Genomic DNA, 72,089 nt, shown 5'->3' on the forward strand with positions numbered 1-72,089 from the left:
TATCATGTATAAGTGTTTATCATGTTTGTTATATGGCATGAGACTCACCATTCCATCTTACTTATATCTCATATAAATACCTTGGGAACAAACATGATTATAATCTTTCTGGATAAGTCATGTCCTACGTGAAGTATCCTCAATTGTGAACCAATTTATGATACTTTGTGCTAGGAATACTGTCACTCTTATTCTTAACAAGTTAAGAATAGAATTTCTAACAAAATATCAATGGACCTTTTCTATTACACATAAATACATTATGTAAACAGAAAAGTGAAATAGCCTTTTATTAATAAAATATGTACAAGATACATACTAAATAATATGCCCTAGGGCATACTACTAACAATCTTCCACTAACACTAGAGTCATTCATTACAATATCTTAGACCCGTCTTCTCAAGATGTCGATCTAACTGAGCTTGTGACATAGGCTTCGTGAATGGATCAACTGGATTTTCAGCTGATGCTATTTTTTACATGGCTACATCGCCTCGCCCAACTATCTCTTTGATAATGTGGTAGCACCTTCTTATGTGTTTGGATTTCTGGTGAGACCGAGGTTCCTTGTCCAAACAACCTCTTTTGCAGCATCTGATGTAGCAATATACTCGGCCTCTGTAGTGGAATCAACAGCCGTACTCTGTTTGAAACTCTTCCAACTAACTGCACCTCCATTACAAATGAACACAAACTCAAAGGTAGACTTTCTATTATTGATATCTGATTGAAAATCAGAATCAGTATAACCATCCAATTGCAAGTCACCACCTCCATAAATCAAGAATAAATCCTTAGTTCTTCTCAAGTACTTAAGGATATTCTTGATAGCTATCCAGTGTTCCAAACCTGGATTGGATTGAAACCTGCTAGTCAAATTAACAGCATATGCGATATCCAGCCTAGTACACATCATTGCATATATCAAACTTTCAATAGCCGAAGCATAAGGAATCCTGGCCATTTTATCTCTTTCTTCAGGTGTCTTTGGAGGCATCTTTTTAGAAATGTGAATACCATGTCTCACTGGTAACAATCCTCTCTTGGAATCAAGCATGTTAAACCTCTTTAATACCTTTTTCGAGTATAGACTTTGAGATAAACTAATTATTCTTTTCGCTCTATCTCTATAGATGCAAATTTCAAGAATATAGGTTGCCTCCCCTAAGTCTTTCATGGAGAATGTATTTGACAACCATATCTTTACAGCTATCAACATACCTATGTCATTACCTATCAAGAGAATATCATCCACATATAAGACAAGGAAAGTGATAGCACTATCACTAACCTTCTTATATACACGTGGTTCATCCATATTTTTTTATAAAACCAAATGACTTAATGGCTTCATCAAAATGGATGTTCCAACTCCTCGAAACTTGTTTCAACCCATAAATGGATCGCTTTAGCTTGCATACTTTGAAACCATCTTGGGATTCAAAACCCCTAGGTTGTTCCATGAAAATGTTTTCGTCAATGTATCCATTGAGAAAAGCTATTTTGACATCCATCTGTCAAATCTCATAATCATAGTATGCAGCTATTGCTAATAGAATCCTAATTAATTTAAGCATGGCAACAGGCGAGAAAGTCTCCTCATAGTCGATTCCTTGCCTTTGGCGAAACCCTTTCACTACTAGCCTTACTTTATAGGTCTCTACCTTTCCATCAGAACTAAATTTCTTCTTGAAAACCCATTTATTTCCTATAGGTACAATACCTTCAGGTGGGCCAACAAGATCCCAAACTTGATTCTTATATATGGAATCAATTTTGGATTTCATAACTTCAATCCATTTTGAAGAGTCTATATCTGATATAACTTCTTCATAGGTAAGTGGATCATCTCCATGATCTACTTTTTCATGAGTAAACAACTCTTGTTCATCTTCATGAAGAAAACCATATCTCACTGGTGGATAAGATATCTTGGTTGATCTGCAAGGAATTACTGTAGATGTTGCATCAACAAGTATAGGTTGACTAGATGGATCTATATCCATTTGATCTGTTGGTTAGTTAGAATTCTCCAATTCTAACTCTATTTGCCTTCCTTTGCCTCCTTTTTTAATAAACTATTGTTCAAGAAATATGGCATCTCTGCTTATCACAACCTTTTGTGATGTAGGCAAATAAAAATAATATCCAAAACTCTCTTTTGGATATCCAACAAATTAACCCTTTTCTGATATAGTTTCCAATTTATCAGTGTTCAGCTTTTTGATATAAGCTGGACAACCCCAAATCTTAACATGCTTAAGACTTGGTTTTCTTTCATGCCATATCTCATAAGGTGTAGAAGAAATTAATTTTGATGGAATCCTATTCAGAATATGCAAAGCTGATTCTAATGCAAATCCCCAAAAGGAGATTGACATATCAGTATAGCTCATCATACTACGTACCATATCTAATAGGGTACAATTTCTCCTTTCAGATACACCATTAAGCTATGACGTTCCTGGAGGAGTCAACTACGAAACAATGCCATGCTCTTTCAAGTATTCATCAAATTCAGTACTTAAGTATTCACCTCCACAATCTGATCGAAGAGTTTTAATACTTTTTCATGTTTGATTTTCTACTTCATATTTAAATTCTTTAAACTTTTCAAAGGATTCATGTTTGTATTTCATCAAATATAAATACCCAAACCTTAATTTATCATCAGTAAAGGTAATAAAGTAATGAAAACCGCCTCTAGCCATTTCCTTAAATAGACCACATACATCACTATGTATCAATTACAAAATATTTTCAGCTTTTAGCCTTGTCCAACAAAAGGTGATCTAGTCATTTTGCCTTGAAGGCAGGATTCACAAGTTGGAGTAGGTTCAGAACCCAATGAGGATAATCTTCATTTTCTCCAGTTTTGCAATCCTATCTTCTGCAACATGACCTAATCTTAAGTGCCAAAGATATTTTGAACTTGAGTTGATTTCCATCATGGCATTGCATTCTTTTTGATTGCTTGTATTCAATTTGTGTTTATCATTATTATCCAAATAATAATGACCATCATGCATATAACTCGAGCCAACATATTTATTTCTAAAATAAATATTGCAAACATTATCTGTGAACTTAAATTTATAACCATTTATAGTCAAACTATATATAGAAATGATGTTCTTAAAAGCATCAGGCACATATAAAATATTATTCAAACACAAAACATGTCCACACATGTAAAAAGATTTAGATCCTATGGCTAAAGCTTCAACAATTGAGCCATCGCCAATCCGGAGTCTAACATTTCGAGCATACAAGCTGCTACTATTTGCTAGTTTCTGCATATCATAAGAAATGTGAGAACTGACACCAGTATCTAAAATCCAAGTTGTAGATGAACTGTGAGCATCATTAGCATCTAAATAACAAGTTATAGACATACCTTCTGAAGGTGTATCCTTCTTGTCCTTTAGAGAAGCAAGATACTCTGGGCAGTTCCTTTTCCAGTACCCATCCTTCTGATAGTGAAAACACTTTCCTTTGACTCCATTAGCTTTGGTCTTCCCTTTCTGTTTGGCTATCTTCTTGGAAGGTTCTGGAACTTAAGGTTTCTTATTCTTATTGCTTTTCTTTTTCTTAGACTTTCTAGCAGAAGAAGATGCAATCAAAGCTACCTCTTTTTCTTTATTACCCGAAATATTCTTTTGAGCAATAACAAGCATGTTAAGTAAACTAGCCAAGGTGTATTCTTGCTTAGTCATATAAAAATTTGTCACAAAATTCCCAAATGACTCAGGTAGGGACTGAAGGATCAAATTCATTTGCAGTTGGAAATCCATATTAAAGTCAAAATGTTCCAGCTACTCTATAAGCCGAATTATCTTATGGACATGATCTCCAACATTCTGTCCCTCAGACATCCTCATTCGAAATAGCTGCCTAGATATCTCATACCTAGCATTCCTAATATGCTCACCATACAACTCTTATAGGTGAAGGAGGATCTCACTAGCACTTTGCATATTTTTATCCTGCTTCTGTAACTCATTACTCATTGAAGCAAGCATGTAACACTTGACTCTCATATCATGCTCCTTCCACTTGTCCAAAGTGTCATGTTCCTCTTGAGTGGCCTTTGGAGGTAAGGGACCATGAACATTTGAGTCTAAAATATATCCAATATGTTCTAAGTTTAGGACAAGTTTTAAATTTCTTAGTCAATCAGAAAGATTAGGTCCTGTCAACCTATTGTGATCAAGTATGCTCTCAAGGATATTGGATGGTGGTGGTTGTTGTGTGCTCATTATTATTAGAAGAATAACTATAAAAAATAACTAGATTAATTAGTAAATGTATCAAGATATTAACTAAAATGATTATGGTTTTTTAATCAAATTGATCCTCTCACTAAGTTGGGGAAACCTACACTTTCAAAGTAGAAAATGGAAATCCTAGTTGGATGGATTTCTAGTGGGTGATTAAATTCTTATAGTCTTATTAATTATCCTCAGGCACATTCATTATTGGAATTACAATAAACTATAAGTGAGCAACTCCTTGCCCATCACATCTCATGTGAGGTTCAATCCTTTGTCTAGCCCCTAATGCTCAAAATCTCAGGCACATCCATTATTGATTCATCTTACATTAGTTAAGTTGATCACATTAAGCCAGTAAACATGCAAATAACTTTAATGTCCTCAGGCACATCCATTATTGGCCATCAACTTATTTACATATTTACAACATCTCATACTTAACAATTATTCTTAAGAAAATCTCTTAAATTAAATGCATCAAATATAAGTATTTAAAATTTCTTAAAATAATTGCCTCAATGGAGGGCCTATGATATAATTACTTTAATTATACAATTTCTAACTTAATCATTTGTTTGAAAGATTTAGTGGTCGGCTTAATTACTATTATGGTCTTACTTTGCACATTATCTAATTAGCATGCATATATCATATACTTGCATACATTCCCTTACATCTCATGCATACATAGATAAACAATAAATATGGTATGATCATGGACTTTCTAAAGGATTCAATTCTGAGCCACCAAGAATTGAATCAGGGCATTCCTAGGTGCATTTCATTTATTCATTTTACAAGAGTTGCTGAAGGAGTACATAATCAATACTTGATCTTGAATTCCTCCCACTGGTCCCACCAATGCTCTTGACCTCCTTGATCTTCTTGCAATCCAATTACATTATAATCCTTGGAATGCCAAGGCGAATATGCAAGAACTAAATAAATGAAATTACAACCCAAAATTATTACAATCTTAATAATACATGTTCAAAAATAAAATTAATTATTTTATAACAAAAAAAAAATAAAAGAAATAAATCCAATCACATTGGTCTTTTATTGTCCATGATCATCCATCATGTATATTATCATTTAACAATTAAATAAAACATATATACTAAAATTAAATTGAATATCTCATATTCAACTAAAAAATTCAGATTTGAATCTCATTCAAACAAATTTAAAAATTCATATTTGAATCTCATTCAAATAAATTTAAAAATTTATATTTGAATCTCATTCAAATAATTTAATTAAAATTTAATTATATGATTAAAATTCTTAATTAAATAATTTAATTAAGCATGGGCCTAATTATGGGCCTTAAAAACCAAGCCCATACATCAAACCCAAAACCATGCGCATGGTTGGTGTACACAACCATGCAAGCAGCCACACATGAAGACCTTCAACATGCATGCCGCCACCTTTGGTTAATCCAAACAGCTTTAGATCAATTCAATCACAGAATTAAATCTCAATAATCAATCTAAATGGCAAATATAGTGGCTCTGATACCAATTGAAGGAGCGGAAGCATGTTTATTAATTCATTAGAGCATTGAATTTTAAAAATTTTCTTCTAGGGTTACATGCATCATGCCACATCTCTTATGTACCTAATTAATTTCAATACTCAATTTCATATTAAAACACTTTTAATATGTATTAAGATCTATGTTTGCCATTCAAGATTGTGAATTAACAAATTAATTTATTTAAACCCTAGTTTAAAAGAGGAGTTAGAACATTAACCTCTTTGATACACTATGGATGTAATTGGCATCTTTAGGAAGCACTTAGGACCCCAAGTGTTGTCCCTCTAGCTTGTCCACACCAAGATCACCAATGGACAGCCCCCAATTTGCTTCTCAAGCCTTTGTCAACCAATTATAAATTGGGTTTTTGCCTTTAGAGAGGTAGTATGTATGTATAGAATACTAGAAATAATTTCTAGCAATTTTAATTCAAAGAAATTTAGGCAATTCTCTTTAAATTGATGAGAAAAGAAGAAGAGGAGAGGGAGAATGTTGGCTGCCACCACCTCTGAGGAGAGGAGTGTTATGTTTTATTTTTCATTCTTTTCCTTTTTATATAATTAGGTCATTAAGTTACTTAAACCCTATGCCACATGTCATCATGTCATTGCATCTTATTTTTAATTGACTCAATTACATTAAGCCAAGCGTCAAAGCTAGACTTAATCTTGACTTTGATCATCTTACATGATAGGAAGACAAATGACAAGTTTATATGATGCCATGTGTCACCATCTCATCGTGCCACATGTCACCATGTGAAATGACCAAATTACCCTTATGTTGTAATTTTGAGTTCTCAATCCAAAATTATTATTTCTCCTCTTCTAATCAATTTATATTAAATATAAATCAATTAATTAATCTCCATTAATTAATTTCTCATAATTAAATTCATATTTAAACACTTTAAATATAAATTTAACTTATACTATACATCCAATAACCTAGATTTGGTTTCAAGTCATGCTAGGGACTTTACAATCTTATTGCAAACTAAACCTAATTAATTAATTAATTAATTAAACTCTTTAATTAATCAATTAAATCACATTTTACTTAGTGATTATCTTGTGTATGTGTGTGACTTACTAGGCTCATCACTAATTGGCAATGAGATATGATATTAATTCTTAATATCATCGGAATTCTTTCTTACCATAAGTGATTTCTCTAAATAATTTTAGGCATCTCATAGACCATGGTTGACACCTAGCATAGAGTGCCATAGCCACCCAATCAGTAACGAGGAATACCTTAAATGAACTTATAATTATATGTTACCATGCACTAGAATCTCTCTATTATAAAATCCCTATTCGAGCTGGAGTCATGGTTTATGTCAAACCCTATTTGCTATGAATATTATGTTCTCTTTTAATTTCAGTTCTTGATTAATTAGATTTTTTTGTCAGAAACTCTTTTTTGACCAAATCTATCTGTCTTGACCAGGAACTTGAAACATCAAGAACAATTAAATGAACTTAGGATTTTATCCCTATTTACTTAGGATAACAGATTTCATCTTGATCAATATCTATCTCCATATTTAACTAGTAGGAGGCAACACATGCCCATATACCCATACACAATACAAGTATGAAAGTAGTATCAAACTCAAACCACCTATATACAAGATAACTGTGTCATCTCAAGTCTAAAGATTATATGCCCTGATATGATATATGACAATGCATTGACAAGAGTAAACTCCATGTGCTTGTCATATGCGTCACTGATTCGGCCTACTTATCATGTATAAGTGCCCATCATGTTTGTTATATGATATGAGACTCACCATTCTATCTTATTTATATCTCATATAAATACCTTGGGAACAAACATGATTACAATCTTTCTGGATAAGTCATGTTCTGTGTGAAGTATCCTCAATTGTGAACCAATTTATGATATTTTGTGCCAGAAATACTGTCACTCATATTCTTAATAACTTAATAATAGAATTTCTAATAAAATATCAAAGGACCTTTTCTATTACACATAAATACAATATGTAAACGGAAAAGTAAAATTTCCTTTTATAAATAAAATATGTACAAGATACATACTAAATGATATGCTCTAGGGAATACTACTAATACTTTTTTATTAATAATTTTAAAAAATTTTAATTTTTTATTCAGTTACTTTTTATTCAGTAATCGAATTAATCAAAATAATCCTATTTCTATTACTTAGTATATTAATTATAAATTTATTAATAATATATTATTAATTTTTTTATGATTTTACAATAATATTTATTTATAATTATTCTTTTATTAATAATAAACCACATTTATTATATCTATAAATAAAAAATATTATAAATATATTTAATTAATTAATTAATAATATAAAATATATATTATATTTTTTTCATCCATTCGGATATAACCAAATATTTTTTTATTAATTTCTATTCAATTCGATTAATATTTTTAAAGTAAGCTAATAGTGTTCTATTTTTGTTTAAGTAACATATATAAATCAATGAATAAATCTCCAATTGTTTGCAATAATCAGCTCAACTTGCAACTCCTGATGCAACCATTGCGAGGATTAACGGCCTAATAGAAAACCAACCGCCAAATACTCAACTAGTTCTCTCTCATAAATAATTAATTGGGCTGGTTTTTCATAAGATAAAGAATATGGCTCAGCTTTGTCTGGTAGCCCGCCGTTGTGGAAAAGCTAAGGTATACGTAGATTCATACGAAGACATAGAAACTGATATATCTGCGGATCACTGTAGGAGGGAGGGAGCTGCCTGAATTAAGATTCAGCATGCATCGTTATTATGTAGCTGGGAATTGTTTCTTCCCAATATCATAATGAATAGAAGGAAGTTTCCACAACGTATATGGATTATGGAATGTATGAGTGTGGTATTGGTGTTGCAACAATTAGGTGCCCACAGAGAGAAATGAGTAAACCAGGTGCTGGCTGAATTATGGAAGAAATAGCAATACATATAACGACCATAAATTGAAGTGGGTTTGTCCTGTTGCTTACTTCCAACTTATCTCCGTACTGCATTACCCACTGGGGTGAGAGATACTTCATATATTTAGTTGCGTATGGCAAGATCTTAGCATCCAACTCTCCCAAATCATTCATCAACCAGAGTTTTCAGTACAGCTCATTGTAGATGGAAGCTATAGAGGAACTGGTAAGAAACGTAACTGGCAGACTATTAAGATATGTTTAGACGGGTTAAAGGAAAGTTTAGTAAAATAAGATAAGATAAGGTAAAGGAAGTTAGGCAGATATAATATAGTAAGGTAAAATAATAGTTTTATTTATATTTATGAGTAAGGTAACGTAAATAAAGATTTTATACATTTATTTTATTTGGTTAGATGGTATTGAAAGGTAAGGTTAAATATGAAAATTATAAAATTATCCTTTTATAAAACTTATTATTTTATAGTAAAAAGAGATGTTTTGAAGATTTTTAAAATTGATATGAATAATATAGGAAATCAAAAAATAAAATCTTTTTCAACCCTCGGCAACTCACCAAATTGATAAGTCAGAAATTCGAAAGTTATTTTGGAGATTTTCAACTCTCAAACACCTCTCTATCCCTCAACCATCCATCCTAAATAAATAAATTTTTTTTTAAAATCATCCCTTACTTTGTCTTAGTGTCATAACCACTTAATTAATATAACGGCAGACTAACTTCTCTCTTCAAATCAAATTATAATTACATGCCTTTGCGTAATCGTATATGGAGCCACGACTCCCCACTTGCCGCCTGTGCTCCAAAAAGTAGCTTTATTTATTTATTTACGCTTGCTTTTTTGGATAAAATCATTCGTCCACTTAAATTATTTTTATTTATTTATTTATTATATTAAAATTTAATTAACAATTTTATATGGGTTGTTTTTATTTTTAATTGAATGTTACAAATTAAGTAAAAAATCGTAACATTTAAGCAATATTATCTTAATATATAGAAATTCCTACCTTAGCAAAAAATTTTATCGAGTGATAAATATATAATTATTACACCAAGTCAGATTAGACATTAATGTGAATAATTATTTTCAATTCATTTATTTTTTTAATATAAAATTAATATGTAATTTCAATATTCTTCTATTTATATATATTTATTTATTTATTTATATAAAAATTATAACTGTTGGTATTATAAGAGTGAATTAAGAAATTAAATATATGTATTACTCAAATAGAAACGAAAAAAATAATATTTTTTATACAATTAATTTTAACATAATTTAAATTCAAAATTTTACAATCTGAAAAATAATTTTATTTTAATAATCTTGAAAATAATTTTAAATTAAAACTGATTAATTAAAAAGTCAATATTTTTTATATAACTCGTCAATGGCTTTGTTTTTTTCCTTTATTTAACACAATTCTTTTCCTTTCTTCAAACAACAATCTTCCTAAAGTAAAAAAATATAATTGCTTAGATTAATCTTGAAGCTTTCTTACACACATTGAAATTATTAAAACGTTAAAATATTTTTATTCTCCTAATTTATTGAAACGTAATTAAGGATATCTTTTCCAAACTATTTAAAGTATTATCTAAATTAATTAAAATTTTTCTGTGAGAAATTTATTTAGCCTCAAATAAAAGCTATTCTTATTTGTTATTATGGTAAAATAATAATTTTAAAGCCTTATTACACACATAGATATTAAAGGAGATTTTGTTTTTTGACTGCCTGAATTATGGAGCAAGAATAAAAGATTCTTTTGATTTACGGTGCATACGTTTAATTAAATTTTCTATTATTGTTAAACCAAGCTATTAGAATTAAGAAAATTTTGAGAATTTTTTTCATATTCTAAAATGAATATTATTCTTATATAAATAAAAAATTAAAATTAATAGAATCAAATTAAAATATATAAAAGCAGACGTTTTGAAAATTTTCGTGAAGAAATTTAATTAATATTATATTTTAAGTAATCTTATAAAAAAGATTGCTGAAGTCACGTATAAAGATTTTTGTGTAGAACTTAACACGCCTCTTTACATCTATGATTAGACATTTAATTGATTTTTTTATTTTTTATTTATTTACTCTTACTTTTATATTTATTGAAATAAATTTAAATTAATCCCCTTATATCTGTATTCGTTAAGAATAAATTTAAGATTTTTTTTCAAAATATTAGAATTTTACTCTCCCATTAGTTTTGATAAGCTTTTTAATAGTTGAAAAATACAATTTATATCCCTATCACTTGAATAATTAATATTGATGCAATCCATGGAAAAAAAAATCTTAAATGTATTTCTCTAATATTTTTTTAAAAATATTCTATATTTTGAAAATTATAAAAGAATGAGCTCTTAAAATTTGAATTTTAAATCTTCACACTATAAAACAAATATTTGACAATTAAATTAATTATTAGCTCAGATACGTTGATTATTGTGTTATTATGGTTATATTAGCACCCGTGTAAATAAAAAACTCGTAACCCAGTAGGTTATAGTCAATTACTAAGCCATTTCAGATTAAAAACAACAAGCTTTTTCTTGTCCACTTGTGTGTAACTTGTCATAGTTATATATTCCCTTCAATCGGGGGGAGCTACCAGATATCTTATTATTTTCTTTTTGTTAATTAGCCTCGTCATCTTCACCACCACCCCATATAATTCTTCCCTAGTTGCTTAATTTCTTATATTATTTGTTCCTCCTCGAAAACATTATAAAAAGCTCCTTAATTTTCTTCACCACCAACCAAAGCTTTTCTTTCTTTAGTTTCCTGCTGCTAGTTCATCATCTTCTTCTCCGCCGAGCCACACCCATGTCTAAACTTATGGTTTTAAGCCTTATACTCTCTGCTCTTTTAGTCTTCAACATCATTTATCTCTCTGCAGCTGAGCTTCAGCTATTTCAACACGCAGCCAAAGCTGATGGGTCTCTTAGCCTCTTGGTTCTTGGAGACTGGGGAAGAAAAGGAGCTTATAACCAATCTCAAGTTGCTCTTCAGGTAACGATCACAAAACTATACTCCAATATTATAAACATGGAATACATTACATTTCTTTCCTTTCCTTTCATTTACGTTATTAAAATTTGTCTATTAAATTCTTGTAATATATAATTAAAGCTGGTGATCAAGAACAAGAACTAATAGTACTGCATCTGCATGAGCATCTAGTGAAGGGTGGAATCTTCGCTGATGGTCCTGCGAGGCTAAGGCCAAAAATTTTACAGTAGAATATGTTCTTGAAGCAATGATGTGGTTGGGACATCCTTCCAATGCATGGTTGCCACTTCATCACGTTCATTTTTTTTATTATTCTGTTTTATTGTAGAGTATAATTCCATTTGGATACTAATATACCAAGTTGGATGCCTTTAATGGAATTTTTTTGAAATGAAATTTTTTTAACAAAAAAAAAATTAGAATAAATAGAATCTTTTTAAGTAAAATAATAATTAGCAATAAATGTATATAAATATGACATAATATTTAAATTTTTAATTTTTTTGTACTGCAGATAATATAGGAGTAATTAACAACAGGACAACTTTCTTGAATTTCTTTAGGTTAACCAAAAAGTTTCTGACACAAAGTGAGAAGCAATCCAGGGGATTTTTTTATTGACCTCATTTTTATTTTTTATTTTTAAATTATCGTTTTTCTGAAATCTTGGGACTACAGCACGCTGCCCTTTAAAATATTCCTTCAATTATCGACAGCTTCGATTAATTTTGCTTGCGTGATTCACACTTCCATTATTAATTAAATACCCTTTATTGATGTTATCTTCCAACTAATAAAGTTGATTTTTTTCCCTCTCCTTTTGTTTGTTATATATATATATATTGTGTTTAATTATGGACCTGCAACACAGATGGGGATAATTGGAGAGAAATTGGATATCGATTTTATAATCTCCACAGGAGATAATTTTTATGATGATGGATTAACGGGTGTAGATGATCCTGCATTTTATGAATCTTTCACCAAAATCTACACAGCACCCAGCTTGCAGAAGCAATGGTATTGTGGTATATATTCTATCTCTTCTCCTAATTAATCATTGTTAATATTTATAAGAAAAAATTTTAAAATTATATGGATATTTAAAAGTGGCCTTGTGCTTTACTTAATTTATTTAATTTTTAATTGTCTTGCAGTTTTGGGTAACCATGACTATAGGGGTGATGTTGAGGCACAACTGAGTCCAGTTCTTAGAGAAATGGATAGCAAATGGCTTTGCTTGAGATCTTTTATTGTTGACACTGGTAATTAATTAACATATTCTAGCTTCTCTTCTTTCATTTAAAATTAAAACTCAAATTTTTATTTCAAGGAATTAATTTCTAAAAGAATAAATTACTATTTTTGCAGAAATAGCTGATTTTTTCTTCGTGGATACTACTCCTTTTGTTGACAAATACTTCACAGAAAAAGATCATAATTATGATTGGAGTGGCGTAACACCTCGACAGAGTTACCTTTTAAATCTCCTAAAGGCAATTAATTGAATTATATCAATTAATTAATAAATCTTATGGTTATTATTGAATTAATAATCTTAATTATTCACTGGTTAATAGGATTTGGATAAGTCTCTAAAAGAATCCACAGCAAAATGGAAGATCGTGGTCGGTCACCATACAATCAAAAGTGCTGGACACCATGGAAACACCCAAGAGCTCAACTCACAACTACTCCCAATCCTTCTGGTAGGTTTCATTTAATTAAATCCATTTTTTATTTTAAAAAAAATTGAACCCTTTTATATCACATACAATTATTACCCTTTAATTATCTCTTCAGGAAAATGATGTTGATCTTTACATAAATGGGCACGATCATTGCTTGGAGCACATAAGCAGCAGTGAAAGGTAAATTAAAATTCAGTAGCAGCTACTAGTTAGCCATATTTAGAATGTCAACAAAATAAAAATCGAAGCATCTTTTTTATCTATATAATGTGTGTGCATGCACATACACCTGGATTGCAGTCCGCTTCAATTTTTAACAAGCGGTGGTGGCTCGAAAGCTTGGAGAGGAGATGTTGATTGGTGGGATCCAAAGGAAATGAAGTTTTATTTTGATGGCCAAGGTTTCATGTCTGTGGAGATTACTCAAACTCAGGTCGATATTGTGTTCTATGACGTTTCTGGCTTCGTTTTGCATAAATGGAGCAGGAATAAACAACTTCACTCTACTTTCTAGACAAGTTATTTTGCTCCAAGCGAGAAGAAGAAGAAGAAGAAACTGTTGGGATCTTCTAGATGTAGATTAAGGGATATAGTTATCTTGTAGTCTTGGTACTTTATGAAAAAAAAGAAAAAAAAAAAAAAAAAGAGAAAGAAAAAGATGTAGGGTTTAAGGTACCTGTTTAACTGAGCAAGTAACCTAATGTGACTTAAGCTTAAATACGTGGTTTCGATGTCGGGTCAGAGTAGTATTCAGATAAACCTGATTATATATTTTAAAATTTAAAATTTTAATTTATTTATAAATTTAGTATTTTAATTTTTTTTATTAATTAAATGTATTTATATTCCTTAATATTAAAAAAGAATTCCTCGTTTTTAAAAAGAAAAGAAAAAAGTAACAATTCTTCGTATGGAATTTAAGGAAAATGCGGATGACCATGACTTTCATTATAGAGTTCTTTTGAATTTTAACTTGATTTCATTAAAATGATTTAAGTCATTTTAACTAAACTTCTTTTTATTTTACGTATTTTTTTATTTATTTTGATGTATAATTGAAAAGTCGAATTCTTTTCACTTAAAAAATTAAAATATAAAAATCGTGGGTCATAATGATGTGACATTTAATTAATTAACAAATTATGGAGATTAAATTTGTATATATTAATTAGAAGATTCAAAGTCATCACAATCAAGTACTTGCCCAAGATTCAAGATTAAATTTGATTTTTGTTACAGATTGTTTACAATTAATATTTGTTCTTTTACTTTTTTTTTAATCATTTTTTAATAGGAGCATAAGATATAAATATGCTATATATATATAAATATCAACTCCAAACTACCCATAAATAGAATTTAAATTCTCAATTTTTAGAAATGTTGATGAGTCATTTACCATTAATTGGCTTTCTAATTATTTAATTATCATCCAGTATTTTTTTTTATTGGTAGATTGCAAAATTTAGAAGTAGCTTTCTTTTCATCTCCTCACAAGTCATGCAACCCAACAGTAGCCATCAATTTTATTCTTCCACAACCTCTACCACCAAGCTATTATAAGGGTATTGTACTTGCACCCTCCAATTTTCAAACCTTCATCACTAAAAATAACTCTTATCTTCCCCATAAATTTTCTTCCAGGAAAATCACTTCTTTCACATTTTCACCTGACTGCATAACCATGGGTTCTCCACCTACCAAATCCAGGATCCTTCCTCTTCTTTTTGCAACGATCATCCTCTATTTCTGCTCTGTTTCTTCATTAGCTGAGCTTCAACGTTTCCAGCAGCCATTAAAACCTGATGGTTCTCTTAGCTTCTTGGTGATTGGAGACTGGGGAAGAAGAGGACTTTTCAATCAATCTGAAGTTGCTGTGCAGGTCCTCCTGTTTTTCTTTCTCTCCATATACATATATATATTCAAGTTTTCTCTTCTCTCCTCCTTTAATTTCATATTAATTTTCTTTCTTGCACCATTCTCTTCCTCTAATTTTTCGTTAAGAACTATATAAAATTTTTTAAAGCTGTACAAGAATACATATAAATTACTGTTCAGTATCGGATGTAACGGACGGACAAGAGAAACATGTTTTCAGAATCTTAAGAATAAGGGTGACTTATTCACCAAACATCCTACTTCGTAGAAAGATTGTTTGACAAATCCATGACCTCCATATTGCATATTTTACGGTTGAATCAACACTTCTTCATGATTTGTAATCTCAAATGAAGGGAAAAAAAATTATATGATAACCATTTCATAAGTTCTTTCTCTTTCTTTGTAAAGAATTATGGATAAAAGCTCATTTTTGCTATGTAATTTTTTTTTCTGTCTGATTTTATTATTTTTAATTTTTTTACTCAACTAACTCAAATCTTTTGATTTAAGCTCAAATCAGTCTTCCCTTATAGAAGTAGTATACAAATAAACCTACATTTTCATAGCTATGGTGGCATAAGATATCTTACTACAAAATAATAATAATAATAATAATAATAATAATAATAATAATAATAATAATAATAATAATAATAATAAAATTGATGTTGATTGTTTTGGGGAATTAAGCTTTTTCTTCTAAGTCAATATTAACCTAGTCCCCCCATTTGAATTGATAATAAAAATGATATAAATACAATGGCAAAATGCCATTGCATATTCCATAATGATGCTTTTAAATAATGTGTCCTAAATAGGTGAATATAGTATAGATCCTCACCAATTTCTACAGCCACTACAAGCTAAAGCTTGGTATCTTTCTCCAAATCACATGAACTTGTCCAATTGGAGTTGGAATTTGGTTTCTTCTTTTCCTGAATAGAAATGCAAACAAAATTGCCTATTCTGATTTAATTTAATGGCTGAAATTTATTAAACAGAATCAGATTCGAATTTCCTCTCTCAATCTATTTATTTGAAAAAAAAATTAAAAAAACCAGCAAAATCAGTTGTTAACCATTTTTTCCTTCTTCTTCAGTTCTTTGAAATCATCTATCTCTTGACCCTAAGAAGAGGGCAAAGGGTTATGCTTGTTCCACGCTACTTAACAATTAATCTAACTGACCTGCAATTGCACGTCTCTTCACTATTGAGTAACGTAGAAGAATTTTGCATATATTCTTTGCTTCCTTTATTAATTTTACATGTTTATTTTATATATATTTACTAAAATGATTTTCAGATGGGAGTAATTGGAGAAGAACTGAACATAGACTTTGTCATCTCTACTGGGGATAATTTTTATGAAGATGGCTTGACAGGAGTGGATGATCCAGCATTTTATGAGTCATTTACTAATATCTACACTGCCCCAAGCTTGCAGAAGCAATGGTACAGTGGTAGGTTGTGCTCCAACTTTAATATAGTAATTATATTATTCAATGCTTTTATTGAAAAAATGTCTTAGTTGTCAACTCTGAATAAATAGAGAAAAAATGTAATAATTTAATTGATGCGTTAATTTAATTAACTTGTTTATTATTTTCTTTCATTTTGTGGCAGTTCTGGGCAACCATGATTACAGGGGTGATGCTGAAGCACAGTTGAATCCCATTCTTACAGAAAAGGATAGCAGATGGCTTTGCTTGAGGTCATTTATAGTCAATGCAGGTAAATAAATTAATAGAAGTCCTCATTTAAAATTTTTTTAAAAAAAAAAAAATATATATATATATATATATATATATATATATATATATATATATGTTTTATCCTAAATATCTAAATCCTGGAGCAACAAATTGCTTGAGATCAGTTCAGGGCATAATTGATATTAATATTTTCTATTCTTTGTCTTAACTCCGCAGAAATTGTTGAATTTTTCTTTGTGGACACATCTCCATTTGTGAATGAGTACTTCATAAACCCAGCAGGTCATTCCTATGACTGGAAAGGTATATCTCCAAGGAAGAATTACCTTGCAAATCTGTTAAAGGTAATGCTTCAAAATTCAGATGCATATTTTATGAAATTTATTTATAATTCTTGACATGTTTAATATTCCTCTATCAAAATGCAAAAGTTGAAATGAATTCTATATTTATTTATTCCAAACAAATATGTAAAAGCTATTCTCAAAATTTAAAGAGTTGCTCCTCAAATTACTAAACAACATTGATCAAGGAAAAATAAGAGTTCAAAAGACAATTTTGAAGAACAAATAATTCAATACAAAACTGGGAAAGTTAATGATGGATTTGATTTCAACTCTTTAATAGGATGTGGATTCAGCACTGGAAAGTTCCAATGCAAAATGGAAAATTGTTGTCGGTCACCATGCCATATTAAGTGCAGGACACCATGGAATCACAGAAGAGCTTCTAAACCAGCTTGTTCCAATTCTAGAGGTGATTTAAATATATTGAGAATCAACCAGTAATTACCAAAGGAATTTTTCATTAAGAAAACTGCAGTTGATTTTTTTTTTTCAATCATTTTCCCAGAAACATAATGTGGATGCTTACATAAATGGGCATGATCACTGCATGGAACATATCAGCACCAGTCACAGGTAAAACCTATATGTTTGAAAAAAACAAAAATTGTTAAAAAAAGTTTAATCTATGTAAAACACTGAGTCAATTGTTCTCAATGCAGCAAAATTCAATTCTTAACAAGTGGAGGTGGCTCAAAAGCCTGGAGAGGTGATATAAGAAATTGGAATCCAGAGGAATTGAAGTTATATTATGATGGCCAAGGTTTTATGTCAGGACAAATGACTGACACCAAGGCCGTTTTTGTATTCTATGATATATTTGGCAATGTTTTACATCAATGGAGCATATCCAAAGTGAGTCACTCAGCTGCATAAAGATACGAGAACCAAGAATTGCTAGTAGGAGTATGTCATCACTATTTATAAGTAAAAATGCAGGACAAATTGCAAAATAAAAATGAGAATTTGTAATAAAGTACCAAAAATAGGAGAATCTATGTTTAAATTTAGAGGCGTCCATACCGGTGTACAAATGTAAGTATTGATATTAGCTGCTAAAATTAGGTTTGTTTGATTAACTTCAATGAATTTACCTTTTCTTTCTGCTGAATCATTACATCATTTTCCAGAGGATGAACTGTTCTATGATTTCCATGCATTCCTTTTCGAGCACAAGGAGAGATTTAATCATGGGATTGCTTTGATTTTCAATCAAAATGCACAGCAATGTTACTCATTTTAAGGTTTCCCCAAAATCAACATAAATAATGTGATGGTATGCTGTTTGGATTAGCATCAGCATTAGAAAATCCAACTTAGAGCAGATCTATATTCATAAAAAAAAATTTAAAGCGCAAGGGGAAGGAAATTGACAAACAACAAAATTGACCAATGCTGCAGTTCAAGTGGCTAACTTTATAAATCACTTAAAATCCCTTGTCAAGAACCTTTAAATGGAACACTGTATATAATTCGCTCTGTTCTCCAGTATGGCAAGCTCAGTAGTAACTCTTCATGTAATTTATGAGTATAATCTTCCCATGCACTAATTGCAGCAGAAAATTTTGCCCAATCAAAGGAATCTTGACATTTCTGGCGGTTACTGACACAGCTGAACACCATCTCCACCAGCTGATGGTCCCTTAAAACGAAAGATTTCAAGGCAATAATATTTTCCTTTTGTGATTGTGATAATTGTATTACCTTGCAAGTTTCAAAGCAAGAAATAAGCAATTCCGAGGCTTTCCAACAATAGAATTGTACCACCTATTTAGAATTGCAAACAATTTCAGATATAAAGGTTTTCAAAAAGGAAAACTTTCCAAAGAAGACACAATATCAAGAAATGCATACTATGAAAGAACACATATCTGTTACATAACAGCCTGCACACTTAGTGAAACAAAGCAATAGGGAGAGAAAGAAAGAGAAATAGATGAGAAAAGAGATAGATTAGATGAGAAAAGAAGAGAACATTAAGAGATGAGAGAAAAGTATTCTTGTTTATTGATTCTTGGAGTGAATCTCCTCTAGTACATTTCTCTTATTTATATAGTAAAGACTTACTCTACAATAACTACTCTACTCTCCTCCTCATACAACTACAGCTCCATTCCTATTATTTCCTTTCCCATATCTAGCTCTGCTATGCGTAACAATACCTCCCCCCATGAGCACATTCTTGTCCCCAAGAATGTGAAAATTCAGGAAATATGAACTGAAAATTGCCGGTACTTCCTCATTTGCAGTTGGAAATTAGAATTGAATGGCCCAAAAAAAAAAAAAATGGCTGGAAGTTTCAGCTACATCCTTCTCTTCAGCTGAAAGTATGAACACTTAAGCGACAAAGAGTTAATTTTCTTCCTTTCTCGTCTCCCAATTTTCCATGTTTGTTCTTTTAAGATCACAATACCATTTGGTGGTTTAATTTTCTTCCTTTCCCTTCTTGATATTTTCCATTTATCTTCCATGAGACTGATAAGAGTAAAACAGCTAAATTTACCATCTTTGCTCCCCAAATACTGCCACTTGCTTCCAACACCCACACTTTTTGAAACACCTTTATGTTTCTTTTTTTCAAAAATATTCCTAAGAAGTTCTACAGCAATCAGTTCAGTTTTGTGAATGAATTGCGCAATTACATCAGATTCAGCTCCTATTTTCCCCATTGCAAACTCTAGTTGCCCATCATTACCGTCCTCATATATCTCACCTATACTAGACATATCAACAATAAAATCTTGCTCCATCGCAGCACTAAACTGATCTTCGTATTTTTCTTCTAATCCCAGCTGTGGATGAATTATTACTTTCTGAACTTCAACAGGTATGTCGACTTGATCCTCAGCAACCATATTTTCATTTTGAATTGAATCTAATTGATAATATCAACCTTTTCCGCTTCTCCATCACCAAAAATATCAACCTCTTCCTTTTCTCTATCACCATGAAGAAATGTTGAATCATCAAGAAGGTCAATCTCCTCCTTAACATCAAAATCTCTCGTCTCTCCTTTTTGATTCAGCAATACCCTATAACTGCCATTGCTCCAAGAATTCTTGGGTAATGATTTTGGCCTTTCTATTTGCTCTTCTAACAATTTATCCAATTTTTGCCATCTTTGATACAGCAACTCCTCTAAGCGTTTTGTTACTCTTCTTTCAAAAACTTCTAACATTCCCTTGAGATCCTTTTGTTCCCAAAATTGTACATCCATGGTTTGATGCTCTGAGTGTATTTTATTTCTAGGAAAATTTGAGGAAGAAAATATTAAAAGAAAATCAGACCTGAAGCAGGGATTCTGAACATGGAACTGCTATTGGAATTGGAAGAAAATTACGGAGAAAAGAAGAAGAAAAACCTGTGAAAAGAACAAAAAACAGGGGAATAGAAGTTGAGGTAAAAATAAGGATTTCAAGAAGGAATAGTGAAAAGAAACCCTAATAGTGCAGAAATTGAAAATAGAGAGATTGAGAAGAATTTGATAGAAGGAAAAGGAATAAGGTAGCTCTTAAGATGGGGAAAAAAAATCTTTTTTTCTTTTCAAATTTTCTGGAATCTAGGAAAAATCTGGTTCTCCAAAAAAAAAAAAAAAAAAAAAGGAAATTAGAGACAAGGTGGAGGAAGAACAATATTTCAAGAATTTCAAGAAATGGGTTTCTTGAAATGCTGGAAATGAGAAATGAAAGAACGGAATAGAAGAAAGAACCGGAAAGTAACAGAAGAAGAAAGAATTTGATTCAAGAATTTCAAGAAAGAAAGAAGAAGAAGAAATGGAGGTGAGAAAAGGAAGAATTTGAAAGGAAAGAAGGAAGAAATTTCAGAGGAGGAGAAAGAAGAATTTGGAGGGAAAGAAGAGAGAGAGAGAGAGAGAGAGAGAATAGCATAAAGAAACCTGGAATTCTGGAATACTCCCATTGATCTGTTCAGGCTTGTGACTCCAGCAAGAAGGATTGGAAGTGAACCCAGCTCAGAATAGTCTGCACACTTAGTGAAACAAAGCAATAGGGAGAGAAAGAGAGAGAAATAGATGAGAAAAGAGATAGTTGAGAAAAGAGATAGATTGGATGAGAAAAGAAATAGATTGGATGAGAAGAGAAGAGAACATTAAGAGATGAGAGAAAAGTATTCTTGTTTATTGATTCTTGGAATGAATCTCCTCTAGTACATTTCTCTTATTTATATAGCAAAGACTTCCTCTACAATAACTACTCTACTCCTCATACAACTACAGCTCCATTTATTATTTCCTTTCCCATATCTAGCTCTGCCATGCGTAACAATATCTTGAGTGTTTTATCAATTCTTTTGGCTAGGAAAGATGAAACTTGAATCCCTAGTCCCTGGGTATGGGGAGATGCAATTAAGTCAAAACATCCAAAGGGTTGACAACCCTTTAGACTGTCTACGCAAAGAATTGTTCCTGCAGCACCATTATCTAAATCTTTTTTTTTAATTTCCTGATTTTATATTTTACCCTCAAAGTAGCAGTCACCAACTCAATTTCTTGATGTTAGGGGGAGAAATATTATTACAACAAGAACAAATACAGCAAGATGATTAAGTGATACTCATATAATCATAGTTATGGCGTTATAAGTCAAGAAAAGATTGCATTAACATAAAATCTTCTGAATGTTGACATAAATTTAGAAAAAGGAGATGCATTTGCTAAATTACCTGAAGTAAGTGCAGAATATTGGCAAATTCATGTTCAAATAACTCATCTGCCCTTGCTAGTTTAACCGGCTCCATGAGTATCATGATATCTGAAAAGCAGCTCTTTTCTTGAGAAGAATAAATGTCAAACCCAAGCAGATGTATTCTTGCACAGCAAATATTGAATCCTGACTGTTGATTAGACACTGGTTCTGGTGAAAACCAGTACATATTACTGGAAGCTAGCATAGGGAGCTTCGACCCAGGCACATTATTTGAACTACATAACAAGTTTTCTGATAGAAGGGAAATGAGTTTAGCATCCTCATCATGGGTACTATCACGGCTAAACCATAATGTAAGGGTAAGCCTTTCTCCTTCGGTTATCTGTGAAAGCATCTAGCAGGTTAGTATAAAAAATAATAAGAATATAAACAGGCAGGTGGTTAGGACCAGCCCAATGCACTTTAAAATAACACTAATCAGCAAAAGTAATTGCAAGGCTTTTTTCAATCTTCCCCTCGCAAAATGGAATATAGGTGCCATAAAAGACTATACATGTACATCCTCATAAATTTCCATTCCAATGTCATTTACATGGCCAAGATTGTAAGCAAATATTTTACATGATCCTTATTGTGTTAATTTATAATGATCAATTTATATCATCGACTAAGGTTACTTTGAAGTAGTGACAAAAATTTAATGTCATAACATGGTAAGGCAACAGGTGTGATTAATACCACAAATTTTGTTATCTATTGTCAGGTTTGCAGAGAACATAATGGGGGAAAAGAAACGGAATAATGAATAAACCACACAATGGAAAATAGTGAAATAGAACTATCTTGCCAGTGAAGTGAGCAAAAGCCAAGAAAAATAATTAACATCATAAAAAAAATGATTCAGAAATAAAATCGAAGTGCTGTAAAGGTTCCAGAATATATAAGCTCCAGAATAATGAATTACCTCATCAACTGAATGAACATTGCTGCTGTCAGCTGTATATATTGCAACATCCTGCAAAAATACAGTAGCAAGTATATTAAGGAGGAGAATTACATTACTCGACAAAAAATCCATCAGTAGCATCAGTTTAGTGATTCACTTAGAAGTACCAACTGAAATGGTTTTAAGTTTCATTCTCACTTCCTCCATATTAAAACATTTGGGATTATCACACTCAAAACCCACTTAGCAGGTGCACTTACTCCAGCCTTGGGAACAAGAGTAGTTGGCTCCCCATCCTGGAAGTGAAAGAGTCCACCTTTGAAATCCTTTGCATAAGTATTCAAATAACAGACTGCCTTTATCAAGAGAGAAGCATGAAAACCTCTCAGCAGAAGTAAATTACGTAATGCAAAGTAGATAGCAAAGTAAGAGACATTAAACGAATAAAGGAATGCAAAAAAAAATATGGAAAAGGGAAAACCAAAAAGAGTGTAATGATGGAGCAATGGATAAAATCATAAAAGCAAAGAAATAAATATGACCACTTACCGTGAAGTCCCTTTGTTTGAGATAGGGCCTGTTATCATCACTATGCCATCCAATGCTTGCTCCTTTACTCCAGCTGATTCAGAATCAGAAGGCATCATATCCTCATGATCAAATAAGCAAGATGAAGGTTTATGATCAAGCAAGATTACAACAAAATTATCTTAGAAAAATCCTAAAGCATAAACCCAGTTCCACAACTACATTGAAAATCAACAAAAGCTAACACCCACCTAATCAAACCAGTGAATTCCACGAAGAGCTCATACTCACAGCCAAAGAACTCCTCTACCTTCTCTTTCAACCTCTCTGTCATCGAAAAGAAAAAAAAAAGTAAAAACCCCAGAAACCAATAATTTACGGATACAAAGGAAATAAACAGTGCAACAAAAAGGAAAGGAAATTAACCACGGATGGGAACAAAAGGGATGATAAAGTGGGGACAATTGGTAGCGATGAGATGAGAGAGGGTGGTGGAGAAGACGTTGGGCCTATACCCCACAGTGCTGCTACTCTTGTGAATGAATTCCAATTCCTTGCATTCATTGAGAGTAAGGAAATCACGAAGGATGAGACGCAGGTGCTTCGCGTCCTCCATATTTTTGATGCCTCAATCAGTCAATCTACTAGATTTTTTTTGAACTGCAAACTAAGCGCATTTACAAGGCCCCTTGGGCATCTCAAGCTACCAGTTAACATCACAGGTTTCGGGCGTTTCTGAAATACCGAAGTACAGTACGACCTCTCGTTTGCTAAAGGGCAAAATAAAACAAATTTCTTTACCTTAAACAACCTAATGTCCATAATTTTTATATTTTTTTTTCAAGGTTTTCAAACACTGAAACATTAGAATTAAATTGAGATTGGACTAATACAATATTCATTAAATTAATAATCTTTTATACATTAAATTAATATTCAGAAAAAAAATACATTAAATTAATATATTATATTTTTAATATTATAGTTAATATATTGGACCGAGTCACCGAATTTCTCCAATTTCAATTTTTAACAATAATCCAAACCAGCCACAAAATCGATTCGAGTTTGAAAACAGAGAATTTTTCAAATTGTTCTGGTGTTTAACATTTGTAGTATATACACATATTTATGTGGAATATTAAATTTCTTTAAAGTCCTCTTTTTGTAATTTTAAAACCGATGTTCTTGCCAAAACTGAAAGCAAATTCACGCTGGCTTGCAAAACAAAAATTCCCAGAAAACAAGCAGACATTAAACTTATCGTATAACAAAAATTCTGATCAGAAGTTGAATTAAGGATGAGGTGTCCACCTAGTGTGAGAGTTGATATAATAAGACAAAAAAAAAAAATGGAAAAGAGAACACAAGGGATTGCCAAGAGAACTGAGTTGTTCTTCTTCTTCCTACCCCTTGTCCCCCCTACTAGTATTAAATGTCCAAGTCTCCAATGTCGCCGCTCTTTTTACATTTGTATCAAACTCATTGCAATTGCAGCCTACCTTTTTGACAAAATACTCTCTCTCTCTCTCTCTAAACTGTTCCAGCTGACTTGTTTACCACTGTATGATCAACACTTTCCTGTTCTTCTTCCTTTGTCACAGCTCTCCCATCTGGAATTCCATTACAATCTTGTCTTTGAGTCTTCCCATCCAATTTCTCTTTTGGAGAAGCACATGTAACAGGATTTGATTTCCCTGTTCCGTCCTCCTTCTCTGGCAGTGATGTTGTCTCCACAGGAAGGTTTATTTCAGTTGTAGTCAATGTTATCTGGGGAGATGATGCGTTACCAGAACCTGGTGGAGGAAGGAAAACACCAGTGCCCGGGACAGGGACAGGGAAACGATTTGGAGGATGCCTTAGGGGAGCTGCTGGCCATCCAGTTGAAACAGATGGGATAGGAACTGGAGCAGGGAAAGGCATCGGAGCTGCAACAGGGGTAGTCACAAAGAGTGGTTGAACACCATTTGGCAGGCGGATTTGTGGCTGAATGGCTGGTGCTGGCAATACACCAGTGGTTGGAATTGCTGGATAATGCTTGGGTACAGGATGGCGAATGTGATTTGGTGATCTACTTGGTGGTGGACCCCAGTGGGGAGATGAGGCTGCAGCAAGGGAAGGTAGCCGGTGGCCATCACTTTGTGCAAACTTTTTGGGTTGGGATTTTGTGAAGGTAACAAGTATGCGTTGTTTTCGGATGGCAGGAATTGCATGTTTAGCAAAATCAGTGGATTTGCCTTGCATCACAAGGAGGGATCTGTTTGTCATAATAAAAGAATGTTATATCAGGGACTAGAAACTGTGTTCAATTTAAATATAGAGTCAAGAATAACATATATTGAAGAGGAATGTATATAGTTGTTGATTCACCTTCCCATGATATACATCATTCAAGTGCAGTAAATTTTATACTACAAAGCTATAATGCAATTTTTAGAAAGATAATAACAGCAATAATGAACTATATCTACTGACTAGTAATGCTGAGACTAATTACCCAGGTGCCAGAGGCAGCTTGAGAGAGCCTCTGTAATCCCCAGGATGGTCTGCTGTGATTACTCTCCCAAAAGTGAGGTCACATTCTGTCAAGAACAGCACAGAAATGGGCTTTCCAAACCATGAAGGCCACATGTAAGGCTGTGAATGATCACCCTATAGAAAGTTTCCACCAAAAGATTAGCCTAGCTAGCATGATTAATGTTAATCAGAATCACTACACAGAATAAAAGTCTCAACCTCATTATATATGTCAATTATGCAAGAATCTGGTTTCATGGTAATTATCTGCATGCTTACAATACGATCAATGACATCTTGCAGCAAGGTTGGGATGGATTCTATTCTGCGATCTGAAAATTTTATTCAAAAAATCCGAAAATTGATGTAAGAGTAGATCAACAACAAATGTTTCTTCGATGATAGGAAGAAACCAAATCTTATGCACCTTATATTTACACAAGTACACAAAAATGAGAAGTTTTACGTAAGATGTAACATGCCTTTAGAAGTCCCTGCAGCATTTTCATCTTCGGCAGGTGCATCTGCTATGGGAAGACCCAGCTGAATCATCTCTCTTCCATGTCCTTTCATAGGTCTCTTTGAGACCACATATGTCTGACCTGCTTCTCCACAAACAATAATTTAGCAGTGATTTATATATAAAATAAAAGCAGATACCTTTGACACATATAAAACAGAGAGGAAAGGACTCCAACAAAGCAAGAAATGATAACATGAGAGAAAGATAAGCTATATTTTAATTAAAAATAAGTTGTACATTTCGTGACACTCCATGCATATTGCACATACAAGAAGGATGAGCAATTGTTGGTGAGAATGTTAGTAGCAGCATCAATCTTTTCCACAGGTCATCTCCTACAGATAGGGCTGAGCAGAATTCGGTTCAAACCGAAAAACCGAACCGAACCGAGTCAATTCGGTTCAATCGGTTCGGTTTTAAAATTTAATCGGTTCGGTTCGGTTTTAATTTATAAAAATTTCAGTTATTTCGGTTCGGTTCGGTTTTGAAAAGAAAAAATCGGTTAAACCGAACCAAACCGAATAGTGATTTATAGTCAAATCGAACTGAATCGATTTTTGAATTAATTTATTTTTATGAAAAATTTATGAATTATATTTAATTTTATATATATATTAATTGTTTAATTTCATTGATTAATGGTTATTAGGTTCAAACCAAAGTTAAAATTAGACCAAATAACTTGAAAATCAAGTCTAAATTAAAAAATCAATCAAAAATCAAACTGATCGGTTTAAACCGAATCAAACCGAAATAAAGTGGTTCGATTCGATTCGGTTTTTCACCAATTTCGGTTCGGTTCGGTTTCTAAAATTGACGGTTCGATTTTTATAATTTAATTCGGTTCGGTTCGGTTCGGTGCGGTTCGGTTTGAACCGATTGCTCACCCCTACCTACAGATGCATGATAGGACACCTAAAGAATTCATCCATATATATAGACCTGAATGACTCATAATTAAAATGAGAATGAATAACACAAAAAATTTTAGACACAAAATAGAAAATCCAAAATGCATTTAACTGTCCCTAATATGCTTTAAGAGCAAGTCTATCACCTGATTAAAATTACTGCAGTCCCAAAGAACAGCATAATTTCTTTTTCTTTTTCTTTTCCTTATATTGAGTGCATTAAGAATTCTAGAACATTTATTCTCCTAACTGCAATCTGTCAGTATTCTAAAACAAAAACAATATGAAATACATAAATCATGCATGAAAATGAATCCTAACCTTGGTGCCTAGAGAGTAGAATGGAGGTGAGCAAATAGTAAAGTTGATGTTTTTATCTCTCAGCTTTAAATATAAGCTAAATTATTTTATTAATTCTATAGCCAAAAAGAAATTAGCTTTTCACAAAAGCTTCGTTACATAAATATTATTTTAGGCTGTGTTTCTAGTAGTCTGCTTGTAGAGTTGGAACAGCAGGCACATCCAGGAGTGGGGTAATTTTTATAGCCCATTCTTGAATTTTACCACGTGTTCCACTTTTGTCCCTTAACTTTAATTTGTCACTAAAACAATCACTAAATTTTAATTTTGTTTCATAAAAAATCTCTCTAAGCTGTAATACCAGTTTCCAGATTAAAAAATCCCTCTAACCTATAGTGTGACCTTTACAAATACAACTTCAGCATTTTCCGACAAAGAGTAAATCCTTCTCTTTCCAAGAATGATATCGATGTGATGGCATAAGTATTTTTGTGAAAGGTCCAGATGATGGTTGAAATGGCCAGTGTTTTTTTAGTTTGAGAGGACAAGAAGGAAAAAGGTAATTTCATTATTTTTTTAACTTGAAAACCTGCTATAGCAGGTTAGAGAAATTTTTGTGAAACATAATTAAAGTTCATGAATTTTTAGCAACAAATTGAAGTTAAGCGACGAAAGTACACAAGACGAAATTCAAGGACGAGCTATAAAAATTACCCCCAAGAATGAGATTAATCAGACACCAGATTTCAGTACAATTCAGATGTTAAGTATTCAAGCAAAAGCATCTTGCACAATCTAAACACCTAAATTCTTTGTCCTTCATAGATGAACAAGAGCTGTATTTACAAAAATCAACGTCTCCACAACCTTATGGTATTGATCAAGCACTAAACCACCCAAAACATCAAGAGAGCCAAATAGAAGTCAAAACAGCCAGAAAAGATCCAGAGTGCACATCAGAATACAGAAATGACACACGATAGAAGTCACATAAGAGCATTTGTGTCAATGCTTGTTGTTAGTTGAAGATGGAAATGTGCCACTGGAGATCAGTGTCTGTCATACACCTGATACAAGATTTCTAACATGCAACCTCAAGTAGCAACACTTATTAATTACTACTACTTTATGCATGATCACAAGTCTTCAAAGAAAGCAGCTTCATTTTCATCAGACCACAACAAAACTGTGTCATTAAAATAAAGGACAATATGGAAGGGTATTAGAATGGTTATTAACTAGTAACTTCTAATTTAAAGAAAGATAACCACTTGCCTTGAAATTGCCCTCTTCTCCCTGAAGCTCTCAAATCATTAACCAGTGAAACAAGTTTGGAGACTTCCACATCATCAAGCAATTGTTCATACAATTTGAGTCCATCAACCACATTAACCTAGAGCAAACATAAGCATATCTTAGAAGTAGAAGAAACAAGAGAGATTGTAAGTAGTGATCCAACACAATATGAACCTATCCAGCATATTAAGAAAACAAATGCCCATAGAAGTGGTACCGTTTTTCCCTCAACCATCTCTGCACCAACAAATGTTTTTGCAGTGATAGTGGTATTCTGCCTCACACTCTCATTCTGACTGGAATGTGAATCATTCTCTGCAAGAATATCAAAAGATAACTAAATAAGAAAATAACATGCTAAAATTAAAATATAAAAAGGATAAATTACATGTTAAAACACAAAATATTAGATGCTAAGAATAAATAAACACACAACATATTAGATGCTAAGAATAAATAAACACTACAACAAAACACGCTTGTTACAAATACATATATATTTTTCAAAAGATACTGAGCTATCCAGTCTCTCATTAACAAATGAAATAAAGATGGGATGTATTCAATTACCAGGCCTTCAGCAAAGAAAAATAACAATATATGTGTTTAAAAGACAGTTGGTAACCTTTAGGGCTGGATTGCTCATCCACAGCCAGAGTCTCAGCTTCCAAATTCTCAGACAAGGTTCCTTCTGAATTTCCTGAACTCTTCAAGTGATTATCCCTATGTGGCTTCACAGTAGTATCTGCTCCCATGACAAGGAAAGGAATGAATATCCATGTTTCCCAAAAGAAATCTTTGAGTACAAGGTATTAAACTGATTTTATAACTTTCATAATTTTGAAACTTTTGACTTAATTTCACCTTTCTATGATCCTAAGAAGTATAAAATGTTCCCAACAAGAAATCAAAGTAGAACCAAAACCAAATCAAAGCCAGCCAGAATATTTTCAATTCACAAACATGGGGAAGAAAGATTAGAAAAGCCAGTCCTCTTCAGAAGCAAAATAAAGAAAAAAGTGGAGGAAGAAAAAACAGCATTAACATATTAAATTCTTATTTTTAACACCTATAAGCTTCCTATAAATAAATTCTGAACGATAGGATGTGTCTTCCTGTGAAAATAGAGTGCACAAATATTTTATAATATAAGCATGAACAAAATCAACTATCATATAAGGCACAACTTCAACAATCTGCAAAGATGTAGGACATCATCTGACTCAATATGCCTACATTGCCTCCAAGCCAAAGCACTTACAACTAAATTCCTAGAGCAATGACTCCCCAAGCAGAAGGACCGTCTTCTAGTTGATATGAGGTGGGTGAAGAAAATTTCTTTTATCTTCTCTTAAAAACATAAATTAGAAGAATAGTACATTATAAAAATAATAATCGGAAAGGTAGACTCAATCTAAAGATAGCAATCCACAGGTAACAAAACACATTCCTAATCACCCTCCTCAAGATGCCTAAATTCGAAATCAACACAGAAAGAAGCTTCCTTGATTTATTGATATAACCATGTATGAAATATTCACATATGACAAAAACATGCTAGATAACTTCAATGGATATTTGAAGATAAAAAATAATTCCAGCTATATCCAACAACTAGTATTCCAACATTCATCAGAAAATAACAAAATCAAGAGTAGCATATCAAATAAAAAACACGCTAGTTACCTTTCTTATCCTCAGCAAGCGCTCGACTCTTATCCTCCAATTTCCCACCATCACCTCCTGATTTGATCTCCTCAATTTTTTCATTCCCTCCATTTCCTGAAGAATTCCCATCAAAACTGTCACTTCCTACACTGGAATTAACAGCTTCTTTCACTACCTCACCACCACCCCTCTGTCCTTTGTTAAACCCGGCACTCGAAGATCTCTTAAACTCCTTTCCCCCAACCTTTGCCTGATCATAATAGTACCTATGTTGTTGCTGCTGTTGCTTCCTCAATGCCACCTGCTGCAACGCCACAATCACCTCCCCCACCGAGAAGTACTGCTGCATATGCAGCACAGGGTTCCAATTATACCTTCTCTGCTGTATACACCCTATAACTAAGTCATACTCACCAGGTTCCCCAACAGCGCGCAGGTGGTGGCAGAGGGAGTCAATGATAGCGTTGGCAGCCGCAAACTCCCCCCTCAGCCACGAGATGAACCCGTCACGCTCATCCACCGGGAACCACTGGTGGCGATGGGGGTGCTGCTGGTGGATCTCATTTCCAACTCCGCCGCCGCCGCCAGCGGGAAACTGCATTTTATCTGATATGACCACATTTCCCGGTGGCATTGCCATTTGATAACCCAATGACTAAAAAAATCCAAAACTACCACATATAAAGCATCAGAACAAAAACCCAGATCTAATCCAATCTACCAAACATAAATGTAAAATCTGGAATCAATTTATGCGGATCGCGTGGAATCAATCACCAAAATCTCAACAAAAAAAAGGAATAAACTTTATATATCACAAAAGACTCTCTGCAAAATTGGCAACAAACATCACCAAATTCACACAAAAAAGAAAGTAAATTGAGGCATATTAAGAAGTATGTATTTAGTTTTGAACGGATCCAGAAGTCTCTGTAACTACAACATTAAATATAATTCTAATCTACAGGTGGTGATGGGGAATCGTAAGTAACTAAAATGAAATGCGAAAATTGTGCAGATCTAAGAAAGGGATTACGGAGAATTAGAAAGAAAGAAATTGTGTTTAAGTGTGGGTTTATGTGCAAATGGGTACAGTTTAACAGAACGTAAAAAAAAAAAAAAGAAAAGAAAAAGATAAAGAATTGTATAAGATCTAGGGTTTGAGGAATGAGCGTGTAAGTGTACAGCGAAGGTGAAGGTGCGGTAAAATGGCTTATAGAATACGCATCATGAGAGAGTGTGTGTCTATATGTATGTATGCTATCTACATATGTATCTATATATATGGTCTTAAATGGTGGCCAAGAAAAAAACCAAAACTTTCTTTCCAAGAAAAAAAACCAAAACTTCTTTCTTCCTTTCTTTCCTTGTTTCTTCTTCTCTCTCTCTCTCTCTCTGTGCAATGGGAGCAGACTACAACAGTGATGAATCGGACCAGTGCCAAGAATATTCTTGAGGGTGGCAAGGGTATTATTGTCATTTTGGATGTTTAGATTTTGGATTAAGAGTTTCCATGTTTAGGGTTTAGTTGCTAACTACCCTTTTTAGTTGGGCATGTGGGGGTTTTTAACCGCTAAAAATAGTGTTTTTCAAATCAATTTTATTTAGGAAAAATATTTTTTAAATTATAGAATATATTTTAGATTTCTTTATACTTTTTAGTTTTTATGAATCTGATTTTACCAATATATATGAGAAATTTTTTATGGATGGAAAAATAAATTTTAATAAAAAATTAATTCATTAATTTTGTATTAAATTCTCATTTTTGTTGATGGAATAATATATTAATAAAATATGTATTTGAATTATAATTTTTAATTATATATAAATATAATACAATATATAAAATATATAAAAAATAAAGACAACATAAAATATTAAATTATAAATTTTTTCAATTTAAAAATTATATTTATTATATAATAGCCATAATATTATATAAATATGATTTTTATTATTCTATAAATTTAGAACATAAATTTATTTTAATATTTTAAAAAATAAGTGCTATTAAAATATTAAATTTCATAAAAAAATATTATACTAAATTTTTACATAAAATTTATAGATTAAAAAAAATATGTAAATATAAATATAAAATTTAAGAATTATATTAGATAAATTCTTAACTTCACGGGTTAGCGATTCTTTGTAATGGCTATTCTTAAAATTTAATTTATATTAAAAAAGAAATAAAAGAATTTCATATCTCAACTTGTGATTGATATTTTTCTTAAAATTGTGCTTTATATGAAATTAATATTAATATTTTTAAGATACATATTTAACTATTAATTATAAATATAAGAAATTTATTATAAAGTAAATTTGTAATTTTTAGTTAAATTACTAAAAATATAATAAATCAAATTTATCTTTTTTTTACTTACACTTAAAAGTATTTTTAAATTAATTTATATATATATATATTAAAATTAAAATTATTTTCAAACAACTTTTAAGGCCTTCTGTAATCTAATAAATTCAAATTATAAAAAAAATAATAATTATTGAATTCCTATCAATCATATTATATTGGTATTCCATCACTGGATTATTAATTTAACAACAAAACAAAACAAAACAAAAATAATCACCATATAAAAGGATATACATGTTGAAGCAAATGAAATTGTGAAAATAAAAAATAGTAATTGAGGAAAATTATTTGAATTAATCAATAAAATGATATATAATTTTATTTATTAATATTTTAAATATTTCATGCAAAATGTGGATATGTGCTGCTAGTATATAAAAATTATAAATTTAATTTGAAAAGAAAAACTTATCAAGTAATTAAAATAAATAAATGATTTAATAATTTATGAAAAAAATAAAAAAATTATTATAGACTATTTTACGGGTGAAAAATAATTTTATATTTATAGATAATTATAAATTTTTTTAAAATTTTAATTTTACATTTAAAAAAATTAATAAATGATTTAATTATTTTATGATAATATAATTAATTTTTTATTATCATAAATATTTTCTAAATAAAATAGTTTTAATTATTAAAAATATTATTTTTAACTTTAAAAAAAAAGTAGAAAACAAAATTTTTATTATAGTGAAAATAATAGAAAATTTAAAATTATTTTTCAGATTTTAGTGAAATTTTAAAAAATTAAAAAAATTAAATTTTTAAAATTTTCATTTAAAAAATTAGTCTATATAAACGCAAAATTCTCGAACCGCAAAATCTCCCTTCACTGTGCTGCTACTTATAAACTCATAACTGTTCTTTGAGAATCCAAAGGCTTCTCTCTTCAGAGCTTTCTGACATCCACTATGGCTGCAAGTCTACTTTCACAGTCATCTCTCCTTCGATCTAAATCCTCTCTTCATCTGAAGACGCTTCAAAACCCTCGTCTACCTCGCCCCTCAACTGTCTTTCTGCCATCAAGTAATGTCTCCTTCTTTTACGTCCATCTCATTTAGCTCTTTGTTTGTTTCTTTGTGTGTGCTTGCATGTTTATGATTCTGTCTCTCTTTCTTTTTGTTGTTTTCAAGAATTGACCTTTGTGGCGAAGACGGAAAATGCGTTTGTTGCAAAATGTTCAATGGCTGTCACAGAATCGATTTCGTTAACTGCGGCTTCGAATGGTCGGGAGATGAAGAATCCCATTATTGTCATCGACAATTATGATAGTTTTACTTATAATCTTTGCCAGGTTTGGTCCTCTATTTCGTTAGATTATGATTTGGTCCTGTAATCTCAATTTGGTTTGTGGGTTCTTTTTTTTTTTTTTTTTTCCATGTTATATGATGGTGGCTTGAATGCTACCAGCTGTTTGGATGCTGAGAAATCACTATAATTGGTGCAATTTATGTTTCCACATATCCATAGCATTTAAATGTGGGAGTAGTTTCTTTTTTCCTTGCTGGAAAGATAATAAACCATTTCAATTGAAAGAACGGGGGAATATATCAGGGATGTTATGTAGTGAGATTATCTCTTAAGCAGCCATAGGTTGTACAGTCAATGTCATTTGGATTTCCTAAGATCCTCAAAAGGATTTCTTAAATCTTCTTTCCAAAAAATTTTTCTTTAAGTGGTTTCTAATCACGTGTGCAACCAAAGATTTTATTTTTTAATATCTATGCCTTAATTGAATTTCTCATCATAAGGGCATGCACGATATTATTATTATTATTTTTTTTAATAATATGCGTCTCTGGGAACATGTCCTTTTGGCAAGTTTTGTTTAAATGCAAGTAATGAAATTTTTTTCTATTGAAAAAGAAGAAATAGTACTGGTTTGGTTTTACTCTCCTCACGTGAAAGCACACCAGTTGCTGCATCATTGGCCTTTTAATAAAGTAAATTGTATGGATTTCATTATCACCTTAAAATTCAGTTTCATTTAAGTGATATATCAAAGTTTACATGAAAATTAATTAACTGTTGTCCACAGCCAAGAACAACATGCATCTTTAATGTTTCAGCCAAAAGAGAAAAAAAATTTGTATAGTCTTAACTTTGATGAAAATTTTGTTTTGTAGCTTTTAGGACCTTCTGCCTTGTTAACTATTTTGCTTGATGAATTTCCAAACTGTTTGTGATCCCCCTCTCCCACCTTATATCACAGTCAAACACACATACACAATTTGTTTAATGCATTTTTAATTAAATCTGTATTCCTGGTACCTTGTGTTTGTGAAGTACATGGGGGAATTGGGATGCCATTTTGAGGTTTATCGGAATGACGAGTTAACTGTGGAAGAGTTAAAAAGGTAAGAACTTGTAGTAGTAAATTGGCGTTTGCTAATCCTTATATCTTGCATCATGATATTTTAGGTGGTGAATGACATTGAGGTGTTCATTGTATTTATTGATAATATATGTAATTTTGGCTTTGAATTTTAATAGGAAAAATCCAAGAGGGTTGCTTATATCCCCAGGACCAGGTTAGTGTTTTGCATGTGTGTTATCTTATGATGTATGCTCAAAGTTCAGCAGGATTAAAAGGAGGAGATGACACTACTTATTATAAATTTACATTTCCTTAGGAACACCACAAGATTCTGGCATATCATTACAAACTGTTTTGGAGCTTGGACCTCTGGTGCCTTTATTTGGTGTGTGTATGGGACTGCAGTGCATTGGAGAGGCTTTTGGAGGTGATTCTTCTAAGATATTTCAAATCTCTTGCAAACATCCTCGTGTTTTACTCCCACATATGACTGTAGCAGAGGAACTTTAAATGCTTTAAACATTTTATTTTAAACTCTCAGTGGTTGTTGTTTTTTGCTTTCTTCTCCATAATGCTTATCACTTTGTTGTGTTTCAGGGAAGGTTGTGCGTTCCCCTTAAGGTGTCATGCATGGGAAATGCTCTCTTGTTTATTATAATGAGAAAGGGGAAGATGGCTTGTTTTCTGGGTTAAATAAGTATGTTCTCTCATTAAAACATTCTTGTTTTCACTATTAAAATTGTTCAATTACATGCTCCATGTTATCTTGCCCTTGGTTGTCATGCTAAATGGCAGCAACACACTCCTGTATAGCTAGACATGTGGTACTGACCTAGATGTAACATGACTAGATTGTTTTGTCATAATTTCAGCTAAAAGACAATCTATAGGGAGGAGATTAATGCTTTTACTTTTAGTGAATGAAAACAAATTCCATGCTGTTGGGCACCTTGACATGTATCCATACAATATACACTTGTTTGACATCAGAAGTCAAGCTTTGTCGTTTTTCTTCATAAGTTGACTGTTTGAATCATGTTGTCTATGAGAACAAAATCCTCTGGATCTTTTATTTGATTCATAGTTACCATATTTGCTCAACCCCCTTGTGTACTTTGATTTCGCCTCACGAATGTCCCAAATCGCTAGGGGACGCGATCTTGGTCGCCAAAGTGGGAGTTCCGGCAAGCAAGAAGGGGAAAAAAAAAGGAAGAAGAAGAAAACAACAGCCATGCGTGAAAGAATAAGAGAGCCAACAACGCAAGAAGAAGAAGAAGAACAGAAACAACTCAAAGATGTTCTTTTGGGTTGGATAGGTGGGACTCTTTTAGTTTTTCATTTTTTCCTATGTTAGAGAGTTAAGTGGGACATCAGGTTTTGGAAGGGGCAATAAGTAACTTTTGACTAATTTAATGTTGGATGATATATTATTAGATGAAATTGTAAACTTTAGGAATGTAATATACAATCAATATTTTTTACTAGTTGTCATTGAGGAGAGAATTTTTAGAAAATATAAAAATTATTCATTATAATTTTAATTATTTAAAATTAGTTTAATAATAATAATAATAAAATGACTTAAATTTTGAATAACATTAATAAATTATATTAAATTAAATTTTTAATTTTTCATAAACATATTATGTTAAATAAAATTAAAAAATAAATAACACAAATAAATTTTACATACTACAAAAATATAATTCGTGTACTGCGAATCAATTGCATATTGAAGAAGCCTACTCCTACATATACTATATTTTATTAACCATGTACCCGTAGCACGATCTGAGAGTATCGCATTTCAAGTAATTATGATTTTATCAATCATGTAGATAAACGATTACTAAGAAGTTTATATTTGTTGTGGTATGTATAATGCTTTTGGCCCTTTCTCTTTCTCTCCATATTTGTTTAGAAATTTTCCTTCTCCCAATGTTTTTCACTAACTTTGTTTCATTTAAGGAGAAGAAAATCAAATCAAAAAGGTCAGTTAGAGATACAGTAATAAAGGCATAGTTCATTTGGATGCTTCTGTTTATGACAATAAATCCCTTGGATTTTTTTTATTTCACTAAAGCGTAGTTCAACGCCCATACTCTAAGAGGGTTATATGTGTTGTAGAAGGAATGATTCTCTCTGCCCTCTCCCCCCCTCCCCCATTGTTGCTTGGAATATTTCCGTCTCCCACAGGTATTTGCCATTTTCTCTCAAATCAGATCATATCTGCTATTTTGTGAATGCTTATTACTCATACACATCTTCCAAATTTTGTTTCTATGATCTTTGAAGTGCTTGTTATCTACCTTCTCTTATTTAAAATCATATGAGATGATAGTGCAAAATTTGTTCCCTGGTTTCAGGCTTTAATTTTTCAGGTGAATGCATTAATCTATTTGTTTGATAATATCATAAGTTTGCAATTGTTGAGATGATGATGTACACAAGGATTTCTTTATATATTGGGAATCTCCTTCTTCCTTTTTATATTTTTCTCTTTTGAAGATTCACATTGTGCCTGTTTGGCATTGAGTTTAGAGGGCCCAAACTGTTTTTATGAATAAAAGTATAATTTTAGATGCTTTTGAAAAAAACAGTTTGAAATAAATTGTTTTATTATTTTAGTATTCTTATGACTAAAACTTATCAAATTTAATTTTAAATTATTTTTTAATAGTTTCTAACTAGTATATTTAAAAAAGTGATTTTCTCAATAGCACTTTTAACAGCAATGCCAAACAGGCCCATTGTATTTTCTTGGTGGGTGAAGAAAATATGTTAGGTTAAATCCAGCATTGACTTTCCGTATTATTGGTTGACATTGGTATCTGCAAGTCTATTGGCTGGCTAAAATAATTTGTTCTGCCAGAACTTCTTTTTGAGAAGCTTTGCATTGTAGTGATTGTTGATACCAGACAATATAGGGAACAATTTAGTGAAACATTAACGTTATTTTATATGTCTTCTACTAGCCTTCAGTTCCTTCCAATCAAAATTGTAGCTTAAAATGTCAGTATATGGTGATGAAAATCATTTTACCTTTTCCAGTCCTTTCACTGCTGGGAGGTATCATAGCCTCGTGATTGAAAAGGATAGTTTCCCTAGCAAACAACTTGAGATTACAGCGTGGACAGAGGATGGACTAATAATGGCTGCTCGTCACAAAAAATATAAGCATCTACAGGTGATATTCTTTTCCCTTTGCTTATGTTATGTAGAGAAAGAAATGTGACTGCACACTGTGTTGGATTAGCAAATGTTCCTTCGTATAAATTTCCAGGCAGATTTGAGTAAGGAACTAATTAATAAGGTATCAATAGTGTTTTTTTTTTTTTAATAATTTTTACCTTGTAACTACTCTAGATACAATCAAATATCCCTGCATAAAGTTCAAATTTAAATAGTTTGTAAAATTTCAGGGGGTACAGTTCCATCCAGAAAGCATTATAACATCAGAAGGCAAGACTATTGTTCGCAATTTCATCAAACTGATAGAGAGAAAAGAGGCTGTATCTCAAAAGTAGTAAACGTATCATGGTATGCGATAAATGGAAACATAGGTGGGGAAAGGTGTAGCTCGTGGTCTGGTGTTTCTCATTCCTGACCTTTCCATAAGGTTGTTTTCATTATCTGTACAATGCATCAGGGGATTGCTACTTAAATATTTAATTAATAAATAGTCTTCATAATTAAAATAATTTCTATTGTTGTAGTTGAAGCAAAATTTTTCTTTAATAATTCAGGGGCACAACACATTTCTAGAAAGAAAGCCCTTCTCATCTCAGCTTTCTGTGCTGCCTCTAGCATCCCACTTGATGTGGCATCAGTTTATTTGTTATCAATTCTTATTTGTTCAATAACTTTTGAACTCAGATTGCTGACATATATCAATCTTTTTGTGCTGTGTTAAGTAGTACAAAGAGGCAGTATATATATTGGTAGTACAAGTAGGTCTTGAAATATGATAACGAGAACTTTTTATTTTCCGTTACTGATTTAAAGCTAGTTTAGAATTGGTAGGAAAGTGATGATTCAAGTTGGGTTTCTACCGTTGTGTCTGAATTAGCATAGCCTTGACATAACTGGAGGCTGCAAAATGGGCAAAGAGTCCAATGGCAAGAAACCAAACCACCATTTAAATTTTCTTCAGGGAAAAGAAAAGGTATTTAGAGCTTTTGATTTATTTTTCTTAGTGAAGAATGTATTTTGGTTGTCATTGTTCTAATTGTGATACCATGTATCTCCCTCACAGCAACACCTCTGCAGCTAGATGAATTAAAGGGTTTGCGGGAAAACTACAGAATGAAATTTTGAGACTGTTTATGGAACTTTTCGATATGGTTAGATTTGTGAAGATAAAGCCTATTAGCTGTTGAAAGTCGATTTCAACTCTTGACAGCTTGCTCTGTAGCTTTTTTCTACTTTTTCTAATCATGCCCTTGATTAGCAGCTTGCATGAGCTTCTTGAGATGCCTTCAACTCCTTTGTTGCTGTGATAATCTACCATAATCCAATAATTTGTGTGCTGCGCTACCCACTTTATGAGATGCTTTTCGTCACTTCATGCTGCTTTGTAATTGATGACCCCATCAGCAACCACTAAGTATTCTTGCATTAGAAAAGATGTAGATAATATACTGTTTTAAGACAGATTATGCTAAACTCTCACATTTTATATCTCCCAACAAATCTTATTAGTGTGAAATGCTACAAAATAATTTAAAGTTTGATGGAGAAATGCTGTCAAAGGCTTAATTTAGCAAAAACATGGCCCAAAGTCAGGTATTATGATAGATTAGGCCCTAAATTTATTGTCTTTTCAGGCTCAGAATCATCACTGTGATCTTATCAGTTGGATGCTTATTTTATCCTCTTACCTCTCTTTTGTGGGTATGTGTTGACTTATGGTTGGGGAGTTTATCTTGTTTAAGAAAATATTTAATTGATATCAAGCTCACAAATTCTACATCCTATTGCAAACTGTCTTGCAGAAGAGAATAACAGAGTACTGTTTCTAGTGGTCCTGCTTTAACTCCATTTGATAAGGACAAAGTTATGCGGTTGACACAGAAAACAAGTGTTTCTTCATATTAATCTGGTGTTAGGTTATAAAGAGCATCAGTATTCCTGTAATGACATGCTCACCAAATTTAATTGCTTTAAATCAGCCAGCCACCGGTATGGTAGGCCAAGTGTGCTCTGATCATTGATTGGTACAAAGTATAGATAGGAAAAAAATACTAACAAAGCATGCTTGATGTTGGTTATCTCAGATGTTTCCTATCTCCAAACTTAATATTTAGTATATTAATCAAAATTTATTAAAAATTTTAAATTAAATTTAACATATTTTAGTAATAAATTTTAAAACAATTAAATATAATATTTTAATAAAATTTAAAATAATATTTTGTATTAATTATAACCTGTAACAATAATGACTAAGCTGCTACCTACACCAGTTGTCACATCTAACTGACCTTGGATTCCAACTAACCCTTGACAAATGTAATATAAGCATGACAACTCTGACCTTAAAAAAAATAACAGACACAGACCCAATAGGGGACCCAAACTGTTGACTTTCAAAACATATCTGGGCATGCTTTATGTTCTTGCTTGAACTAGAATATAAAGAAAACACATATAAAATCACAATACAAGACAAAAGATGCTTGATTGCTATTCATTTGGTTGCAAATCCACAAATGTAAAGAGTAGAAACTCCATCATATGCCAGCATTTATTTATTGAAACCATGAGAGTGCCTCAAAAGTTCAGAAAATCATCACCAAATTCAATTTGTAAAGCCACAGAGACAACATCAATGACAAAAACAAACAACTGGAAAACTAAATGTATGAAGCTATACACAGACATCCAAACCCTCCCCACCCACCCACCCCATCATCAACCATACCTACCATCCCTCAGTAAAAATCTATCAGCTTTCTCTCTATTCACAAAAAATAACTGATCCCAACATAATTTATAACAAGATAATAATGATGATGCAAGTGTTGCAACCTTCCTTAAATGGAAATGGCCTCAGCATGGCTTGATCGGCTCCGACGATGGTGTTTCCCGCGGTGGCGCCGGCCTCCACCAAATGTAACTGGATCAAATGATTTGAGCCGTTCAGCTTCTTGGCGATTAATCACACACTCGGACGGAGGAACCTTGTATCGAGCTTTATCATAGCAATAGGAATATGTCATATACTTTGTCCTAAAATTGTCCATTTTAATTCTTTGCAAGGGGTTAACACCAGTAGGGATTGCTTGCGAACTCTGTGCCATATCGCATTTTGATATCTGTTCGATTGGATCAACAGCACATCCATGTAGCACAAAGTCGCTGAATTCTGTGACATAAGGTGCATATTTGTAATTTACTCTATATTTGCCTCCATTGGTAGCCCAGTCAGACCCATCCCATATCGTTGCATACAAAGACATTGACTTTGAAGGGAAATCACCCCCCATAGATACTGTTCTTTTCACCTCCCTAATAGGAACATTGTCCACATAAAATCTATCAAGGAAAATAAATGAACAACACAGAATTAGAATAACTGTTATAGCATAAACAGAGATTAATCCAAAAATATTCCATTAATTATTTGTACTAATGTAATCATTCTTGTTTGTTTCTTATCCCAGCTAGAAAATCATTACCCCTAAATAGCAACACAAAAAACTTTGGAAAAGTAGGGGGAAGAAAAGATTGGCAACCAAACTAACAAGATTCTTTGTTGTTTTTGGTCCTCCATATAAATAATGATAAGTTAAAATCAAATAATTTAAAGAGTAAAGACTTCAGGGCTCCATCACATCAGTGTTTCGTTTTATAGGTTCTTAAATTTGAGAAAAGATCTTGTAATCAAAACTCGAATCTTGTCCACCCTTTCTCAATAATCAAACAAAGCTTAAACAGGAAAACTGGTTTTGATAAAACAGGGGCATGCAACTATAGGCAAAAGAACAGAGAACTTTCTGTACTAATTCCCCAAAACAAGAAACTCTACCTCTACCCGACAACAGATGAATCAACATCAAAACAACCTAAAGCAGTAAATTCCATACTGTAGAACATGAACTCATTAGTGACAAGCTGGTGAAGTACAGCCTCTAAATAGCTGTCTTTATAACAAATAATATCAAACAAAATAAAAGAATTTGAACAAATACTGAGAAAATCAAAGACGGTGAAGTGGGTTTTCACTCACATGATCTGGGAATCAGTCCAGAGAATGCTGTACTGATGGAAATCATCAGAGGGATCAAACCAGAGGCTGTATCTTTCTTCTCTGCCAACGTTGGTGCTACCATTACCATAAATATTTGTCTGTATCCTCCAGTCTTTGCCTCTTATGTTACCCAAGAACTCAAAGTCAATCTCATCATGGTTCTTCTCGAACATATCTCCATTTGACATCTACCACAATCAAATATTTGAAATTCATTAGCTAGAATAAGCATGAGGTGAAATAATGAAGAAGGAATTAGTAAAAGTGAAGTTGATCATCATCTTGTGTTTCTAGGCGGGGTAAAAAAATGCCCTTGAAAGGGAAAACATCCCCCCCAAAAAAAAATCTATGGGCTATTGTTGGTTTTATCTGATAGTTAAAAATCATGAATAAAAGAATAATCTGACACATGATCCTCCAGTGAGCTCATAATTAACAAACATGCAAAAAAAAAAAAATCAGGTCGCCATGGTTGGATCATTCTTTCCATCTTGGCTTGGCCAAAAAAAAAAGCATTGAAATAAATTTGCAAAATTAAAGAAAAATTCATATGTGTTTGACTGATAAAATCAGAATACAAAACTTCGATTATCAACATGCAAAGAAAGAACAAGAGTCGCAAATTAAAGAATAATCAATTTGGGCCTGATTGATTCAACCAGAATTTAAACTTCCAAATACGATCACAAAACTATTGAATAAATTGAATAGTACAAGTTTATTAATCAGATTACTTACATAAAAAGCAACCACAACTCCAGCAGTATAATCTGCAGGCAACTTGATAGAAGCACTGAAGTAGCCATGTAAGTATAGGTCCTGAGAAACGAATCCAGACCCTGTTCACATCCCCAGAGGAAAACTTTCAATCAAAAGCTAAATATCAATACTTCAAAACAGAACCAAATAAACTATATTGCATAATTAAAAAGGGCAAACCCAAAATACCAAATAATACAACCCAAAACAAAAATCACAGGACCTGTTCTTTCATCTAGCGATAAATGGACTTTCTTGCCATCTTTGTGAATGACCAGATTATCATCCCCAAAAAGCTGGGTGTATCCTTCATCAAATGGTATAATAGGTAAAGTTCTTCGAGACCCAGAAACAAGAACAGCAAATAGAGATAAAATTAGGAGAAAACCAGAAGGCAGGTGAGAGACCACCATTTTTGTGTTAATTGGTGTGTTCATTATATCTTTTTCTTTGAGTCTTGCCTTAAATAAATGGAGTCTCTCTGTTTCTTGTGTGAACGGTGAATATATAAGGAGAAGATGAGTAACGAGGAAGGAGAAGACAGAAGCAGTGTGTCGAGGAGGAATGTCCCTAGAAACAGAGAGCCCAAAAGGCTAATGAGAGAAGAAAGAGAACAGGGAGGTCATTTCATTGAGAGGGAGAGGTGTTGAGCTGAGCTGTTCTCATGTACACAACTTTTTTTTTTTTTTTTAATGTATTGTACTGAATTGTGTCACTAATTTATTTCATCAAATTATCCCTGCATTATCATATATTTTTTCTTTATTAGAAATAAATTATATAAAAAAATATTTATATTATTTTTAATTTTATTTTATTTTTTTTAAATAAATACTTTTTAAGTTAAAAATTTAAATTTTTCTATTATTATAGTTATAAATATGAGAATTAAATTTCTATAAATTTATAATTTTTAAATAAATTATTATGACTATAATCTTATTCGATAATAATTTTTAAGGTAATATATCAAGTATTTATGCTTCATTAATTATATAAATAATTAATTATTAATAATTAATATATAATATCTAATAGTTAACCACTAATAAAATAGCTTAATAGTTATTAGAACAGTAAATATTATTGAATAAGACTTATAAAAAAAAAAAGTTAGGCTCTATTTGATTTAGTAAAAATTAACCCGAAAATGAAAATTAATAGAAATAATTCTCTTTGTGGGTATTTAAAAATTTATTTTTTTTCATTCTCATTTTTACAGACTAGGGAATTTGGTTTTCATAACTAAGAGAATAATCATTCCCCTTTTCAACTTGGAAATCAACATATAGAAATTGCTCAATTTTGCTCATACATTTATTGAGATGTCTTAATTTTCATATTTGCATATTATTAATTAAAATAAAAATATAAAAAACAATATTTTTATATTTCAAATAATTAACTAAAAATAAAAATAAAAATTATAATTACAATTAAAATAATTATAGTAATTAAAATATTTTTATTTTTCAAATAATTAATTAAAAAATATAATTATAATTTTTGTTATAATAATTACAATAACTAAAATAATTATAATTATAATAATAATTAAAATGATCTTAATAATTAAAATAATTAATTAAAACAAAAAATAAATTGTCACGACCCAACCTATGGGCCAGATTGACACTAAGACTTAGACCAGCCTAAAGCCCTCCAGGCCAGTATAGTAAGCCTAACTATTCCTCAACCTAACTCTAAGGCCCATTTGGGCCCAATTTTAAGAATTCAACCGGACAGAGTCCGGCCATAAAATAAACCATTTAATGGAGAATTTTTTACTCGCCTAACCTGTAAACACAATATATAATAAATTGGAGGGCTCAGCTCACCCTCCACATAATTAAATGTCGTAACTCAAATGGGAGCTCAGCTTCCTCATCCAATCCCATCAAGCATACAGTTAAAAATTTCACAGATCCAACATAACTTTTATAATACAGGCCCAAAATAAAAATAAGTGCTTCTAACACATGCGGAGTCTAAAATTTAACTCAATTGTACAAAATACATTAAATAATATCAATGGACCTGCGAAGAAGAAGAGCAGGTTAGTCACAACAAATAATCCTCCTATAACCTGAAAAAATAGATGAACAGGAGTGAGCATTCGACTTAGAGAGTAAAATATCAATTTTAACCATAATCTCGATAGCTATCTAAAACTAATACACCCTGTGAAGTGAAATGCAACATCATCATAATTTTCATATCATAACAGTAAAAAGGCAATTTGGAGCACTCACACACTCAACACTATCAAGCAATACATATATGGGAGCTGATCCCCTATACAGCCATCTTAATCCAACCTCTGCCAGCGAGTGTCTCTCAAGCCGGACTTGCGCTTAATAAATCAAATGCGGGGTCCCAGCGAGTGTCTCTCAAGCCGTGTCTACCCCGAAAGATGGGTCCCAACGAGTGTCTCTCAAGCAGTGTCTACCCGTCCTGTCCATATCCAATACCATACCACACGCACGCCACGCACACAAACTGCTTCAAATTACCACAAACAACATCCATGGCACTTTAATAATTATGAATGTAATATAAAACGTGCATAGTATTTAACTATATATATACATATTTATAAGTGATGCATAGGCATGCTTGAACATATAATAATATTGAAATTACAATTAAAATTAATATTTTACTCACAAACTTGAACCGAGGTCACTGTGGTGGCTGGACGGAGGAGGAAGGCTGTCTCGGCTCACCTGACAATTTCATTGCAATTATTTAATATATTTGACTCAATACAAGTTTAGAAAAGACCAAAGACATCTTAAGTTGTACTGAAAATCTGACAGAGTCTCCCCTATACCTATGATCTGGCCAACCTGCAAAATGTTTCAAATAATACTTCTAAACTCAACACATATCTCATCATCATTATATGGCCCCTCCTGGGCTCTCCAAACCAAGCAATAATCACAACATCAGACAACTGAATTATAAGACTTCAAAACTAATATTTTTCAAAAACTATTCAAACTAACTTTAAAAATTCTATAAACCTGCCCCACGGTCCTTAACAATATTATAAGGCTATTGCAATAGGAATCGTAATTTTCTTATCATCCACGAATATTTTATAAATTTTATTTTAACCCAGAACAAGGCAAAAATTGAGTAATATAGAGTTCGAGTTTACCTATGCCAAATCTGACAATTGGAACTCATCCAGAACGTCTGAAAACGGTGGGGTAGACTATAATCTTGACCCGGTTCTGAAATGATTCTAGCAGCTTATCTGCTCAACCCGAAATTACAGATCCGAGCGACGATCAAATTTCCACGAAATGAAAGTACATACGTGAAGTCCACAATACTAGGGTTAGAATAAAATAAATAAATAAATAAATATATATATATATATATATATATATATATATATATAATAATTATTTGAAAATTAGGGATGTTACACTCTTCCCCCCTTATAGAAAATTCGTCCTCGAATTTTACACAAGGCAGAACAATGACACATAATTACATATCAAACTTATGAGTACTTGCTGTGCATATCCCGCTCTAACTTCCAAGTGCATTCCTTCATAGATTAACTTCTCCACAGGACTAACCGTAGGGATTTGCTTTGACCAAAGTTGTCTCATCTGATAGTCTACTATGGCTACTAGTTACTCCTCAAAGATCAAATTCTCATTTAACTCCACTGTGTCTGGTCGCAGCACATGAGAAGGATCAGGAACATACTTTCTAAGCATGAAAATGTGGAATACTAGGTGGACATGAGAAAGGTTTGGTGGCAACTCTAATTGATAGGCAACTGCACCCACTCTATCCATGATCTTAAAAGGTCCTATATAACGGAGTGTCAATTTGCCTTTTCTTTTCAAATCTCATAACCCTTTTCATAGGAGAAACCTTCAAGAACACGGCCACCAATTGCAAATTTTACATCTTCCGCCTTGGATCTGCATGGATGGTTAAAAATTTTTATGTCTATCTACCCCTGTAGTAGTATGCCAGCTACCATCCTCCTTCTGAGTCTAAACCATCACATCTGACTACTCATTTACCCCTCTTTTTTTTTTTCATCTCTAGTACTCATTATAACTCCACTACTCTCGACTTAATATCTGATAACTTTAATCAACTTTGGCGCTTACCTCACTTTTATTACGTCCTAACATGTTTCTTGGTGACTTCAGTCCTCATTTCTTTGTTTCAATAATCTCTATTTCCCAAAAATATGACTTATGTTCCTTACCCTATAGTATCTTATGAAATGCTTTCCTGTAGCACCTATCATATACATCTAGTTCGAAACCTTTACTTGTCCTATGACCTCAAAGGTCAATACCTATAAATCTTCTCACTCCCATGATACTTTAAAATTTCAATCTCTTTTGTGTCATTACTAGGGTCCTTAGACCAACTCTTGTCCATCTTATGTAACTAGTTATGTAGAGCTCCATCCAAGTATCAAGCGTACCCTACACCACTTATCAATATTGAAAAGTGAACTGGGTCTCTTCTCTTATAGGACAAATGTATTTGTATTTCCTGACAACCCAGTTAACGCAACTTTATCATTTCCCACTCCTTCTCTGGAATGGAAATATCTAGACTTCTTCCTAAAGCTTCTTAGTATGTGGCCTACTTCTAACACATTGGCACTCAGATCGAGGCTCTACTACTCCTTTAATCTATAATATCATAATTAAACATCTCTTAGTGTATTCCTAGCATACCTATTCCTTCTTTTCCTCATCATTATAACTAGCTCTACCGAGCTTTCTTCCTGTCCTTTGGATCTTATCCACTTTCTTTTCCTATTTCTACTATCGTTGATATCTTTTCAATATGTTGTACTTATTCCTTAATCTTAGTCCTATCTCACCCTTACACCTTTTCCTTCAAGGATGTCCATCCCATCATCAACTTTAACTTTCTTTTTTTTTTTTATTTCTTAGTCTTATCTTGATTACTAGTTCTATTACTTCGAAAATTCTAACTTTACGATTGACTCCTACTAGCACATTCTTCACATTACGTAACGCTTATAATTAACCATAGAAAATTCTTTTTGTATCTCCTTTCCCAACTTACCAATCAGAACATTATCATTCCCTACCAGCCTTAGTAGGAAATTGCTCATCGTGGATGGATAGGAGCCCCAGAAATTATAAGTTCCATTTGAACTGACACGGCTATAGGAAATATGTGTCATGCCTTAATTCTGAACAAGATACTTTATGTGTTTATTCTACTTAATATAATCACATATACTGCCCATAGCTTTTCAAACTTCAGCCTCAACTTTTCCCATTAGCAGCAATTTCATTCGCTGTAACTCATTAGCAAATAGCACTTCCTCCAGCTTATAGTTCAAAAGGGTGGTAAGCCCTAGTAACTAGCTCGATTTAACTCCTGTCAACTCTCTGATCATTCTTTCATACTTAACATTAGGTACACCATTATCGTCATTTTTGCCTCAAAAGATTGGATATGTACTAATGCCCATCAAATTTTCAATTAATTGGGTCACTTTGACACGATCTCTCTTCTTAACATAATCTCCTAGAATCGAAACACGAGCCAATTTGAAAAGAAGGAGAAATGTTCTCCCACCATTTATGGTATACCATTGTTTGATAAATAAGATTTAGCTCATACCCCTTAGTCTCCCTTTTTAGTTTCATTATTTCTTTGTAATTATTGTGCGTTATTATAAGATATCAGTGGTATCTACCATTTGTTATACTGTTGTCCTGCCTGACATATCATCTTAGAATTTTCTATTTCCTTTTTACTCTCTATTTATCTTTCATACTTATAATTATTTATCCAATACTCCTTATACTTAGTTATATTATAGAAGATAAAAGCACTCACAGATTCTTTCAGATCTACTCCAATCTTACCAATAATCACTCATCTAATCCATGTACTTCTCAATATCTTATAATTACACCCATACCTATCTTGTCGTATTCTGACCGTTATTAGCGTTCTGCTATATATTATGATACTATTATTTATTTATTCATTATTACTCTTTTTTTTTTACATAATTATTCTATAGATCACACTGAAAATATATGTCTAACTCCAATTTTTGACTCTAGGTCTCACCACTTTAAATTTTAATATCAAGCCTATGTGACATTATCCCTCATCTTGCATATTTATATCCCTTATATTGACTTTTATCCAACTTACTCCTACTGATCTTGCTTCTTTATCTGACAATACAATTCAAGTTACCACAGCATGCTCAACAGTTACTACCTACTTTGGTCGCACACCTCACCTAATTTCCATTATACTGTTAACAACCAAAAGGGTTCTTATGTTATTGCCCCATTATCCTACCTTGGGGGTAGAAAACAGATAAGGTCTAATCCAGATCCTGTAACTCTAAGCTCTAGGCTCAGGCTCCTAACACTATATCAATTATGATCTGCTCTAAGTCCTATACTTCTGGGTTCCATAACTTAACAATGTTCTTCCTAATGCCATCCTTTTCTACACTCTCTATCCCTTTTTTTTTTTTTTGTCTATCTCGTTTATCCTTCTTAGAACCACATTCACCTCCTAGGTATTTTGGCTCTATTCTTCCTAATCTTATCCTAATATGTTTTTCCAGTTTATTCTTTAGCCAACTCTTTTTATCTTACCCAAATCCGAACTTTCACTCTTCCATCCTTTAGCTCTATTTTCTTTTTGAACCTGATTGTCATATCAGAAACTTATACTTTTTCACTATCCCTACCACGTCATCTATACCTCAATGTTACTCAGAATTGATCCTCCAACTACCCTAGCTAGACTTCTATTGGCATTCAGGCTATCTCTCCTACTGCATTTGAATTGCACTCCATATATATATATATATATATATATATATATATATATATATATATACATATTCTATGATTTATCGATGCTAACTTTTGTCCTTTTTCTTTTACTTTATTTGGAGTATACTTTAGTCTTAAGCATTAAGAAGCTAAGGATGAACTTAGGGAATAGTAGTCATACTTCTCCTGCATGATCTCTATTCTTACCCTTTTGGACTACATACTACCCCCTACTACCTTAGGGAGGGAATCTGTAGCAACTCTAATTTTTCATATCCATTTAATTAGCTGAAACTTAAAATACTAGGTATCCAAACCCGTCATTCAATTTAAAGGCTTACATACATCTTGATCTTACATCTTATAATTCCTACATGGAACTTGTACCCTCTCCAGAACACCTGAACTAACAACTCTCTATCTCACACTACAATCCCATCTGGGACACTACTCCATAAGTCATCATTATCAGTAATAACCTTCGATCCCTTCTGAAAAGATAGGACTATACCATAACTTACTGCAACAAAGGCACTACATTTACCACCTTGCCAAAACCATGTCAAATTAATGACTCTCTTATCATATCATAGCACTGTAAAACATCAATTCATAGTTCTGACCTTCCCTAGGTAGTAGGGTTGTACTTTACACCTTGCTTATACACACAAGATATACTATTCTCACTAAACTCTAAGCAAAACGTCTGTCGTACTGAAAAAAAAATCCAAAATTCCATACCGAAGACCAGATGATCTCACTATATAGATGTCACCTTTACTTTGTAACTAATCCACAACCTCTGGTCTGATGGCAACTCTTGATGTAACTCGAGCTCATGCTAGGATAACCGAGTTACTGACTCTAGTTACCACCCAACTGTGACCTTTCGATATTCTAGCTCTAGATCCCTTACTAGGAGTTCCCAACTCCTCTGCAGCTATAGAACTCTGTTCTGGCATAATTGTACCAAAACAGAGGCCATCCGCAAACACCCTCATTATGGAGCACCACGGGGATGCACGCAGCTCTACACAATAATCTCATGTCAGTACTGTAATCTGCAGCTTACAGAGCAGACATCGAAGACATTGTATAGTTACTACGATACGTCCTAACAGACTAGGTCTCCTAATCTCTTATCTCCCTTGAATCTACTATTATCATAAACTTACTCTGACTGGGTTATCCACTGACGACTGCCAACGGTGGTAGCCTTACCCTTATCTAGTACAATTATACTATCAAAACTCACATTTATGTACTCATGCCTAGCACAAGATAGGCACAACACTTGGACCCATACTGATAAAAATATAGTGTTTCTTGGAGAACGTATTTCCAAGGCAGACCTCAACATGTTTGCTAACTCTATTTCACACTTCTATGTACTTTCACAAAACTGAGGTGCTAAACTGAAGCACTCTTATATTAACCGAGGAATAACGCAGAATCTATAAATTAAGAATTACAGAAAAAAAGATGAAACAAAATCCTATACTCCGCATGTGACAACTCTAGGTGCACACTTTCCCATGAATCTAAAGCCTAAGCTCTGATACCACATTTGTCATGACCCAACCTATGGGCCAGACCGACACTAAGACCTAAGCCAGCCTAAAGCCCCCGAGGCCCGTAGTAAGCCTAACTATTCCTCAACCCAACTCTAAGGCCCATTTGGGCTCAATTTTAAGAATTCAACCGAATAGAGTTCGGCCATAAAATGGACCATTTAACGGGGAGTTTTTAACTCGCCCGACCTGTAAACACAATATATAATAAATTGGGGAGCTCAGCTCACCCTCTACATAATCAAATGTCGTAACTCAAATGGGAGCTCAGCTCCCTCATCCAATCCCATCATGCATATAGTTAAAAATTTTACAAGTCCAACATAACTTTTATAATACAGGCCCAAAATAAAAATAAGTGCTTCTAACACATGTGGAGTCTAAAATTTAACTCAATTGTACAAAATACATTGAATACTATCAATGGACCTGCGAAGAAGAAGAGCAGGTTAGCCACAATAAATAATCCTCCTGTAGCTTGGAAAAATAGATGAACAGGAGTGAGCGTTCGACTCAGAGAGTAAAATATCAATTTTAACCATAATCTCTATAGCTATCTAAAGCTAATGCACCCTATGGAGTTAAATACAACATCGTCATAATTTTCATATCATAACAGCAAAAAGGCAATTTGGAGCACTCACACACCCAACACTGTCAAGCAATACATATATGGGAGCTGATCCCCTATACAACCCTCTTAATCCAACCTCTGCCAGCGAGTGTCTCTCAAGCTGGACTTTCGCTTAATAAACCAAATGCGGGGTCTCAGCGAGTGTCTCTCAAGCTGTGTTTACCCCGAAGGACCGGGTCCCAGCGAGTGTCTCTCAAGCCGTGTCTACTTATCCAGTCCATATCCAATACCATATGCCACGCACACTACGTACACACACTGCTCCAAATTACCACAAACAACATCCATGGCACTTCAACAATTATGAATGCAATATAAAATGTGTCTAGTGTTTATCTACATAGATACATATTTATAAGTGATGCATGGGTATGCTTGAACATATAATAATATCGAAATTACAACTAAAATTAATATTTTACTTACAAACATGAACCGAGGTCACTGTGGTGACTGAGCGAAGGAGGAAGGCTGTCCCGGCTCACCTGATAATTTTATTACAATTATTTAATATATTTGACTCAATACAAGTTTAGAAAAGACCAAAACCACCCTAAGTTGTGCTGAAAATCCGACAGAGTCTCCCCTATACCTATGACCTACCCAACCTACAAAATGGTTCAAATAACACTTCTAAACTCAATCTATATCTCATCATCATTATATGACTCCTCCTGGGCCCTCCAAACCAAGCAATAATCACAACATCATACAACTCAATTATAAGACTTTAAAACTAATATTTTTCAAAAACTATCCAAACTAACTTTAAAAATTCTATAAACCTGTTCCGCTGTCCTTAACAATATTATAAGGCTATTGCAATAGAAATCGTAATTTTCTTATCATCCATGAATATTTTATAAATTTTATTCTAAATCAGTACAAGGCAAAAATTAAGTAATATAGAGTTCGAGTTTACCTATGCCAAATCTGACAACTGGAACGCGTCCAGAATGTCTGAAAATGGTGGGGTAGCCTATAATCTTGACTTGGTTCTGAAATGGTTCCAGCAGCTTATCTGCTCGATCCGAAATTGCAGATCCGAGCGACGATTGAATTTCCACGAAATGAAAGTACATACGCGAAGTCCACAATACCAGGGTTAGAATAATATATATATATATATATATATATATATATATATATATATATATATATATATATATATTTAAAAATTAAGAATGTTACATAAATAATTATAGCAATAATTAAAATATAAAATTATTATTTTTATATTTTCATATAAATAATTAAAATTAAACATTGTAATTATAATTAATTATACCTAATTAGAATTAAACATAGTAAAAACATAATTTTAAGTTATTTTTATTAAATATAAAATAAGTTTAATTTTGATTCTGCAGTTTATATATGTAAATTAAACACCTTAAAAAAATCTGATTTCAATTTCACAATAAATTAAATATAAATAAAAATTTATCATTCCGTTTTCGATTCTACTTTATTTCAATTTCAATATTCCGATATGTAAATCAAATGGGTCCTTAATGTTTGAGGTTTAAATTATATATTTGGACATATGCTAACGGAATATTACATTTATTTATTTATTTTACATATAAAAACTTTTTCAAGGAATATGTATAAAAAAAATAAATAATTAAACGTTAAACTATCAGTACAATGAGAAATATTTAGAGAAAAACTTTTGTATATAAATTTTTGTTAAAATATGTTTTTCCAGTTATCGATAATTTCAAATTTTATTTTTTTATAAATTTAACTAAAAACTCAAGTTTAAACTCTTGAATTAAAATTTTTTTTTATCCGAATGCAATTTCAATTTTATTAGTTGCTCTTTTATGGCTATATATAGTGCATCAAATATTTTCTTAATTAAGAATAAAAAATTATCTAATTAAGATTTTTTCTTAAATTGTCATGACCCAACCTATGGGCCGGACCGGCACTAGGACCTGGGCTAGCCTAAAGCCCCCGAGGCCCGTAGTAAGCCTAACTGTTCATTAACCCAACTCTAAGGCCCATTTGGGCCCAATATCAAGAAAACAAACGGACAAAGTCCGGCCATAAAATGGACTTTCCAACGGGGAGTTTTCGACTCACCCGACCTGTAAACATAATAAATACTCAATTGGGGAGCTCAGCTCACCCTCCACATACTCATATCCTCATAAAAATAAATGGGAGCTCAGCTTCCTCATCCAATCCATCAAACATACATATCATTATACGTTTACAGGTTCAACATGATAATAATATTACAGACCATAATCAAATAAATACTTCTAACACATGCGAAAATTCTAGGAGTAAATAAAATTACACAAATATTGATAAACAACCTGTGAAGGAGAAAAGCAGGTTAACCAAAATAAAATCCTCCTGTAGCCTGAAAAAAATATTGAACAGGACCAATCCATCAAACATGCATATCATTATACGTTTACAGGTCCAACATGATAATAATATTACAGACCATAATCAAATAAATACTTCTAACACATGCGAAAATTCTAGGAGTAAATAAAATTACACAAATATTGATAAACAACCTGTGAAGGAGAAAAGCAGGTTAACCAAAATAAAATCCTCCTGTAGCCTGAAAAAAATATTGAACAGGAGTGAGCGTTCGACTCAGAGAGTAAAATATCAATTTTAACCATAATCTCTATAACTATCTAAAACTAATGCACCCTGTAAAGTGAAATGCAACATCAACATCATTTTCACATCATAACATCAAAAAGGTAATTTGGAGCACTCACGCACCCTGTAGCATCAATCATAACATATGGGAGCTGATCCCCTATACAGCTCTCTTAAATCCAACCTGGTGCCAGCGAAGAACTCAAGCCGGACTTTCGCTTAATAAACCAAATCGAGGGTCCCGGCGAAGAACTCAAGCCGTGACTACCCCTCGAAGGATCGGGTCCCAGCGAAGAACTCAAGCCATGACTACCCGTTCTATCCATAGTCCACACCACATCACACGCACGCCAACGCACGCACACTGCTCCAAATTACCACAACAACATCCATGGCACTTTAACAGTTATCAATGCAACATAAATCGTGCCTAGAGTTTAACTACATAAATATATGCATATAAGTGATGCATGGGCATACTTGAACATATAATAATAGTGAAATTACAATTGAAATTAATATTTTACTCACAAACTTGACGATGGTCACTGAGGCGGCTGGGCGGAGGAAGAAGGCTGTCCCGGCTCACCTGACAATTTTATTACAATCATTTAATAAATTTGACTCAATACAAACAAAGAAAAAGACCAATACGTCCTAAGTCGTGCCGAAAATCCGACAGAGTCTCCCCTATACCTAGGACCTACCCAACCTGCAAAAGGGCTCAAAACACACTTCTATATTCACAATCCATATGTCCACAACTCAATCATCCATCACAACATGTAAAATTTCAATTTAGTCCTTATAATTGATCATTTTTGCAAAAACTGCTCAAATAAGCTCTAAAAATTATAAAACTCTGCCCCGCGGTCCTTAGAAATATTACTAAACTATTGCAAAAAGAATCGTAATTTTCTAAACTACCACGAATATTTTATGGATTTTTAATCCTATTTAAGCACTAGAAAATTACGAAAAAGCAAGGTTCGGGTTTACCTTTGCCGATTCCGACTTCGGGAACGCGCTCGTGATGCCTGACAATGGTGGGGTAGCCAAAACCTCGATCCAATTCGGAGACTTTTCCTGTTCGCCGAAATTCACAGTCCAGGACAACCGTCGAATTCATGAATTGAGGATACCTACACAAAGCCCAATAATAATATATAAAAAATCAGGGGTGTTACATAAATATACTTAACTAACATGGAATATATATATATATATATATATTACATTTAAAGTCATGCATATCATTGATGGATAAATAATTCTTGGGTACCAAATACATTTAAAATAGGCTAAATAATAAATAAATAAATAAATTTTTTATGTCAATTATCAATTGTAGTCAAAATTTTTAATTTTATTAATTTGATCAAAAACCTTTCGAAAGATTTTTAATTTTAGCAATAAATTTCATTAAAAATAATTGAACTCATCAATTGATCAAAATAATACAAATTTTTTTTGTTTATTATCAATTTTAAGTATTCCTTTTAATTTTATTAATATATCCTATAATTTTAAATTTTTTATTAATTTTAACCTATTTCATGTTGATAAAAAATAATAAATGAATAATATATCTAATATTATTATTTAAATTTTTAATTTTCTCTCTTTCTACTTATATTTTTAATTCACATATTTCTTGCTATCTTAATTCAAATTTAAATAAAAATGAAAAAAAATAAATATTTAAACATAAAATATGAAAATTTATCAAAATCAAAATACATGTAATCATAATTTTCAAAATAATAGAGCAACTAATTTAAATAATATTTTTATCAATGTGAAAATAATTGTTAAAATTGATATAAAAATAAAAGGATTACTAATATTAATAATGTATGTAAATATTTAAATTATATTTATCAATTAAGTAATTTGATTAGGCTAATGGTTAAAATTAAAATTAATATAAAAATTTGAAATTGAATTTATAAAATTAAAGAGCCTGAGTAAATTTGAAAAAACTTATAAAAGTTGCCTTTAAAATAAATAATTCAAAATACTCTCAAACATAATTAAATAAAAAACTTTTTGAGATTGTTGTAGATTATTTTCACTAAAGATTTATGCCTTTTTCTTTTTATTTTTTAATAAATTATAATATTTTACTTGCTTTTTTGTTTATTTGTTATTTTTAAATATTTTATTATCTCTCAACTTTCTTTTAATAATAGTTTTCTTCTTTTTTTTTTCATATATATCCTTAAAACATTAATCAATTATGAGATTTATTCAAATACTGCACTTTGATCTAATTTATTAATATAGATAATATTATATATCACATCAATTTAAACTTTAAAAATAATATTATATCAATTAAATGTGTATTTAGTATAAATGATTCAGTACTCTTATTCTTTAAACGGGATTGGGTATTTCATCCTCGTGGATTGAGAGTATACCCATTGAGAACACTTTACTAATTAGTAAGATGAATTAAAAAAAAAAATTATGCGAAATAAGTGGAGCATTAATTTGCTAATTTTAGCAAATTAAAGGATCAACTCACCAAAAAGCCTTGAGTAATTGTCTACCCACCAACTTCATGCATGTAGCAATGATAACAGTCCTTCCTTTGAAAATCATATCAAGCTTGAAATTTTGGTTACATTAACGTTCAAATTTCTAAAGTTTATTCTAAGTCTTCCATTTCCATATAGGCCAAAATATCAAAAAAAGTGGAACACAAGCTTAGGCTTAATTATAGTTAATCATACTAATTATTATCTTAATCCTAATTATTCTATCTATAATGATTTTTGCACTTTATCCCTCCTCCAAGTCTTGTAAAATAAGCTAATAAAAAGCTTTAAAATCAAACTTTGAAGTCTTGAATAAGGGATAAAGTCTCAAAATTAAAATAATAATTATATATTTGTATGTATATATAATAAATTTTACGAATGTCTCTGAACTTTAGGGATTATAATAGAATTGTTCATAAATTTAAAAATGTAATGTAAAATCTCTTAAATTTTAAAATTTTATACAGTAAAATTTTTATAATCCTCGATAGCTAGTTTATAAAATTCAAAATAAGTGATGACATAAATAATTTTATTTTCTCTATATGATAATGGTAAAATTAATTATAATTTTTTTGACAGTCAAATGAGATATTAAAATATTAAATATATAATAGCTAATTAAAAAGATTTTACATTAAAAAAATACTAACAATCATTCATGTTTATCACTACTTTAAATTATTATATTAGTGTGTTATTTATAAATTATTTATTGAGAGTTAAAAAAATTTTATTATATAAAAATTTAAAATATTTTATATTATATTTTTAAATTTAAAAATTACTGTATTATAACTTTAAAATTTAAAGACCCCTATTAAAATTTACCATATATATAAAGTAGAAGACAATAGTGATTATTAATGCTCTTGGGGTCCAAAAGGAGGTCCTCCTTTAACAAAATTTTTATTCATTTTAATATAAAAAGACAAAAACGATTAAATAATTAAAAAAATAAAATAGGTCGGCCCTGGACCACCAGGCCAGACAAACCGCCACGTCTCACCCTCACAGGTTTGGTAAATAAGTGTAATTTTCCCAAAATATTCCAATGAAGGGTAGAAATCAACTGATTTGGTCTTAGGGGTCCCACATGTGGCGTTATCGCAAACGAGAGTGGGCCACGAGTTGGACAACCAGTGGAAGAAAAACTGAAAAAACGCCCTCATTAATTCAACGAGAATCGCGCCGGCCAACGTCTATATTTCGGCGCCTAGGTAGTTGACAAGCGTATGCCACGTGCACCATTGTAGATTTGTGATAATTTTGATAATAATTTTACTTATGTAAATTTTATTTTATTAATAGTAATTATTATCAATATAAATTACGAAAGTTTAATTTCATAATAAAATAAAATAATTAAGAATAAAATAATGATAGAATACGCTTTGATGAGTAGGAAAATTTGCAGTCTGCGGTTGACAATCAGCGTTCAAGCTTTGTTAGGGACGATGGATTGGATGTTTTCTAATATTTAATTTAATTAAATTTAATTGAAACTTACATGAATAATGTATAATTTAGCTAAGTGTGAAAATAATATTTATAAAGATTTTGAATTGAACTTAAATTTTAGGAAAAAAACATCACGCAATTTTTCACTTTTATATATACGGATAATAATTTAATTTTTATTAATTTAATATTATATTTTTTTAGCTAATAAATATGATTTAAATTATTAATTATTATTAAATTATATTGACATAATAAATATAGTATTGACGTGGTGATATAATATTTATATAGTGCTTATATAATAAACATATGATGTTGACTTATTGTCCATATATTACCATATTAACCTCACGTGTTCACTTTATTAGTATAAGTTAATAGTAATTAACTATGTATACCACATTTATTAATAGAATAAATATAAAGTATCAAATTAATAAAATTAAATCATGGTCATTCATACATCATAGCGTAAAATCACATATTATATGAGAACTTAAAATCATATGATATATTTTTTTACTTTTTTCTAAATTTATATATTAAATATTTTGAATTTATTTATAATAATATATATATTTATCAATATTTATAATTTTGTATACTGTATTTTAAATAAATAGATTTTAAATATTTTAAAATATAAATTATCAACAAAATTATATATCATATAAAATTTAAATTTGAGAAAGATTCAAATAATTTAAAATAAATTTTAATAAAATTTAAAATCAACTACTTAAATATTAAAAGAATAATTAAATTCAAATTAATTTTCATAAATATCTTCCCAATTATATCATCCCTACTTGCACCCTCTATACCGTTTCAAGTTTCCACCAGCTTTTTCGTCCCTTAATAAATGAGAAATGATAAGAGAGGGAAATTATAAATTTATAATCGCCTAAATAAATCAATATTATTAGATTTTTTTTTACATGTATTTTGTGTTCAAATTTAAATTATGCTTAATGTTGAGCTCAATTTTCTATTTAAGTTTGATTTTTTTTTTATTTTTAAACGATAGTGCTTATATCATTTGTATTAAGTAATATTTATAAATAATTATTATTCTATACATTTAAAAATTATTCTCAATATAATACTGATTTATGGTTATCGATATAAAAATTTTTATTTTCAGTATTTTAAATTTTATTTTATGTGTTTTAGAGAAAATTATAATAGAAAATGAGAAAATAATTTTAAATCAAATATTTTATATAACATTTTTAATATAACTATTTAAATTAATAATTATTAATTATTTTTATATAAAATTTATATAAATTAAAATAATGTTTTTCATATGCTCTTTATTTAATTAACTTCCGTTATTTTCCAGGGGGCGTTAAAGATCATTTAAAAAAAAAAAAAAAAACTACCATCGGTGCATTGCGGGCCCCAATTAAATTCATTTTTGGACCAAAAAAAAGGTTCCAGGCTCACACCCGCAATCATAGGTATGATCCGTTGCGTTTGAGTCTATGGTGGCGCCCTTAACGTCGTTGATCTCGGGGTCAATCCCGTTAAATTGCAGAAAAGGCTCGCTTTTGTTTGGCGGGATTCACAGTCTCGTGCACACGCACACATCCTCTCGCAAGCTCCGTTGAGAACGGCGTCACGTTTCACCGCCCTCGTGGCCCCACCTTTCACGCGCGAATGTACTGTATTAGATTTTTGGAGAACTAAAATAATATTTTTCCCTTTCGTATTGGTAAACGCACACCCGCATGGGAAAGGATCAACGGTATTGTGTCTCGAAGTCTGAATATATATAAATTTTTAATAATATTATATAAATTTTAATATAAATATTTAATTTAATAATTATTAAATTTTATTCATATAAAATTGAATTTAAATTAAAGGCATATTTTTTAAAATATAAAGTGCATTATTTTTTTTATTATATTAAATATATTTTATAATTTGTTTATATTATGCTTCCAAGCGCATGTTAGAAAAGAAAACAATAGCTAGACTAATGTATGCAGATAATTAAAAATAAAAATCGAATTGAAATTAAAATTGAAATTACAAAAGTATACGATTCTAATTTTAATTTCTCAAACTCTTGTACTAAAACCTCCAATTTGCAGTTCGGTTGGGGTTGGACTTGGACCCATTGGCCACGCCTAGCGGGGCCTCATGTTAGGCACGTTGAGGATGATGGTGATACTGGGTACCATGCACGTGAGCTGCGAAATTAAAACAACAAAAATGAATACCCACGAGAATTGAACCAATGGTAAACGTTGAATTTTTTTCTTTTTTAATAAAAATTGAAAGAATAAGAGTTAGATCTAAATTTATCAAATACGCTGTATATTTTCATTCATTAGACTAAATCAGGTTTGACATTAAAATTAATTTTACCATCTTCTTATATAAGTAAAATATAGTTAAAATCTAGTTTGTATGGATAATACGGTTATATAATTTAAATTATTAATGATATAATAAAATTTACATTAATCAATTACAAAAATTAGATAATTACATCATATTAGGCTCAGGATTAAAATGTAAACGCGGATAATGCAAATGTGCAATAATAAGGCAGATACTATGCAAAAATGTAGGTGGTTGGGGCTGAGGATTTAGTTGGGAAAAATAAATAACTTTGACTTGGAAATAAGATGGACTTTTGACAATTTCAGTCTGCCATAAAATGATGAATTTTTTACTGAATTTAAAGAGAGGGAAAAAAAAAAAAGAAAGAGCGACACAAGTGGAGGCCACTGATAGATATATTTTCAACAGGAAAAAAAAAAATGAACGTTGATGGGAAGTTATTAGTTAACAGTTTAACGAGGAGACTGAAGAATCTGAACGGAAACGGTGATAATGAGAAACAGAGAGGGGCATTTTTGAGATAAAAAAAAATATTGGTTGGAGTTTCGGTTTCGGTTTCTGTTCTTTACTTGGCAAATAATATATACTTTGCTTTGCGCCACTTCTCTCTATCTCTTCTTTGTCGGGGGATGTTTGCCCGCCGTCTAAGAAACCGATTAGAACACCGAAATGAAGATTCTTTTTTGGAATATTATATTGGGGGGTGTAGGGTCCATCCAATGATTGTTGAGCACGTGTTAAGTTCATTGGCAGCTTTTCCTTGCGTGCTGACTTGGGAACCTGATGTGTTGTGTTGTGCTGCCGCGTTATGGCCATGACCATTTAGCAATGTTTATTCGGTTCATGTGTCTCTGTGGGTGGGCTGTGGCCGCTCCCCAACCACACCAACCCCACCCCCACCATCTCTAATTTGTTTCTTTCTTCGTCTTCTTAAGTCATCTAATGAGTGCTATTCCTTTCGGTGTCATCCGAATACTTAAGTCAAGCACTGCAACTTATCTTACTTTCCATGTAATTATATATATATATATATATATATATATATATATATATATATATATAATTAAAAATTAACATATACGCTTAGCCATACATATATAAATATTCTGTAATACATATATAAAAAATTGAATAAAAAAAATCGAGATTCCACCGAACCCAGCAGAGAGGCCAAGAAGGAAAATCATTATAATCCCCACAATGTGATGGGATCCACCTTTGTCTACCAACTACAATAAATATATATATATATATATATATATATATATATATAAAAGATGGTATATTGTGGGTAGGTCCATTTATATATTTTTATTCCCGACATGTCAAATGCATAAGACAATTGGGTGTCATGAGCCTGCACTCTCAATGCCAATTTAATGGGGGAATTTATTTGCGTCTACTTGAACACATTCACATGCATCAAATTCCTCCTTCTTATTGTTAATTCCAGCTTAATTTCTAAGCAAAGTCCTGTTTTAAAGTTTTTGTTATCATATCATTATAATTAAGCTAACCTAGCTTCTTGACATTCTCTCTAGCTATTAATCTCAAGTTATATATTAATTTATTAACATAATTTTTTTTATTTATATTTATTTTATTATAAATTTAATAAATAATGAGATTTACTCATTAAATATATGAATTATTATAAAATAAATTTTTTATTTTTTATTTTTTTAATATTGCCAAGTTGCTGATGCTCAGACAAAGAGAAAATGAGAAATAGACAACATGGAGGGTTTCGGCGAAGGACATTAGCCAATTCGAGTAGAGGACGAGGAGTGGAGATTTATATATGTCGACGTCATCAATTGATGAATCAGCAAAAGACGTGGGATCCACAAAAGGTCGAAATCCGCGTGGACAAATGGGAAGTGGGGGGGTGGTCCTCACACGCTAAACAGTGGTTGGAAGTGTAATTGTAGTGGTGGTCTTGCCTTTGCCCCCGCACTCCATAATTGCCAAATTTGTTAAGACTCGCTCTCTTGTAAGGACGTATTTAAATTATTAATTCATATATGCCACATAATTTTAATTGTCTTGATTTTGTTAAGACAGCAAAGCCGTGTCGTAGTATGCATGGCTGACCCAAAAACGACAATAGAGCATTAATACGATTCCGTGGATAAAATAAGAAGCAAAGAATCAAGTGATTATTATTTTATTTATTTGCTAGAAAATTATTTCAGATTTTTTTTTAAAGAAAATGATAAAGTTCATGAGTCCATTTTCGATTTGGACATGGAATAATTCTAAGATAATTACAAAAACTTATTAATCCTAATAATGGGTAACGCCCATATCACATGGTCAAGCTCATTTTTGTCATTGGGTTAAGCCTTAATCAAGGCACATATCTAGAGTGGACCAAAGTATTTCTTTGAAATTGACTTGTCATTAAAAATTAATCGAAGCCTTAAAATTAATTAAAATCAACCTTTTTTAATTTTCTTAATAATCAATCTCCTTCAAAGGAGTACTCAAAGAAATTATAGGAATGCATGGAGTTATTATTTTTTTTTTTTAAAGGAAATGAATGGAAACCTAATAAAGTTGGCTTTGAAAGAGAGATGTGAAGTGTGAGGTGAAAAAACAAGTCACCAACTTGAAGATGACAACAATAATTAATAAATTTATACGAATAATTTAGCATTTAATTACTCTGTAAGATTGACGAGGTCTAGCCTACAATTTAGATACTATTACTATCTGCCTAAGTCTGCAATTGGGGCTAATTAATGCTAAGTTTTAGACCTAATTAACATTAGACTTAGAGAGGTCCAATTCATATGGTATTTGATTATTTATAAACATCATCTGTGCATCTTCATATAATCTCAATCCCTTTTTAAAATAATTCATTAATGTTATATAATCAAAATTTATTATTTTTAAAGAAATTGTTATTTTGTGTAACTTTTTTTTCCAATTTTAAAAATCGTAAGTTATTATTTTAATATTTGTGTCACTATCTTATAATATATAAAATATCAAAGTTTAAATTTTAATAATTTCTTTTTTTTTTTCAAAAAAGAAAGAAATTAAAGAAAGATATATATATATATATATCATATATAGAAGCCAAGGTCTCCATCAAAGTAGTTAAGCAAGGGATAGCTCGAAAAAGAATGCTTATCTGACAAGCACTACAGGGTGCGATGATTTCCTATGCTAATCCCATGATTATAAATATTGCAATCATGACTATGCAATGAAGACCTTTGATATTTTAAAAAATAATTTTTTTTCTTTTTATTTTTATAGAGAAAGTGCTAAGAGCATCAATGAAAGCAATCCCTATTGTTTCATTTGAAATAAATGTAAGTAGGCAATGAGATGCACATAGAAAAAGAGATATAATAAGCCCCCCAAGAAATGTAAAATCTATATATATCACTGTTGGGATTTCTACAATCACATGAATTGCTTTCGAATTGGGTCCTGTTTTGTCTATCCAATTTCATGCAGACTCATCACCACAATCACAAAGCTTTTACCATTCCGTGGGGGACTCCATCACCTTAATGGAATAGATAATTAGGTATGCCTTACTTAATCTAGCTTGGTCCAATAAATGAATGCATATCACTCATTTAGCAGATTAAATTTAAATCCCCACTTCTCTGATCTTACTACTAAACAAGGAAAAAAAAGCATTAAGCTACAGTCTATTACTAACAATACACAGTAATCACTAAAACCAAAATGCCATTAGTAACCTTTTTGTAGCTTAGAAGGGAATGGAAAATATCAAGAAATACGCATGGCGAGAAGATGGGAAAATGAAGTCTATGGTGCAGTATAGTGTGTGGCTCAAGGCATTGGGCTTCATGCTTTCATTTATTTTGTATAGGTCTTTTAGTCACTAAACTCTGGTGGGCTGCCTTGGTCCATTGGATCAACACTTGACAATTTGCATGAGGGTCAGTGCTCAAAATAAGGCATCATCACTCTCATTTTAAAACCCTCAATTCATTTTTAACTCTGCAACGGCACAGCTGGCGATGACAGTACTCGAGAAGCAACCAGGAAATTTAATGGGAAGATCCTTCAAAAGCAAATTATATATCTCTCTCTATATATACTATAATGGTCTCTAGGACTGTGAGATCTTGAGTTGGAGCCCTAATTAGAGCCAATTATATATAAAAAAAAAAACATGCATCTATCTATCTTGGATGAATGGTATGTTTGATTGAAGAAGGTGATTTTGTGGGCAACAAATTGATTATAAGTATCAGCCCAGGGATCCTTATTGAGACTAGAAAATTTTGTTTAAAAAAAAAAAAAAGAAATCCTTATGCTTTAGCTTTAGAAATTTTAGAAATAAAACCAACTACGTTAAAATTAAATTAAAATCTAATTATTAGCTTATTTTGTTCTTCCCCTTCAAAAATTCTGAAATAACAAAAGCAAAATAAAAAGTAAATTAAAGAAAAAGAAAAAGAAATCAAATGTTGTTAAGGTACACAACAAAAGAAGAAATTCCTTAGTACAATTAGAGCTGGCTTAGTTCTTGGACGATGCTATACATTATACCAAACCAACAGACAAAGCAATCCAAAGAATAAGGATCCATGCACGTACTAATTCTCTTCCCTTTAGTAACTTTCGGCATATCTCTCTCTCTATATATAAGCTAAAGCTCATTCGCTCAACACTAGAAGTAAAATTGTGTTTAACACCTTCCTTTCTCGTTCATCACCAACCCAAAATGGATACTGGAGTTATTTACCACTACAGGCGATCCGCCTCTCGCCTAACAATAGCTGCGCACTTGTTCGGCATCTTGGCTTTCATTCTCATGCTGATTTGGTTGTTGCATTATCGTGGAGGAATCGAGTATGATTCTGACAATGTTGATCGTGTTTTCAATGTAAATACCTGACTCTATTTTCTCATAAGCTTTGCTTCATCTTAAAATTAGTGTGCAAATTAAACAGAATTTATTATGTTCCTGTTTTGGCATTTGCAGGTTCATCCTTTTATGATGTTTTGCGGATTCATCTTTCTTGTTGGTGAAGGTACTATATCTCAAATGTGGACTATTTTATTAATAAAAATCTCATCTTCCACGGAAATATCCAACAGTTTCTTAAATTTTGATGTAATATACATGCAGCGATGATGGTGTACAAGACAGTACCAGCGTCACACAGTGTTCAGAAATTTTTTCACATGATACTTCATCTAATTGCTATATGTCTTGGAATTGTTGGGATTAGTGCTGTTTTCAAGTTTCATGACATGGTAAACACCGAGGATGTGTATAGCTTGCATTCGTGGATTGGCATAGGCACCTTCTGCTTGTTTGGCTTGCAGTGGCTTTTTGGGTTGTTCACATTTACGGTTCCACAACCTTCAGATGCTAGGGCAAGCATGCTTCCATGGCATATATGTGGAGGTAGGGCACTCCTCTACATGGCCATTTGTGCAGCTCTAACTGGGTTGATGGAGAAATCTACATTCATGCAGGAGAAACATACTCGAGAAAATCATTTAATGAACTTCACTGGATTATTCATCCTCCTCTTTGGCATTTTCATCGATCTCTCAGTTGCTCTTGCTCGTTACGTGTGATTAATTATTTAATTATCATTATCACTTTATCATTAATATTTTTTTTGATTTGTGCGTGAATTTTTGAATATTGATTCAAGGCTTGCATATATTTTGGATTGTTATTGTAATAGTAATATCAATAATGTTGTTTGTTTTCGCTCTTTTGCAAACGTAACAACATGTGTTGATTGAAGATAAATATTGAAACAATTAGCATTTTCTAAACCTTTTAAGGTATAATAAGATTAATCAGGCTACCCCCGATTGACTTGGTATACATATAATTAAATATTAAATTACTGAGTTAATAATTCAATGCCAATTACTCTGAGGATTAAAAAAATTAATTATATATTTTCATACTTAATTGATTTAGCCAAGCTTTCATTTCTCATTTGTCGACACCATATTTTGGCCGATCCCCAAAATACTTTGAAACCGATCCCCGGTGCTAAGTTTCCTCGGAGTAGCTAATCACGTTTCCGATCCCTCTTTGGTAGGCGGTCACATTTCCGACCTCTCCTCGCAAAGACGTGAATCAATGATAAGTCCTACGCATCCCTTGAAACTCAGCCGATCTCTCAAATCATTTACCGATCCTTCAAACCCGTTGCGGATTTAGGACTGTCAAGAATATTCCGATCCTGTTGATAAATGGAGTGAACTAGCACTAGATCTTTTCCTACCGGTTTATTGCCGACCTCCTTTCCGAAAGTTTAAGAGCTAAAGTTTTGGTTCGATTCCGATCTTAAGTGTTCGAGTTAAATTTTTGGTCAAGTTACATTCAGCATTTCTTCCCTACCGATCTCATGTTCAAAGTGCTTTCCGATCTCTCATACTTAGATTAATAATCACATTTAGTTTTTGTTTTGCTGTGCTCATACAATCAAATACTCAGACAAATAATGGTTTAAAATTTTCCGATCACAATCATTCATTGAACAAAAGGCATTTCATTTCATGTCATAATTTGTACAAGTTATTCGGTGAGGATCACCCCACTGATCTACATTTGGATCACTCCTCTCTCCCTCTCACCCTCGGCTTCATCCTCACTATCTTCACCATCGCCCCGGTGCCAGTCGTCCATCCAAGAAAAGTCTTCTTAGGTAACGCTCTGGAGTGCGGCCAAGAGATCCTTGTGAGCCTTCACATAGGCCTCGGCTATTCCGTCACCATCTCCTCATCCCTCTCCTTAAGCTCCTTATCCTTCGCCTCGAGTTCCTCTATAAGTTGAGCGACCTGAGAGGATGCATTGGCGTGGAGCGCCTGGACTTCCTTAAGAGCGCGGTCCCTCTCGTCCGAAATACGGTTCTGTTCGGCCAACCGGTCTTCATGGAGCTTTGCGTCCCTCGACACGAGATATATAATCCGAGCCGTTGTGAGTTCGGATCTGAGGGAATCCACTTCCTGGTTCTTCTTCCCGATCTCCTTACCCGGTATTGAATCCTTTCGGATCATGGTGCAGTTCACGGACACTCCACGTTTAAGCTCATGGTCCGAGTCAATATGTCATCAAGGCCATTCAGGATAGCTGTCCGATCCTCTGAAAGAAGATGGTAGACCCGTGACTTTGGCGAAATCGAGTTCTCCTTGACAGTCGGTTATTCCTCAAGCGATCGATCAAGACTTGAGCGCCAGAAGAGGTCCTCCCGGAAGCTTGAGAAGGCCCCCTTCCTGCTTGGAACAATCGAGAGTCGGAGGTCGCTCCTCCGATCTAGGAGGAGATCGGGTAGCCGGTGGTCGGCGGACCGAAGGTTGGGGAGGATCACTTTGTATCTCCTGTGTTCGTGACGGGCGTTTGGAGTCGTTCAACGCTTTATCTCCTTTATCTTCCGAGATCTCTCTCTCCTTCTTCCGCTTCCTTGAACCTCACCACCCGCCATACCGCACAAAGAAAAGGTTAGTGAGATCACTAAGGTCGTGAGAATTGAGATATAGAAAATACCGATGCCGAGGTTAGAGAGCTGAAGTTCGCGGTCTTGGCCATGAGCACCGAATCCAATGGTGCATTTCGGCATCCACCGAATCCAAACAAGAATACTTTTAGTGGCAGCCTCACTCTTCGATCCATCACTATCAAACTTTCCTCTTCGCTCAGGTAATATGGTTCGAAGCAAGGGTCCCCGGTACCACCACCGCTGGGAAGTCCTCAAAGCGGCTCGGATCTTTTCTCCTCAAAATGAAGAAACGATTCTTCCACTTCTTAAGAGACTAGGGAAGATCGGAAAAGAGACCTCAGATAGGCTTCGCCTGAAAGAACCAGTGGTCATCGTCCTTTCGGTGAGTTAGCCGGTGCAGCTTGGCGAACACTTTAGCTGTAGGTCTGATTCCCTTAGCTCGGCATAGACCTCGGAAAGCAACCAAGATCCGCCACGAGTTGGGGTGGATTTGAACAATGGATATTCGGTGAAATTTTAGGACCTCCTTATAGAAATCGGCTAGAGGGAACCTCAGACGCCTTTAATCGTTTCTTCGTACACCATGACCATGTCATCCTCTTCAAAAGAATGATCGACACGAAGATCGCCATGGCACTTGATCAGCTCATATGAATCAGGACAAATGTTGTATTCTTGAACAAACGATTGCAGATCGGATTCCCGAAGAACCGATGGAAGCTCGTCTATAGGAAGGGTCTCTCTCCTTGAAGAAGGGCGCATACGCCTTAATGGTACGACCCGACCCCGACCTGGAGCAGGGACCCTAAGGGGTCCAGGTTGCGCGCTTGGCCCGACTGCCTCTTCTTCATCAGACGATGACCAAGAGAACTCAATGGAAGGAGGGCTCGCCGCTCTCTGACCTTCGGCACCGCTCATTTTCAAGAAAAAAACAAAGAACTTAAACTAAAAAGAAGATTAAAACCCTTACCAGAGTCTAATCGGTGTCGGAGAAACTGGAGAAAATGAGAGAACTTCGAAGTTGTGAGCAGGGGATTGAAAATGGAATGAGAAAACAACTGGCTAACCCTCCCCTATTTATACTAGTCCGAGCATTTAATGCTCGCGAGGTTCTAGGCGGCGCATCAATTGGTGAGACTCGACAGCTGTTCTGACACTTTTCTCAAATATCCGAATGATCAGAGATCAGTTAATTGGAGATCGGCATAATAAGTTAAATATTTTGAATAAAGGATCAGTTAAGTGTCATTCAGGTAAAGAACCAGATCGGATAAACACAGTAGAGATCGGAAAATAATCAATGCAAAATAAGATGATAACCGACAAAATAAAGTCTTTATTCTCAAAAGATCGGATTACATCATTTGGGCGATCTCTAGGGATCGGATTACAATAAAGGTCTAGCTACATCATGTGGCCGATCTCTAGAGATCTGATTACATTGAAAAATTACATCATTTGGACGATCTCTAGAGACCGGTGAAAAATCCTATCTGAAGAGGCTGATCTAAGGATCAGTTTATAACTTATCCCAAGGATACTCCCAGGAGATCTAAGGATCAGTTTATAACTTATCCCAAGGATACTCCCAGGTGTTCTAAGGATCAGTTTATAACTGATCCCAAGGATATTGCCGACCGGATGCTTCATCCGCTGTCGGAACACCCAATGTGGATCAGAATCGCTGTCGGAACACTCAATGTGATGAGAAGCCGAATGAACTCAGTTGAGCAACTCGAGATCGGTACAACCAAGCCCGCATACGGATCGGTCAAATTCAGTTCTCTCACCATCGCCAATTAGGACCATCCAATCACCGGGATCGTAAATTTTCCGTCGAGGAAAAGGGAATTCCATCGGAAGAGGATCAAAACCACAGTTGTAGCCGGAACTTTCCCCGGAACAGCTAGAACCAAGAAACAAGGAGAAAGAGAGAAAAATCGAATGAAGGAAATGCCACTATCAACAGGGGTATATATAGGGGAAAATGGGCATTTAATGTCGAAGTGAAACGGCGAACGCTTCGAAAATCGAGATGTAATTAATGCTTGGACCGAATCCAGACTGATCAAGGGATAAAAGAGATCGGGAGATAGGAGATCAGCATGAGAGATCGGAATGGGAGCTAGGGGAGGGATCGGAAGACAAAAAGAATAAGACAAATTCCGATAACCGTCGTCAGAATCAGAGCCGAGGTAGTTAAAGCGTGGCGAGATCCCCACCGCACGCCTAAGAATCGCCCGCAATCTTGGCAGTGCGGGGTATGTCATGTGATCCTGTACATCCCAATCCCCACCGTTGATCTCACTTGTAAGGATGAATCCGAACCCTTGGATCAAGAGAGAAGACGACAATACGGCGTCTTTCACTCTCAGATCGTTCCGGACAAAGGATTCAAGACCGTCGGATTAAAAGAGGAAAAGGACAAATATTTTGAGAAGCGATCTCAGCCATTCGTTTTGATTCTCTTTAATTCCTGAACATCCGATCATGTACTTCAAAATCCTGACCCTCCATCTCCCTCAAAATGAATCCTGACCCTTCATGGGGAGCACCCGATTCCTATAAATACCTGCATGAAAAACTGTTCAAGGGGGAGGACGGACGAAAAAAAGAAAGGCTGTTATTATAGCGGAAGAACTCTGAAAATTTCATTCAGTTTGTTATTCTGCTACTTTGAAGTATTGATTGGAAAGACTTTTGAAACTAGTTTTCTGAAGTGTTTCTTGAAAAAGGATTTTGAACACTGGAACTCTACATTTCCAGCTTGTTCATCACCTGATCACGCCTTCACTTTCAACTCTTTATCATCTCTATTTTCATCCCTTCTGTTGGAGCTCAAATCCCACTCAGTTGTTATCTTGACCTAATCACATCATAGCTAAGCTCCCTCCAGTTCACGGTGAACATCAACTCTCAGGCTAATCAGTCCGCGGTCTTGTTTCTAGTGGCCACCCCATAATTATTCCTACAGATTCAGCTCCTCCCAGGTAAGAGCTCACGTCATTTGTTTTATTAAGTGTTTGCGTTCATTTCTTCCGTAGTCTCTCTGTCCTTTTA

At 32.6% G+C, this 72,089-nt stretch overlaps 7 protein-coding genes across 9 annotated transcripts; 4 read left to right on the plus strand and 3 right to left on the minus strand.

Annotated features, from left to right (window-relative positions):
• The first annotated feature begins 11,438 nt into the window (after positions 1-11,438).
• Positions 11,439-14,311, plus strand: LOC110636087 (purple acid phosphatase 4-like). Its single transcript, XM_021785637.2, has 7 exons — positions 11,439-11,816; positions 12,688-12,844; positions 12,974-13,081; positions 13,188-13,312; positions 13,397-13,525; positions 13,620-13,687; positions 13,808-14,311. Exons 1-7 carry the CDS (start codon positions 11,631-11,633, stop codon positions 14,019-14,021), a joined length of 987 nt encoding a protein of 328 aa, XP_021641329.2. The 5' UTR covers positions 11,439-11,630; the 3' UTR covers positions 14,022-14,311.
• A 651-nt stretch (positions 14,312-14,962) lies between these two features.
• Positions 14,963-18,555, plus strand: LOC110636074 (purple acid phosphatase 8). Its single transcript, XM_021785607.2, has 7 exons — positions 14,963-15,389; positions 16,692-16,848; positions 17,012-17,119; positions 17,317-17,444; positions 17,728-17,856; positions 17,953-18,020; positions 18,107-18,555. Exons 1-7 carry the CDS (start codon positions 15,192-15,194, stop codon positions 18,318-18,320), a joined length of 1,002 nt encoding a protein of 333 aa, XP_021641299.2. The 5' UTR covers positions 14,963-15,191; the 3' UTR covers positions 18,321-18,555.
• Positions 18,556-18,746: 191 nt separating this feature from the next.
• LOC110636073 (uncharacterized) lies at positions 18,747-24,444 on the minus strand. 3 transcript variants are annotated; one of them, XM_021785605.2, is made up of 7 exons: positions 24,009-24,444; positions 23,834-23,909; positions 23,604-23,676; positions 23,315-23,410; positions 23,073-23,123; positions 22,125-22,490; positions 18,747-19,148 (listed from the first exon to the last, which is right to left on the minus strand). In XM_021785605.2, the coding sequence occupies exons 1-7, from the start codon at positions 24,196-24,198 to the stop codon at positions 18,885-18,887; spliced, it is 1,116 nt and encodes a 371-aa protein (XP_021641297.2). In that variant the 5' UTR covers positions 24,199-24,444; the 3' UTR covers positions 18,747-18,884. The 3 variants fall into 3 exon arrangements, with proteins under 3 accessions (XP_021641297.2, XP_021641296.2, XP_021641298.2); XM_021785604.2 differs by having other exon boundaries at positions 18,747-19,211; positions 24,009-24,438; XM_021785606.2 differs by lacking the exon at positions 23,315-23,410 and having other exon boundaries at positions 18,747-19,211; positions 24,009-24,442.
• A 371-nt stretch (positions 24,445-24,815) lies between these two features.
• Positions 24,816-32,184, minus strand: LOC110636059 (RNA demethylase ALKBH10B). The gene is made up of 8 exons (XM_021785587.2): positions 30,816-32,184; positions 29,755-29,874; positions 29,347-29,444; positions 29,109-29,226; positions 26,582-26,701; positions 26,319-26,431; positions 26,080-26,234; positions 24,816-25,839 (listed from the first exon to the last, which is right to left on the minus strand). The coding sequence occupies exons 1-8, from the start codon at positions 31,435-31,437 to the stop codon at positions 25,116-25,118; spliced, it is 2,070 nt and encodes a 689-aa protein (XP_021641279.2). The 5' UTR covers positions 31,438-32,184; the 3' UTR covers positions 24,816-25,115.
• A 1,824-nt stretch (positions 32,185-34,008) lies between these two features.
• On the plus strand, positions 34,009-39,366 carry LOC110636081 (anthranilate synthase beta subunit 1, chloroplastic). Its single transcript, XM_021785626.2, is given in 8 exon segments — positions 34,009-34,212; positions 34,320-34,480; positions 35,473-35,543; positions 35,680-35,717; positions 35,820-35,930; positions 36,101-36,200; positions 38,555-38,690; positions 38,926-39,366. Coding segments are annotated over 8 exon segments (837 nt in total). The 5' UTR covers positions 34,009-34,097; the 3' UTR covers positions 39,031-39,366.
• Positions 39,367-41,217: 1,851 nt separating this feature from the next.
• LOC110636072 (probable xyloglucan endotransglucosylase/hydrolase protein 28) lies at positions 41,218-44,200 on the minus strand. The gene is made up of 4 exons (XM_021785603.2): positions 43,738-44,200; positions 43,494-43,594; positions 42,735-42,943; positions 41,218-42,040 (listed from the first exon to the last, which is right to left on the minus strand). The coding sequence occupies exons 1-4, from the start codon at positions 43,949-43,951 to the stop codon at positions 41,539-41,541; spliced, it is 1,026 nt and encodes a 341-aa protein (XP_021641295.2). The 5' UTR covers positions 43,952-44,200; the 3' UTR covers positions 41,218-41,538.
• Positions 44,201-66,234: 22,034 nt separating this feature from the next.
• LOC110636067 (probable transmembrane ascorbate ferrireductase 3) lies at positions 66,235-67,353 on the plus strand. Its single transcript, XM_021785596.2, has 3 exons — positions 66,235-66,442; positions 66,542-66,590; positions 66,689-67,353. Exons 1-3 carry the CDS (start codon positions 66,281-66,283, stop codon positions 67,144-67,146), a joined length of 669 nt encoding a protein of 222 aa, XP_021641288.2. The 5' UTR covers positions 66,235-66,280; the 3' UTR covers positions 67,147-67,353.
• The last annotated feature ends 4,736 nt before the right edge of the window (positions 67,354-72,089 follow it).

This window comes from Hevea brasiliensis, chromosome 18, assembly GCF_030052815.1.
Source record: "Hevea brasiliensis isolate MT/VB/25A 57/8 chromosome 18, ASM3005281v1, whole genome shotgun sequence".
In the NCBI taxonomy this organism is placed as follows: Eukaryota; Viridiplantae; Streptophyta; class Magnoliopsida; order Malpighiales; family Euphorbiaceae; genus Hevea; species Hevea brasiliensis.

Coding starts and splice junctions, on each gene's coding strand:
- LOC110636087 (XM_021785637.2), top strand. CDS start 11,631: ATGTCTAAACTTATGGTTTTAAGCCTTATACTCTCTGCTCTTTTAGTC. Junction 12,845..12,973: donor GCAGAAGCAATGGTATTGTG/GTATATATTCTA, acceptor ATTGTCTTGCAG/TTTTGGGTAACCATGACTAT. Junction 13,313..13,396: donor ACCTTTTAAATCTCCTAAAG/GCAATTAATTGA, acceptor ACTGGTTAATAG/GATTTGGATAAGTCTCTAAA.
- LOC110636074 (XM_021785607.2), top strand. CDS start 15,192: ATGGGTTCTCCACCTACCAAATCCAGGATCCTTCCTCTTCTTTTTGCA. Junction 15,390..16,691: donor AATCTGAAGTTGCTGTGCAG/GTCCTCCTGTTT, acceptor AATGATTTTCAG/ATGGGAGTAATTGGAGAAGA. Junction 17,857..17,952: donor AGCTTGTTCCAATTCTAGAG/GTGATTTAAATA, acceptor TCATTTTCCCAG/AAACATAATGTGGATGCTTA.
- LOC110636073 (XM_021785604.2), bottom strand. CDS start 24,198: ATGGAGGACGCGAAGCACCTGCGTCTCATCCTTCGTGATTTCCTTACT. Junction 23,910..24,008: donor CCCTTTTGTTCCCATCCGTG/GTTAATTTCCTT, acceptor TTTCGATGACAG/AGAGGTTGAAAGAGAAGGTA. Junction 23,411..23,603: donor TCAAACAAAGGGACTTCACG/GTAAGTGGTCAT, acceptor CTCTTGATAAAG/GCAGTCTGTTATTTGAATAC.
- LOC110636059 (XM_021785587.2), bottom strand. CDS start 31,437: ATGGCAATGCCACCGGGAAATGTGGTCATATCAGATAAAATGCAGTTT. Junction 26,432..26,581: donor TGCTGCAGGGACTTCTAAAG/GCATGTTACATC, acceptor TAAAATTTTCAG/ATCGCAGAATAGAATCCATC. Junction 26,235..26,318: donor TAATTGACATATATAATGAG/GTTGAGACTTTT, acceptor AACTTTCTATAG/GGTGATCATTCACAGCCTTA.
- LOC110636072 (XM_021785603.2), bottom strand. CDS start 43,951: ATGAACACACCAATTAACACAAAAATGGTGGTCTCTCACCTGCCTTCT. Junction 43,595..43,737: donor ATCGCTAGATGAAAGAACAG/GTCCTGTGATTT, acceptor GGATGTGAACAG/GGTCTGGATTCGTTTCTCAG. Junction 42,944..43,493: donor GAGTTGTGGTTGCTTTTTAT/GTAAGTAATCTG, acceptor TGATTGTGGTAG/ATGTCAAATGGAGATATGTT.
- LOC110636067 (XM_021785596.2), top strand. CDS start 66,281: ATGGATACTGGAGTTATTTACCACTACAGGCGATCCGCCTCTCGCCTA. Junction 66,443..66,541: donor ATGTTGATCGTGTTTTCAAT/GTAAATACCTGA, acceptor TGGCATTTGCAG/GTTCATCCTTTTATGATGTT. Junction 66,591..66,688: donor CATCTTTCTTGTTGGTGAAG/GTACTATATCTC, acceptor ATATACATGCAG/CGATGATGGTGTACAAGACA.